The sequence below is a fragment of the Coenobita brevimanus genome, chromosome 117 (genome assembly GCF_032717465.1).
Source record: "Coenobita brevimanus isolate Jiangsu-jjx chromosome 117, ASM3271746v2, whole genome shotgun sequence".
Classification (NCBI taxonomy): Eukaryota; Metazoa; Arthropoda; class Malacostraca; order Decapoda; family Coenobitidae; genus Coenobita; species Coenobita brevimanus.
The window spans coordinates 6212279-6281492 of NC_137070.1; the positions used below are offsets into that span (position 1 = coordinate 6212279).

Sequence of the window (69214 nt, forward strand, 5' to 3'; positions counted from 1 at the left end):
AAACATTCAATGCCTTCATCACGTCATGCCAAATAACGTATATATTATATCGCGAAAATAATGATGTAAAATGAATAACAAGAGGCAGTGATATATTAGATGGTAACACTTAGTTATCTGTCCCGATTTGAATGAATGTGAAATGTATTAACTTCGCGCGGTGGCCAGTACGCCTATAACTCCCAGTCACTTTTTTTTTTTTCTTTCTTTCTTTCTTTCTTAAATAAACTCTAATGTCCTGCTCAACAGAAAATGCTTATTTGGAAGATTGGAAATCAATCATTTGTTTATGAACCTCTGCATTTTATTACTCTTGCGAATCGATTATGCACTGAGGATATCAGACACTGACAGAAGGTAACATTCTCCAAGGAGCTCCGACTCTGATGTACGGTAGGCTTTTTTTTTTTTTTTTTTTTTTTTACCGATAGCCCTCTGTCTTATATGAAATACTCCTGAGATTTTTTTCATGGGAAACTGGCCAAAGGCAGTGTAATAACTGCATGTCCTTGAGTGAATGGTATCTCCTTTCGTGCTTGTTGATCGAAACATTTATAATAGCTTACTGGCTTACGCCTCGTTCCCGCTTTCTGTCGTCGTCCATGGAGACATTGGAAACGGAAATAAATGACTTGAAATTATTCCCTCGTATTGTAACGGAAATTATTATTTTATAAATAATCATTAATCATTTCCAATGTTTATTGAAGTTCGCTTTTGTTCAGTCTTACGCTACCCAAAAATCACTGCCTGCTACCATGCTAGATTTGAACTCCACAAAATAATTATTCCCGACTCTCCCTGAGCGACAGTTGTGAAACATCAATGAGTTCCGTTTAGGAATTCCTATTATCGTAACTAACCAACTGCTTTCTACAATAATTTTGAAATATACAGATAACTGGTCATGGATTTATTGTTTTTTGTAACAATTTCACGTATTAGGTTTCACCTCGTACAGATATAAGGAAGAGTATGGACACTATCGCTGACCGAAAACTTCTGGATACTCCGCCGGCACTTAATCTTAGGCCGACTGTACCAACCAACACACTCAACAGGCGTACAGTAAATACATGCATGACATCGTATCATGCATATTCATGTCACTCTACAATCTGTAGGTACATACAACACATGTGCACAGATACATTTATACTGTGTACGCAGTGACCTACACATGTACGTACACACTAAGTCATGCTCACATACACACAAGCCCTCATACGTCCGTACACACAGACATACATGCTCACAAAGACACACACACACACACACACACGTACAGTATAAACATACATACATACATACACACACGCTCAACTGCAGGTAAAAATCGATGGGTTCAGGTTCACTTTTTTTTTTTCTTTCTTTCTCAGTATGTTAACTGAAGGATTTACCGTGCGTTCGTGGCCACTGTCAAACCTTCATAACGGGTACAGAGAATCTCCTAATATGCAACAGGAATGCCTTTCTCCTTGTGCAAACCTGTGTACATTTATGAGGGCGTGACTGAATCGATCAGGAAGTAAACGAAACGGGCAAATAACGACAACAAAACCTGCGACGTGAACAACAGATCAACAAAAGAAATAAACGAATAGGCAAGTGGCCCCTCCCCCCCCCGAAAAAAAAAAAAGGAAATGAATGATTGAAAAAAGGATGAATGAATGAATGCATGTATATAAGTATATAAGTACAGTTCATTCGTCCGTGTGTGTGTGTGTGTGTGTGTGTGTGTGTGTGTGTGTGTGTGTGTGTGTCCTCATACGTCCGTACACACAGACATACAGGCTCACAAAGACACACAAATACATAGGTACAGTATAAACATACATACACGAGCACAACTGCAGGCGAAAATCGATGGGTTCAGGTTCACTTTTTTTTTTTTTTTCCAGCATAGTAACCGAAGGATTCACCGTGCGTTCATGACGGATAGAGAGCATCTCCTAATATGCAGCGGGAATGCCTTTCTCGTTGTGCCAACCTGTGTACCTTTATGAGGGCGTGAGTGAAGCGATGAGTAAATAAAAGAAACAGGCAAATAACGAAAACAAAAACTGCGATGTGAACTGTAATGCTGGGTAGAATTAGGCTCGACTTCTCGTGCCTATTTCACCCAACGGGAAGCGGGGTCCTCTTTCGAGACCGGAGGTAGTGCAATAAAGAGAGGTAGGACATAAAAACCTTCGGCAACACCATACACGTATATTAACACAGTCAGACACAAGACACTTCAGCAGACATTACATCACAATATAGAGCAATACAAAACCTTATCTAAAATATTGCGTATCTCGCAGGATACTAGCTTCCTAGATATTAATGACAATACAACAAATCTTAGTACTAGGAGTACAGTAAATGCCCGTGCGCGCGGAGCGCGTGAGGGGGGGGGGTTTGTGATCTTCCAGGAGGGGGGGAAGTAGGGAGACACGGAGAGTGACTTAGAACGGCGAGGGGGAAGTTATGGTAATATTTAATGAGGCCCGATATTAACAAGGGAGTTTAGGTGTTTTCTGTTGGCAAGAATTCTTTGACAATTAACTCTGGTTCTTATTTGGACTTTAAGAGCGGGGGTGAGGAAATGGAGAGAGTTTTTAGGGATAGCGTGCGGAACAGGGGAATATAGTTATTACTCGCTGTCCTCGTTGTTTTGGGGACACTAGGTTTCTGTCGGCACAACTTATATATTACACGTCTCCCCGGTAGGTTATGTAGACTCGCACTTCCCAACGCGTAACAAAGTCGGAACCCTCGTAAATTCTATTCCATTATATTACTCAGAGCTTAGCCAATAGCACTCCAATAATGTGTTAGTCTTTCTTCGGGCTCTAGAGAGAAGTCCTTAGAAAACTTCGGGATGACACTCGCACGTATCTTCACTTGAGGTCTCTACCCACATTCTCGCCCGTTAACGGAGTATTATGTCCTGGTTTACCCCAATGGAAATTACATGAAATTACTGCACTAGTCTTATTCTAAGAGGAAAGGAGTCACACTTAACCTACTTCACGATTATTACAGGATCACTCGTATTTCTCGTGGAGAGAAACACGGTTACCTCAGTGATGATCCGGTCGGACTGGGGGCGTCGTCAGGGTAGGGCGAGCCGGGAGGGCACGGGGCGACTCGCTAGGGCGTCCTCTCACGTCCGGGGGTTTCCGGACTGGGCTCCGGTGTAAGGCCCTTGGGACTGGGGCCGAAGAGGGCTAGGAACCTCTGGGTCAGGTCCCGGCGTCGCGGGGGCGTGGTGAGGTCTCGCCCGGGTGTCCTGGGGCGGGCCGGAAGAGGCGACGGACTGCGGTCTCCTATGAGCAGGGGCGCCGACAGGGGAGGACTGCGGCAGCGGGTGTCACGGGGGCCCGACAGGTGGGTCTTCTCAAGGGCCTCGCGCAGGGAACAGAGGCCGGGGGAAACAGGGAGGTCTTTCCTCCTTACTATACCCTGGGAGCGACCATCGATCGTCTCTACCGGAGTGCTGAGGGAGCGACCGTCGATCGTCTCTACCTGAGCTTTCAGGGAGCGACCATTGATCGTCTCTTCCTGATTTTTATGCGAGCGACCATAGATCGCCTCTATCTTTTTTTTTATGGGAGCGACCATTGATCGTCTCTACCGGAGTGCTGAGGGAGCGACCGTCGATCGTCTCTACCTGAGCTTTCAGGGAGAGACCATTGATCGTCTCTTCCTGATTTTTATGCGAGCGACCATAGATCGCCTCTATCTTTTTTTTTATGGGAGCGACCATTGATCGTCTCTACCGGAGTGCTGAGGGAGCGACCGTCGATCGTCTCTACCTGAGCTTTCAGGGAGCGACCATTGATCGTCTCTTCCTGATTTTTATGCGAGCGACCATAGATCGCCTCTATCTTTTTTTTTATGGGAGCGACCATTGATCGTCTCTACCGGAGTGCTGAGGGAGCGACCGTCGATCGTCTCTACCTGAGCTTTCAGGGAGTGACCATTGATCGTCTCTACCTTGTTTTTATGGGAGCGACCATTGATCGTCTCTACCGGGTTTTGATGGGAGCGACCATAGATCATCTCTACCTTGACACTATTAGAGCGACCACAGATCGTCTCTATCTTAGGGGTGCTGACTGGAGTATAATTTCTGACTCCACCCCTAGCTAACTCAGTGATTCCGCCACGCGAAGGTAGTGTCTTTCGCCTACGGTGGCGGCGGCGTGGTGGTTGAATGTCACAGGGGCGCACGGCCCGGGCTGACATGCGTCATTGTTGCTCAGAATGGTGGTGGCTAGTGGCAGCTACCCCGTGGGGTCCGAGTGGGGGTGTCGGCATTCTCGTGGGCGAACTCCGTTGTTTCTGGTTCGCCCTGTTGTCGGGGATACTATGGTATTCTCTGGGATATTCTGGAGTACCGTATGTGTGTCTGTTAAAGCCACGCATTTCACCACCGTGTTCTTGAAAAAAGTCACGTCCCTGTGGCAGGAGGTGGAACGCTAGGGTGTTGGGGGTGGTGTAAACAGGCTGGAGGTGTCGGAGTGTGTTCTGCCAGGCGACAGTGTAGGGATTTTCCTCCTGTGCTTGGTCATAGGTGAGGAAGAGGGTGGAGGGGGCGTTGGTGGACTGGAGGATATTTAACAGGTGGTGTGGCCCTCGGAGTCGGTGGTTCTTGGTAAAGGTAGGGGCCCATACGGCCCGCTTAATTCTCATATTGCTTGGTGTGGCTGTTGGTGTGATTGGAGGTTGAATGCTGGATAGAGTGGGTGAAGGCCGGGTTTTGTGTCGCGGTAATGCGGCGTTGAGTCTCTGGGGAGTACAGGTAGGAGGGATTTGGGCCTGATGTAGCTTGATGGTGTGTGTGTATTGGGTGGGTGGGCATAAGAGTTGGCCAGAGGGGGTGGTGGTGGTGGTGGTTCTGAGGGTTGGTGTGGGTGGGGAAGTAGGCGTGCGGGGTGGGCGGGGTCGGTTAGCGCAGGCCGTCGCGCGCGTTGGGGGCGCGGAAGAAGGTGAGAACGTCGGAGTGGGCGTGCGTAGGTGTGGAGGGGAGAGGGCGGTGGTAGTGGGTTGTCCTGCAGGGGTGGTGGGGTGGGCGGGGCACGTGGGCTTGGGTGGAAAGGGTGAGGCGGCGGAGGGAAGGGGTGAGGGTGAGCGAGGCGTGGCAGGTGAGATGTCAGGTGTGGTGCAGGGGATGGTGGAGGCGGTGGAGGCTGAGGTGGTAGGGGAGGTGGAAGGCAGTAGACGGGGGGAGGTGGTTTTAGGAAGTAGGTTAGGGGAAGATGTTGAGAGGGTCCTAGGAGGCCTGTGAAGAGGGAGGCCGGTTTTGTGTTGCGGGAGTATAGTGGTGTGTGGGGTGGGAAGGTTAGAACTAGGGGCAGCAATAAGGGAAGGTAGAACAGAAGAGATAGTGAGAGGGGGGGAAAAGGAAAGATAACGTTTTCCCCTGTCGTAGACTGGGGGAGAGGTGAGATGGCCCCCGCGATTACGGTGGGATGCGGGGGCAGGGGGCGCTTTTTGTTTTCCCTTTTTGTTTTACCTTCCCCTGGGGCTTAGGGGAATTTGCGTAAGGTGGGGAGGTTTGTAAGCGCCCTCGTGTCATTTGGCTGCACTGGGCAGCTTCTAGCTGCTCATGGATGTCGTGGATCGGACATCCGTGGTAGCACGGAGAAAATTCCCACGGGTTGATGGTGATGAGGTCAACGGGGAATTGATTTATTTCGCCGATGCATTGAGGGGTGGCATGGACGGCTAAAAGGCGCCTCATTAAACTGATATCTCTATCCATGTCTCCTGTTGGATCATGGATAGTGAAGTGTTGTCTTACAACACTTGGGAGTACTCTGAGCAGAGTATTAAATGTATGTTGATCCCGGGTTTCTTCATCTGCCTCCAGGTAGGCATCAGTAACCAGGCGTCTTGCCTGTAACAGGGTATTATCTAAATCCCCGTCATAAGTAAAACTATCCAATTTGGATAGAGCCACCACTTTCCCTAGTGATGGGGTGATGGCTTGGACAGAGAACTTGGTAAAGTTCTGCCAGGTGAGTTCTGGGACAATTTTCGGCGCAATATTCGCTGCGGCTTTACCCAGTAGTGGTAGTGTGGCTGCAATTTTTTATTGGTCATTGTCGACGCCAATATCTAGTAAGGGTTTAACTATTGCAAGATATGTGTGTATGTCATACTGGTCAGGGTCAAATTTGGATAACTGAACGTGCGGTTTAGTTGCTATTTTTCCAAATATTTCCTATTTACCTCTCTTCTACGCTTGGATCTAGAACCACCGCTGGCCACCAGTGTAATGCTGGGTTGAATTAGGCTCGACTTCTCGTGCCTATTTCACCCAACGGGAAGCGGGGTCCTCTTTTGAGACCGGAGTTAGTGCAATAAAGAGAGGTAGGACATAAAAACCTTCGGCAACACCATACACGTATATTAACACAGTCAGACACAAGACACTTCAGCAGACATTACATCACAATATACAGCAATACAAAACCTTATCTAAAATATTGTGTATCTCGCAGGATACTAGCTTCCTAGATATTAATGACAATACAACAAATCTTAGTACTAGGAGTACAGTAAATGCCCGTGTGCGCGGAGCGCGTGAGGGGAGAGGGGGGGGTTTGTGATCCACCAGGAGGGGGGGGAAGTAGGGAGACACGGAGAGTGACTTAGAACGGCGAGGGGGAAGTTATGGTAATATTTAATGAGGCCCGATATTAACAAGGGAGTTTAGGTGTTTTCTGTTGGCAAGAATTCTTTGACAATTAACTCTGGTTCTTATTTGGACTTTAAGAGCGGGGGTGAGGAAATGGAGAGAGTTTTTAGGGATAGCGTGCGGAACAGTGGAATATAGTTATTACTCGCTGTCCTCGTTGTTTTGGGGACACTAGGTTTCTGTCGGCACAACTTATATATTACACGTCTCCCCGGTAGGTTATGTAGACTCGCACTTCCCAACGCGTAACAAAGTCGGAACCCTCGTAAATTCTATTCCATTATATTACTCAGAGCTTAGCCAATAGCACTCCAATAATGTGTTAGTCTTTCTTCGGGCTCTAGAGAGAAGTCCTTAGAAAACTTCGGGATGACACTCGCACGTATCTTCACTTGAGGTCTCTCTACCCACATTCTCGCCCGTTAACGGAGTATTATGTCCTGGTTTACCCCAATGGAAATTACATGAAATTACTGCACTAGTCTTATTCTAAGAGGAAAGGAGTCACACTTAACCTACTTCACGATTATTACAGGATCACTCGTATTTCTCGTGGAGAGAAACACAGTTACCTCAGTGATGCTCCGGTCGGACTGGGGGCGTCGTCAGGGTAGGGCGAGCCGGGAGGGCACGGGGCGACTCGCTAGGGCGTCCTCTCACGTCCGGGGGTTTCCGGACTGGGCTCCGGTGTAAGGCCCTTGGGACTGGGGCCGAAGAGGGCTAGGAACCTCTGGGTCAGGTCCCGGCGTCGCGGGGGCGTGGTGAGGTCTCGCCCGGGTGTCCTGGGGCTGGCCGGAAGAGGCGACGGACTGTGGTCTCCTATGAGCAGGGGCGCCGACAGGGGAGGACTGCGGCAGTGGCTGTCACGGGGGCCCGACAGGTGGGTCTTCTCAAGGGCCTCGTGCAGGGAACAGAGGCCGGGGGAAACAGGGAGGTCTTTCCTCCTTACTATACCCTGGGAGCGACCATCGATCGTCTCTACCAGAGTGCTGAGGGAGCGACCGTCGATCATCTCTACCTGAGCTTTCAGGGAGCGACCATTGATCGTCTCTTCCTGATTTTTATGCGAGCGACCATAGATCGTCTCTATCTTTTTTTTTATGGGAGCGACCATTGATCGTCTCTACCGGAGTGCTGAGGGAGCGACCGTCGATCATCTCTACCTGAGCTTTCAGGGAGCGACCATTGATCGTCTCTACCTGATTTTTATGGAAGCGACCATAGATCGTCTCTACTGGGTTTTGATGGGAGCGACCATAGATCGTCTCTACCTTGACACTATTAGAGCGACCATAGATCGTCTCTACCTTAGGGGCGCTGACTGGAGTATAGTTTCTGACTCCACCCCTAACTAACTCAGTGATTCCGCCACGTGAAGGTAGTGTCTTTCGCCTACGGTGGCGGCGGCATGGTGGTTGAATGTCACAGGGGCGCACGGCCCAGGCTGACATGCGTCGTTGTTGCCCGGAATGGTGGTGGCTAGTGACGGCTACCCCGTGGGGTCCGAGTGGGGGTGTCGGCATTCTCGTGGGCGAACTCCGTTGTTTCTGGTTCGCCCTGTTGTCGGGGATACCATGGTATTCTCTGGGATATTCTGGAGTACCGTATGTGTGTCTGTTAAAGCCACGCATTTCATGAACAACGGATCAATAAAAGAAATAAACGAATAGGCAAGTATTCCTCCTCCCCTTCCCCCCCCCGAAACAAAAAAGAGTAAATGAGTGATTAAAAAAAAATAAATGAATGAATGCATGTAAGTAACGGAGATAATTCGTCTGTGTGTATGTGTGTGTGTGTGTGTGTGTGTGTGCATGCTTCACTGCAGAAACGCAAGAGCTGATATATGGAAACCTAAACTGAGGGTCTGTCATCATCTCTCTTTGAAGAAGGGTTTTGGTCTTCAAAAGGGCCAAGATTTCTTTCGATCGAGGTGAGGGACCTCAGAGCGCCTTCGGCGCGCTTGCCACGGATGCGGCAGGCCAGCTGGATGTCCTTAGGCATGATTGTTACACACTTGGCATGGATGGCACACAGGTTGGTGTCCTCAAAGAGACCGACCAAATAGGCCTCAGACGCCTCCTGCAGAGCCATGACGGCAGAGGACTGGAAGCGCAGGTCAGTCTTGAAGTTCTCGGCAATCTCACGGACGAGACGCTGGAATGGCAGCTTCCTTATAAGCAGCTCAGTGCTCTTCTGGTAGCGACGGATCTCACGCAGGGCCACAGTGCCAGGCCTGTAACGATGGAGTTTCTTGACGCCGCCGGTGGCAGGGGCGGACTTGCGAGCAGCCTAGGTGGCCAGCTGCTTGCGAGGGGCCTTGCCTCCAGTGGACTTAGTGCAGTCTGCTTGGTACGAGCCATGGCGCGTGACTGAGGGAGCGAGAGTGTTGGTGCGCCGCGCCTGACAGCGGCCTTTTATGTCCCCTGTCTCAGGACTGGCGGCATGTGAGTGGTCGGAGTGTGATGTACATGGCGGTGATTTACTGTTCATGCTTTTTCGATGCCATTCCTGGTTTGCTTGCAAAATTTGGCATGCCCTGAGGCGTGACCTGGCTACGACGCCTCTCTAGGATTGGCCTCCTGGGAGCTGGGGTGGGGCCTCGGCCTAAAATCAAGGTTAGATGGATAAGGTTCGTACTTGCACGACCGACACTGGGTTATATAAGGGTGGTTGGCGAGCGGGGTCGTCATCATTGTTGGTGCCGGGAGCGGAGTGGACACTCGCTACTACTGGGTCTGAGCAGCAGCTGTAGACACTATGACTGGTCGAAGCAAAGGCGGGAAGGGTCTGGGCAAGGGAGGTGCCAAGTGACACCGCAAGGTGCTTCGTGACAACATCCAGGGCATCACCAAGCCTGCCATCCGTCGTCTGGCTCGTAGCGGCGTGAAGCGTATCTCGGGCCTGATCTACGAGGAGACCCGCGGTGTTCTCAAGGTGTTCCTCGAGAACATGATTCGCGATGCTGTCACCTACACTGAGCACGCCAAGCGCAAGACCGTGACCGCCATGGACGTGGTGTACGCCCTGAAGCGACAAGGGCGCACCCTTTACGGCTTCGGCGGTTAAGAGGGTGCGTGCCTAACTGTATGGCACTATTCCACCTGGCCACGGCAAAGCACACAACAACAACAACCCCCGGACCTCTTTTAGAGGTCCACACATAATTTCTGTGAAAGAGAATGAATGAAGGCATAGTAGTCTAAGTAAATGCAGACGTTGAGCAGATTAGCTAGCACCAAAATTATTATTATTATTTTTTTTAATGTCACGGATAAGAAGACATGTAATGCAACCCAACCAACTCTTACCACACCTAACATAACAAACCCTAACCTAACTGAACCATACCAAACCTCTCTCTCTCTCTCTCTCTCTCTCTCTCTCTGGCAGTTGTAAAAAAAAAAAAAAAGGGGGGGGAATAGGCAACTGTCAATTTTGCTTCTACATCTTCTAATTTTAATGGACGTCTGTGCATACATATACATTATCACTTATTTTGCTGGGCCATTGCTTTCTCTGTCTCTCTGATTCCCCCCCCCCTTTCAGGAAAGCTTTCTCCATACCTATCAGGGCAATTTCCATCCTGTTGCGAGAGCATCTCCTCTGCTGTGCTCCGGGAGTCGCCTCCATAAATCGTGAAGGCAAATCCCACTAATCCAAGTTATTTCTGCCTTCATATGTATGAGCAGCAAACTTGAAGGATGCACCTAGAGAATAGAAGACACAGTCAGTCACGTCAGTGAGGCACCACACACACAGTGCATGATATGAATGCCTAAGTGTTAAACAGACAGAATGTCTGCATATGAACAAGTTATCCCTTAAATTTGTCACTGTCACGGCCGTTTTCTCTAAGTGCCAAAACCCACCAATCACCCATCATACAAGCATTGCATCAACCGCAATACAACCGCTGAGGCCTGAAATCAAATTTAAATGAATCCGGTTGGTACTTGCACGACCGCTAGTGCATTATATAGAAGAGGTGGTCGACAAGGTGGCTCATGGTTCGACAACGGTGGGGTGCAGTATACGCTTTCGTAATCTTTTCACATATCGGAATGCATTTAGTGGAACGCAGAAGAGGTGGCTGACAAGGTGGCGGGTTTGACTTACGCAACATCAGGTGGAGCTACGTAATCGAGACGCCACTCAACTCTACGGGACCTTCAACCCAGAGTTAAATACCTCGAGCCGCTGCTCTCACCTTGCTCCGCAGTCCAGCAGCCAACGCTCCACCACCACACGCACTTGTGGCTAACGACACGATTGTGTACCGGGGCTCTCGCTCTTGTGAGTGCCCGCCCTTTCGTGGTTTCTTTGCTCTTCCACTATATTTCCTATCCTGCCTTAGCGTCCCCCAACGTGAGTACGATGCTGAACCCCGCGGTTTTCGGCGAGGCCGATGCACAAGGGGGCCCCTTAGTAGGGGTAGTTATAGGAAAACGTTGGGGTAGGCAAACACTGATAAGATTAGGGAAGACCCTTTTGGGGCAGCGACAAGCCCATCATGACCTCCGCTAGTGGGGGAACGGAAACTACCGCTGTAGGTAGGCTACTTCCCGCGACTGTGTGCCTGTGTGTGTGATAGAGAGTGTGACTGTGTGTGTGACGGCCTCCGCCATGGAGTGCCATAATCCCCCCCCCTCACCTACCCCCCGAGGACCCAGCGCATCCAGACGCTCCTCTAAGAGCCCAGCTAACCGCACCACCTCCTTCACCAAGACGCTGAGTAATCAGAAGAGGACGAGGCCCAGTTTGCCTGAAAGTACCACCTCTGACGATGAAACGACTGCACCAGCTCAGGGGACTGGGGCTCGCCCTAAAACTCCAACCCCTAATGCCTCCACCTCCTCATCCTTGGATCTACCCAGAAAAATGCTTCGCCGTCACGAGGGCATGGACATGGATGCCATAACACCAGCATCGCAGGAATCGTGCCCTCGTGACGACACCCCTGCTCCTTCACCTGCCACGCCCACCACTACCTCTGACGTGGCAACTCCTCCCTCTAGCGCGCCTGGAGTGGCCATGGACGCCATCGACGACAATGGCTACACCCTGGTGCGTCGGAAGGGAGGACGAGAGAAAAACAAGGGCAGTAAGGATTTTGCCCACCCACCTCCGGCTCAGTGACCACAAACGAGGTGCCCACCACCAGCCAGCCCAGACCATTAATGCGCACCTCAGTCACTGTAGCAGCACCACCCCCACCTCCCTCAACCTTCCCTGCCTTCAGAGTTCCTCAGCAGGAGGGATTCACCCACTCATACAAGGCGGTGGAAACACTGGAGGCACAATACCCGCATCTAGAAGTAACAAACAGAATCGAGAGGGACGAGAGCTGCGTTCTAGTGCCGAAAACAGAGGAGGCATACACTCAATTAAAAATCATTGCGGAGGACGAAGCGGCGGCAGTGCGCATTATAGAGCTCAATCGTGGAGAACAGCTGACAAGGGCCATAGAAATGGGCTATCCCTGCAGAATGCCAGTCGACATTTTGAAGAGCCACGCCCTTGTCGAGGAAGCAGAGAGCTGCCAACACATGAAAACGCGCGAGGAGACCCTGCAGGTCCGTGTGACCCTGCGGGGCCCCTTGTGCCTTTCCTGGACCTGGGCAATTGGGGCAAATACTGGCTGCGTCCCTTCTCCCCAGAGCCCCTGCGATGCTACCGCTGTCAACGGTACGGACATCACAGGGCAACTTGTACGAGGCCTCATGTGTGTGGCGTGTGCAGCGGGGCACACGACACAACCATCTGCCTCGACAAGTTGAAAGCGAAGAAGGTGACTGCCAGGTGCCCCAATTGCACAGGTTCTCACCATGCCTGGCACCCGACTTGCCCTGCACGCACCAGCAAAGTGGAGAAGGGGAGAGAGAGTCAGGTCAAATGGGTGCAACAGCAACAAGACACTCTCACCATCCCTGCACCCCCTGGAACATTCGTCTGGGGGCAACAGAAAAACACTCCTGCTCCCACTCCAGCTCTCCAACCAGACGCCTTTCCGCCTCTCCCCACCGCAACAACAATGAAAGGGAAAGTGACGCCTCAGGCTACAGGACTGTCACAGTCAGGGCAGACGTCCACGCCCCCTCCACCTCACACCCAACCTGCCGCCACACCTCTGTCACCCCAGCCTCCCACATCACCCACGGAAGCTCTCGACTTCGACAGGCTGGCGGCAATTGGCAAAACACTCCTGATGGAGTTGCTACAGCTGCTCCTCGACCACTTCCCGATTCTGCCACGGTCAGTCCTACCCAAAGCGGACTTGGTGATGCAGAATGCACTTGAAAAATTCAAGCTGCAACAACTCCCACCTCCAACAAAGAGAACTTCCTCTCCAGAGCCATCGAGCTCGTGCCCTCCTGCAGTAAGGCAGTGCCCTCCCAATCTGCCGGAAACACCAGTCCAACAAAGCAACCTGCAAACTACACTTCCAACACCAAGCAGTCTGCCCACTCCACCTTCACCATCTCGCACTACACCCACTCCACCACAGCAGAAAGACGAGCGCACAGGCAGGAGCAGGAAAAGGGGCCAAAACAAGGCGAGGAAATCAAACAAAGCAACAGTGAACAACCGGAGCTGCAATCCTTCACGTTCCCCGTCAGGCACGCAGGAGACTCCCCAATCCCCTTGAGTGCCTCGGAGATCGCTGGAAACGCAGCTCCGACTGGCACTGCCCATGGACGAGGGGTCTCCCACCCCCTCAGACTCCTCCAGTGGAACTGCACGGGAGTAATGGGGAAGCTCCCACTCCTGCAGGAGGCCGCGGCGAGGGACACCCCTCACGTGTTCCTTCTGCAGGAAACTCTGCTGGGGAAAAAACACAAATTCCGTCTGCATGGTTATACCACCCATCTCCTTCCTTACACTCGAGGTGTAAACAGAGGTTGTGCCGTCCTGGTTCAGAACCACACCATCTACAATATTTATAGCAGGCCTGGTGCTGCCCTGGAGCTGGGGGAGTTACTCTCCCAGGCTACCAGAGGGCCTGTCATCATCGGGGGCGACCTGAATGCGCATCACCCCCTGCTAAACTCCCCTCAAGCCACCAATGAAGCAGGACGGCACCTATCTCTGGTTATGGAAGAAATGGACGGGGTGACTCTCCTGACGGACACATCAAGGTCCACTCATGTTAGGGGGGGGCGTCTGGACCTCACTTTCGTGTCGGATCCTTTAATGGATGCGGCATGTTGGTCCATACACCCCACCCTCATGAGTGACCATTATGCGATCATGGTTGACATAGAGCTTACCCCCCTCCCCCCCCACGCCACCTTTGAGGTGGGATGTGGAGAAAGCGAACTGGGCTCCCTTTGGAAAAGCCCTAGTTCGCGCCTTCTCCTCGTCTCACCCCCCCTCTGACCTTGATCATTTGAGCAACTTCATTACATCCACCATTCAAGAGGCAGCCACAGAGTCAATCCCAGAAAAGCGACGGTCCACGAAAAGCTACAGGGACGGCTGGATTTACTGCGACCGTGTCAGGGAATTGAATCGGCGGTTGAATGTGGCGCGACGCGAGTACAGGCGTCGTCGAGGCTCACCTCAGTGCATACGCTTAGAGGCTGTGTCACGACACGTCTTAGCAGAAAAGCGCCGCCTTCGCGAGGAGGAGTTGGTGAGATGGTGCAGGACTTTAGGACCTCACTCCACACTCCGAGAGATGTGGAGAAAGTTGCGGTCCTTCACCAACCCCCGCCCCTCCCGCCTGCCCTCTCACCCTGACCCTGCCTCAGAGGCCAGTCGTCTTGCCGAGCATTTCGCGGACCGTGCTGCCTCTCGCAATCTCCCCAGAGACGTCATAGCCCGACAGGTGCAACTGTCAGACCCTCGCGCTGCGGCAATCCAAGCAGCTTGTAAGTGCCATGATGAGGCTGATTGCCCCATCACGGACGTGGAGCTGATGGATGCTTTGCGGCGCAGGGCTGACACTGCACCAGGGCTAGACGGCCTTACGTATTCTATGCTATCACACTCAGGAGATTGCAGGAGAAAATGACTGCTGAAGCTGCTCAATTTATCATGGTCAGAGGGTAAGTTACCTAAATCATGGAAAACCGCTATAATTCACCCCATCCCGAAGCCGAGCGACCCAGGCGCCACGCGCCCCATCTCACTACTCAGCTGTATTGGTAAAACAGCTGAGAGGGTGGTGCGGGCGCGACTCACCTGGCGCCTGGGTCCTCTCCATCCGAGAATATTTGCCTACAACCACGGCCGCAGTACTGCCCACTGTTTAGCATCATTTCTCGGGGAACTTCGGGGTGGAGTGGGTATGGCGATTTTCATTGATTTAGAGAAAACCTTCGAGCTGGCTAGCCCTACAGCTATCTTCAGCACTCTCGCTGATAAGGGAGTGGGGGGTAAGCTCTTGTGATGGATACAGGATTTCTTCCTTGAAAGAACTGCTAGCGTCCGTTTTCAGGGGAGTGTCTCCCCGCCGTATAAGCACGAGAATGGCACGCCACAGGGCAGTGTCATCAGCCCCGTCCTTTTTAACATCCTGATGGAGGGGCTGCTCCGTGTCAATTACGGTCGGGGAGTCACGCTCCTGTCATATGCGGACGACCTAGTGCTAGTTTTTTTGAGAAGAGATTGCTATGCACAAGCTAATGAGGCCCTCTTTAGACTGCACGGTAAGTCGATGGAGCTGGGGTTGAAGGTTAATATGGCGAAGACTCGCTATATGCCCTTCGGCCTCAACCCTTCACCTCACCCTTTGCTGCTCGGAGGACACTCATTAGCTTGCGTAACCACCAATAAATATTTGGGTGTGTGGATGGACGTGGGACTAAAGTTCAACAGGCATGTCAAATACCTGCGGGAGAAAGTGGCTTCGCGAATGGCAGCACTCAGATATCTTTCTAGGAAGGGGCTGGGGGCCTCCTACAAGGTCATCTGCACCTTCTATGTTCATGCCATTCGGTCGCTTATCGACTACAGTGCTATTTGTCTGCCAAACTTGGCCCCACCTGTGTGCGCTTCGCTGGAAGTGATTCAGAACAATGCACTCCGCATTATTCTGCACGCTCCTATGTGGACACGTTTTGTTAACCTCCGTTTGGAAGGCGAGCTTCCATCACTACACGGACGTATCGCTCTCCGTGCAACTGCTGTAGTGTTACAGCTGGTGCAGCACAGGCCAGAGCTCGCGGTCTCAGTCTTGTTAAAGCGTCTGCTGTCAAGACCACCTGACCACGCACCTAGCATTGACTGGGCCCGCGGACTTGTTGCTGCGCTGCACAGGCTTAACGCTGCAGCCAGCATTTGCAAGGAGCCTGATGCGCCTTGCGCAGGGTACAACGACCCACCTCCATGGGCAACACCACCCTTCAGTTTCGTCTTTCCGGGGGAGGGGAGGGTGCGCAACTGCGTCCTTGCTCTCCTTCGGCAGCGAGCCTTAGCTCGTGTAGAAGCTCTGCAACGCTGGTCATCTGCAGACTACTACACTGACGGCTCTGTCACTGCAGGCGAAGCTGTGGGTGCAGCCTTCGTCTGTGGTGAGGAGGTGGTGTCGTGGCGACTCATGCCAGGCGCATCAGTGTTTCAAACGGAGCTTACAGCTATTCTGGGAGCATTAAGGCATGCATACCATCATGCACACATCGCTGTGCATTCTGACTCACTTTCAGCGATCCGCGCAATCCATTCTCACACCCTAGGAAACAACCCCTTCCTTCTATCCTCCATTTTCTTGTACGCCAGGAAAATTAAAGATAATGGAGGTACCATTTTCTTACACTGGGTGCCGGGCCCCGTAGGCCTACAGGGCAATGAGCGGGCAGATCAGGCTGCTAAAGATACATGCGGCCTACCCAACATCACCTTTAATCTTCCCGACTCCCCTCGAAAAATCCTGGCACCAATCATCAAAGCGACATGGCAGTGGACTAGAGAGGAACACCAACTCCTCACTGCAGAAGCCTCCCACTCTGCCACATGGTACGGCAGGGCCACGGGTTGTGTGCCTCTTCCACCTCTCCCGCACACACCCAATTACGTCCTAGTCCGCCTACGTCGCTTGCGGCTTGGATTCCACTGTTACGACCAAATTGCTAATACTAATCCCAGCCCTTGTCATCACTGCCAGGACCAAGAACCCTCGCCACTACACCATTACATCCTAAGGTGTCCAGTCACACACCCTCTCAGAGCAAGCCTAAACAGAGGCTTCACCTGGACCCACATTGATGAAATTGATGCCCCTTCTATTATAGCCAACACACCACTTACAACCATACTTACCACAGTAGAAAAATATCCCCCCCCACGATAAAGGACAGTGCACTACGCACTACACCTAACCATTTTTACGACCAGGTATTGCACCTCCACAGCACTTCTTCAATTTACTTCAACTTAATCATCCCCCTATTACAGAGTAATCCCCATTCATTTATTTGACAGTGCAGCCGCACGTCACTGAACGGGCTCACACGTTTGCCCGTGCCTCAGTATTGCACTGAGGCGAATATTCCACCACCACCACCACAAGGTGGCTGACACTCGCCTCCCAACAGTTTCACTAAGCAGGCCTTCACCGGAGCTCGCAGTTCGATGGCTGCTGCTGCTGCTGCTGCTGCTGCTGATGATGATGATGATTGATGATGATTACTATTATTATTAATCTTGATGATGATGATGATGATGATGATGATGATGAATGAATGAATGGATGGATGACTAGATAGATGGTGGTGGTGGTTTTTGATTTTGTAGGAACTAGTTGTTGTAATACTACTCCTAATGAGGAGAGAAATGAATGAATAGTATTTTCTTAATTATTCCTCTTATTTGGGGGTGTTAAATCCACCATGGTCGTCACCACACGGATAATATATATATATATATATATATATATATATATATATATAGAGAGAGAGAGAGAGAGAGAGAGAGAGAGAGAGAGAGAGAGAGAGATACTGTTGAATACATCACCATATCCTCTGTCACTGAACGACTTTGTCCATTCCTTCGATGGTGGGAGAATAGCCATCATCATCACCTATGTTTTCATTCATCCACCAGGCCAGGCAGTTATTTAGGAGGCATAATTATACAGTACAGTATTATGTAGGTGCAGTTGGGAACGGGACAAGACGCTATGTAGTAGTGGGAATAATATTATTATTAATCGACCTTCACTGATGTCAGCAGCTTCTTACATGCAACCGAACGTAAATATAGCCACAGACACATGCCAGCATTCAACACATACCACATTATACGCACATACATACATATAGACAGACACATACATACAGTATACCAACACATTCATCCATACACAAACATGATTGATGATGATGATGATGATGATGTTGGGCAATGCCAAAGTCTATTCTCTCTCAAGAAACGAATGTGGCTCCTAAAGGAGCCGATGGAGGTGAAGAAGAATAAGGATTTCTTGGAAGTGTTTACTTCTTCTCCGTCTTCTTGGGGAGCAACACAGCCTGGATGTTAGGCAGGACACCTCCCTGGGCGATGGTGACGCCAGAGAGGAGCTTGTTGAGCTCCTCGTCATTGCAGATAGCCAACTGCAGGTGACGGGGAATGATACGAGCCTTCTTGTTGTCACGGGCTGCGTTGCCAGCCAGCTCAAGCACTTCAGCTGCTAGGTACTCCATGACTGCAGCCAAGTAGACGGGGGCACTCCTAGCTCAGACTTTGTCGGGTGTGGAGGTCTGGCCGATCTGTCTCGAGATTTGAACTCTGCTTCATTTACTCGTGGCGATTTTCGTCCGTTTTCTCGCTTTTTGCCTGTTTAGGGACTTAGTCTCTGGCATTGAGGAAGGATTTTTTGCTGTTTTCCAGGTTTTTCTGGGACTTAGTCTCCGATTGCCTGGGTGTGAGTGGGAGTGTGTGTGTGTTTGTGACTGTTTGTGACTGTTTTTTTTTTTTTTTTTTTTTTTTGGCCTGCCGTTAGTGTCCCTCACTGTAGTACGACGCCGAACCCTGAAGGGGTGCCGTTAGGGCACTTCCATGAAGGGGTTCCTTTAGGGCCTGGTTATAGGAGGCAGTGAGGGCGGCTCTGTTAGTTTAGGGAAGACCCGAAAGGGGCAGTGGCGGGGCCTCCCATCGCCCTTTAGAGGGCGGGGATCATAGGTTGCCCGTCACTGTAGGGACCTTGGCCACTTTTGTTGTTTTCTTTTGTGCTGTTTCGAGTGGTTGTGTGTGTGTGGTGTGTGTGTGTGTGTGTGTGTGTTGACTGAGTTTTTTTTTTTTTTTGCTGCTTCTGTGAGCAGTATGAAGGGATCTAGCATCCCTAGGCCCCAGGGGCATTCCCGCCTCCCGCTCCCTCAGTCGAGGCTCTCCAACCCGTGTCCTGCTACAGGCACGAAGCGGGAGCGTCATTTTTCCGACTCAAGCTCCCACTCGTCAGCTCACGAGGTTTCTTGTGCTGACCCCTCTCTACCAAAGTCTACGGGAGTGGTACCTCGCTCGCATGGTGCCTCTACCCGTTCTGCTTGGGCAGCCTGCCGACATGAGGCTATGGAGGAGGTTGCACCTGCTCCACCCTCTCTCACTTCCACCAAGGGCACTTCAGCTACCCTACGTGCAGTTGCTAGCCTTAATCCACGGCAAGGCACCCTCGTGAACCGAGCCATCGGTCCGCAGCCTCGCGCTGCCACCTGCGCACCCTCTCATGAGCCTAGGCCGGCTAGGTCTCCTCGTATTCTCAAGCGGCTGGAGGTCCCGTCGGAGGCTCCTGCTGCGACTCAGATCTCCCCCTCTGCTGATCCTGCTCTGCATGATGATGAGGGTTTCACCCCCGTGGTACGCAAGGGATCGAGGCGTGGTCGCCAGGGAAACGGCCCTTCTCTGGCAGTACGCACTGGGCCTCCCCTCACGGGTCCCTCTGCTGCTCGTCCCTCCGTGTCAGTAGCTGTGCGTCCGCCGCCCCGCTCTGCATTCCCAGCTTTCCGTGTGCCGGTACAGGACGGGCATGCGACGAGTTACGACGCCGTGGCTGCACTAGAGCGTCACCTGCCAGGGCTACGCTGCTCCAACCTGATAGGTCGGGATGGAAGCTCGGTGTTGGTGCCGAAGGACGAGGGAGCCTATGACCTCTTGAGAACAGCTCTGCAGGACGAGGCCTGCCCTGTCAAGCTAGATGAGCTGATGCCCGGCCAACAGTCTACGAAGGCAGTTGTCATGGGTTATCCCTTGCGAATGCCTATGGAGATACTGCTTCAACACCCTCAGGTCGAAGAGGCAACCCGCTGCCAGAAAGCGCGGACCAGGGAGGAGACTCGACAGGTCATCATCACCCTGTTGGGTCCTCTGATCCCTGTGATCGACCTGGGGAACTGGGGAGAATATCACCTTCGCCCCTTCACCCCGGAGCCACTCCGTTGCTACAGGTGCCAGCGATACGGGCACCACAGAGCCACTTGCAACCGGGCCACAGTCTATGGGATGTGCAGCGACCCGCACAAAACAGAGAGGTGCTTGGCCAAGTACAAGGCCAAGGAAGCTGTCTCTACCCGTTGCCCCAACTGCTCGGGAAAACATCATGCGTGGCACCCCAGCTGCCCAACCAGAGATGCTCTTGTCAATCGAGGGCGAGAACGCCAAGTTACCTGAGTGAAGGAAAAACAGGCAAGCAGCAACAAACTGGCACCTCCGGGAACTTTCATTTGGGGGCAGCAACGCCGTCCAGCAGCGACTGCACCCCCAGTGCTAGACGAGGCAGCGTTTCCGCCCCTCCAACCTGCTCTCACTCGTCACATGACGACTGCGGAGGGCCATCACCCTCCTCCCCCCCCAGTTCGGCAGAGAGTCGAGGAGTTTACTCCACCCACATCTCACAACACGGGCTCTCCTCTCATAGTTTTCACCAGGGAAGAATTGCGTACGCTGGGGACGGAAATTGCTACGAGTTTGACTCAGATGCTAGGGACGCTTCTCGGCAGGCCTCTGGAAACGGCACCATTGGTACAGGCTGTGAACGTCATCGTCGACCAAGTGGTGGAGGCCAAACAACACCCGCGCTCTTCTTCCCTGGTACCTCCTGCATCACCTCCCGCACAGACAACCGTGGAGGAGCTGCTTCCCACCCAGCTTCCTCTGCCTTGCCCTCGTATGCCAGCCTCCGAATCCTACAGTCCTCATGTAATTCTACTGCAAGAGACCCTGCTCCCGGATAATACTACTTTTCGTCTCTCAGGGTACACCACCCATCTCCTTCCGTATGTTCGTGGCGTCACGTGGGGATGTGCCGTTCTGGTTCAGGACCACATTGCGTGCACGGATTGTGAGCCCCCTCCTTTCTGTGGACCTGATGTGGAGGTCCAGGGCGTGGTTCTCCATCTGGCTACGTCGCCCCTGACGGTATATAATGTATACCGGAGCCAAAGGGGCACCCTGGAGTTGGAAGACCTGTTCTCCCAGGCTGCCAGGGGAGCCGTGTACATAGGGGGCGACTTTAACGCCCACCACGGCTTTCTATCTTCGCCTCTTCAGTCCAATGAAGCAGGACGGCACATCTCTTTGGTTCTGGAGGAGATGGGTGGTGTCTCCCTACTAAATGATGTGGCAGAGGCCACCCATATTGCAGGAGGTCGCCTTGATCTTTCCCTAGTGTCGGGACCACTAGCGGGCTTGGCATCGTGGTCACTCCACCCACACCTTGCAAGTGATCACTTTGCCATTATTGTTTACCTGCCTCTCGCTCCCCTCCCGCCACCCCCACCTCCTCCACCAAGGTGGGACCTACGCAAAGCAGACTAGATGGCCTTTGCCCGTGCTCTCACGGAGGCCTTTGAAACATCTCCTGCCTCAGACCTCGAGAGCAGAGCAGATCAGGTAGCAAATATTTTAGCACAAGCTGCTTCTCTTGCTATCCCGCTGCGGCAGTGCTAGACGAGGTGCTACCGAGACGGCTGGTTCTACTGCGACAGGGTCAAGGAACAACCGGAGACTCAATGCGGCACGCAAGCAGTACCGACGGCGCCGTACATCTCCGCACCGCCGGTACCTGGTTGCTGTCACGCGGCATGTGGCTTCCGAGAAGCACCGCCTTCGGGAGGAGGCGTGGATCAGATGGTGTCGTACCCTAGATTCTCACTCCACTCTCCGTGAGATGTGGAGGAGAATCAGGTCCGTCTCTGATCCACGCCCTCCTCGCCCTCCCTCCCATCCTGACCCTGCCGCTGAGGCCTGCCGTCTTGCTCAGCACTTCGCTGACCGCTCTGCCTCTTCTAATCTCCCGCAGTCTGTCAGAGCCCTACAGGCGCAGCTGTTCGCCTCTCGCGCTGCAGCAATTCAGGCAGCGTGTGATAGGCCTGACCCTGCTGACTGTCCGATTACCAGTGGGGAGCTTCACAAAGCGCTGCAGCGCAGGGAGGACACTGCACCGGGGCTCAATGGGCTCACATACTCTCTCCTGTCACATGCTGGAGATTGTGGCACAGAGCATCTACTTGATCTGCTCAACCTCTCGTGGTCTGAGGGGCGTCTGCCGAGGTCGTGGAAGGCAGCTGTTATCCACCCAATTCCGAAGCCTCGTGATCCCGCCGCCATGCGCCCCATCTCCCTTCTCAGCTGTGTTGCTAAGACGGCTGAGAGGGTTGTGCGAGCTCTGCTTGCTTGGTGGCTGGGACCGCTGCACCCAGGGATTTATGCCTACCATCCAGGGAGGAGTACCACCCACTGCCTAGCGTCATTCCTTGGGGAGCTGAGGGGAGGAAGGGGAATGGCTGTCTTCCTCGACCTCGAAAAGGCGTTTGAACTGGCAAGCCCCACTGTTATCCTGGCGGCTCTTGCGGTCAGGGGTGTTGGAGGCAGGCTCCTATCCTGGATCCAGGATTTTTTTAATGATCGATCCACGGGGGTCCGACTCCAGGGACACCTTTCCCCCTTTCACCTACGTCCTAACGGCACCCCCCAGGGGAGTGTTTTGAGCCCTCTCCTTTTTAACATCCTCATGGAGGGGCTCTTAACTGTAGACTATGGGCCTGGCATTACCCTCCTCTGCTATGCGGACGATCTGGCCCTCATCTTTACCAGGAGGGACTGCTTCACGCAGGCGGACTTGACCCTTTCTCGTCTTCATGCCAAATGCACTGAGCTAGGGCTGAAGATAAATTTTAATAAGACGAAGTGTATGCCCTTTGGACTCCGTCCCCCAGACTTTCCTATGCTGCTTGGGGGGCAGCAGCTCTCTCTTGTTACTGTGCATCAGTATCTGGGAGTCTGGCTTGACAGGGGTTTTATCTTTGCCTGCCATGTTCGGTACCTGCGGGAGCGCGCTTCCACCAGACTGGCTGCTCTCTGCTATCTCTCCAAGCGGAGTTTGTGGGCGTCGTATTCAGTCCTCCGAACATTTTATATACATGCCATCCAATCCCTGGTGGACTACAATGCCATCTGTTTGACCGGACTCGCTCCACCAGTCTCCAGATCTCTGGAGGTTATACAGAACACTGCATTCCGTATCATGCTGGGTGCTCCACCCTGGACTCGGATTGTCAATCTCCGTATGGAGAGTGGTTTGCCTTCTCTGGCGCATCGTGTTGCGCTACGAGCGGCAGTCATCACTCTACAGCTGATACGGTGCTGGCCCCACCTGCCCCTCTCTGCCCTCCTACGACGTCTTTTGTGCCGCCCATCCGAGCCTGCCACTCAGCGTGACTGGGCCCGGACTACAACTGCTGTTATCCATGGACTGGGAGCTGCTGCGAGCCTCTGCCAAGATCCTGATTCTCCCTTTCCTGGGTACACTGATCCGCCACCATGGGACCCGCCTCTTTTTAAATTTGTATGCCCCTCCGAAGCCAAACCTCGAACTTCCATTCCTGCGCTCCTCTGTCAAGAGGGTCTTAGTCGGGTTGCAGCTCTAGATTCACCAGACACAGCCACTTGTTTTACGGATGGTTCAGTATCCTCTGATGGCTCTGCTGGGGCGGCCTTTGTCTCTGGGCATACAATTGAATCTTGGCGACTCTCTCAGGGTGTATCTGCATTTCAGGCAGAGCTTGCTGCCATCTTCGGTGCATTGCACCACGCTCATCACCATCATCATCACCGTGTCGTAATTCACACAGACTCCCTTTCCTCCCTTCAGAGGCTAAAATCTTTCTCCTTGAAGGACAACGTCTTTCTTCAGACTGCAATTTTTACTTTTGCATCCCTTCTCGTCCATAGGGGTGCCACTATTATTCTCCATTGGCTCCCAGGTCATGTTGGAATCAGCGGCAATGAGCGTGCTGATGACGCAGCACGCTCAGCTTGCTCGCTTCCTGACGTCACATTTCAACTGCGCCCCAGCCCATCGTACGTCATTAGCACTCTCACTGCTACCATTAGCAAGCTCTCTCGAGAGGAACATCAGCTTTTGGTGACAGAAGGCTCCTGCTCTGCTACATGGTACGCCACCGCCACTTTATATTCTCTATTGTTACCCTTTAAAGGCATACCCAACTATATTGTAGTGAGGCTCAGGCGCTTACGTCTGGGGTTTCCATGCTACAAACAAATTGTCGGTACAGAGCCAGACCCGTGTGCCCATTGTTTGGTCTCATCTGTGGAGCCCCTCATTCACTATCTTCTGTACTGCCCAGCCACTACGATGCTCAGGTCTCACCCTGACACGACTTTTGCTCGGACAGGGGATGATTTCATGGATGCCGCTTGCATCGTTGCACGTGCTCCTCTACATTTATTAATCACCACAGTAAGGGAATACCAACCCCCTCGATAATTCAAGCTTGCGCAAGTTAAGCGCATCTCTGACGGGCTCTTTGTTTGCCCGTGTCCCAGCATTGCTCGGACGAATATTAAAAAAAAAGAAAAAAAAAAAAAGGGGGCACCAGCACCCACACGCTCGGCGTAATTGCCTTTACGAAGGAGACGGTGGATCCTGCTGACGGGGAACTGGAGCCCAGCCCTGCTAGATCGGGACTTGGACTTTCCCTTCACCTTGCCTCCCTTGCCACGTCCGGACATGGTAGTAGTAGTAGTAGTAGTAGTATCGTCTTCGTCATCGCTGGAGTAGGAAGACCTTCAGGAGAAGACTAATGCGTCACCCGCCCGCGACCTTCCCTTAAATACCCGTCTTCCCGATCCGGCCCCATCCCGCCCGCGAATGGGAACGAGGCAGAAGCTGGGCTGCGTTTGGGCAGCAATCACATATAAGGATTTCAGCAAGCACGTATACAAAACAAAGCACTTACCTAACTAACTCAATAAACAAAATTAAAGCAGTTATCTAACAAATACTATAAACAAAACAAAGCATGGTGGCCAGCCCACCAACTGTCTACTCCCTCTTCCTTCCTCTTTCTTACTATCCCTTCCCCTATTCTCTCTTCTTTCCCCACCTTCCTATTAAAAATTAAAAAAAAATACCCCCATGTCGACTCAGTCTCTCGTTCGCTCCCGCACCGTGCACGTACCGTCTGACTCGGCGACGCCATGCCACCCAAGACCTCCGGAAAGGCCGCTAAGAAGGCTGGCAAGGCCCAGAAGGCCATTGCCAAGGGAGACAAGAAGAAGAAGCGTAGGAGGAAGGAGAGCTACAGCATCTACATCTACAAAGTGCTCAAGCAGGTCCACCCTGACACCGGCGTTTCCTCCAAGGCGATGTCTATCATGAACTCTTTCGTGAATGACATCTTCGAGCGCATTGCTACAGAGGCTTCACGCCTGGCACACTACAACAAGCGTTCAACCATCACCAGCCGGGAGATCCAGACAGCCGTCAGGCTGCTCCTCCCTGGCGAGCTGGCCAAGCACGCCGTGTCTGAAGGCACCAAGGCTGTCACCAAGTACACCTCCTCAAAGTAGAGAGGTTACGCTCTTGGCCATTTCAACATTTCCGGCTCCAATCGGAGCCACAAGATTTTCGATAAAAAGGGGAAAGACAGACTTGCAAATTATCCTCTCAGGAACTCTGGTTTATCGACCTTTTTTTTCTCTGTCTTTCTTTCTTTCTTTTTTCCCGTCATGTCTTTCTTTCTTTCTTTTCCGCAACGGTGGTTTGGGATGGGCACGTAGGCACAATCGAAATGTTTTGAACTAGGGTTGGGGGTTAAAACAATAGAGTCAAAATAAAAGAGTAAATATGGGCGTGCGCGCCTTCTTATTCATCTGGAGAACCAACAACAACGTACCGTCGCCCCAAGAAGTGACGGCACAGTTTCAGATGGCTTCGGTCACTCTCCACTCCCATACGTTCTATGAAAACCGTGAATATAAGGTAAACATTCAATGCCTTCATCACGTCATGCCAAATAACGTATTTATTATATCGTGAAAATAAGGATGTAAGATGAATAACAGGAGGCAGTGATATATTAGATGGTAACACTTAGTTATCTGTCCCGATTTGAATGAATGTGAAATGTATTAACTTCGCGCGGTGGCCAGTACGCCTATAACTCCCAGTCACTGTTTATTTTTTTCTTTCTTTCTTTCTTTCTTAAATAAACTCTAATGTCCTGCTCAACAGAAAATGCTTATTTGGAAGTTTGGAAATCAATGATTTCTTTATGAACCTCTGCATTTTATTACTCTTGCGAATCGATTATGCACTGAGGATATCAGACACTGACAGAAGGTAGCATTCTCCAAGGAGCTCCGACTCTGATGTACGGTAGGCTTTTTTTTTTTTTTTTTCCACCGATAGCCCTCTGTCTTATATGAAATAATCCTGAGATTTTTCTTCATGGGAAACTGGCCAAAGGCAGTGTAATAACTGCATGTCTTTGAGTGAATGTTATTCCCTTTCGTGCGTGTTGATCGAAACATTTAAAATAGCTTACTGGCTTACGCCTCCTTCCCGCTTTCTGTCGTCGTCCACGGTGACATTGGCAACGGAAATAAATGACTTGAAATTATTCCCTAGTATTGCCACGGAAATTATTTTGTAACTAATAATTCATCATTTCCAATGTTTATTGAAGCTCCCTTTTGTTCAGTCTTACGCTACCCAAAAATCACTGCCTGTTACCATGCTAGATTTGAACTCCACAAAATAATTATTCCCGACTCTCCCTGAGCGACAGTTGTGAAACATCAATGAGTTCCGTTTAGGAATTCCTATTATCGTAACTAACCAACTGCTTCCTACAATAATTTGGAAATATACAGATAACTGGTCATGGATTTTTTTTTTTTTTTTTTGGGGGGGTAACAATTTCACGTATTAGGTTTCACCTCGTATAGATATAAGGAAGAGTATGGACACTATCGCTGACCGAAAACTTCTGGATACTCCGCCGGCACTTCTTAGGCCGACTGTACCAACCAACACACTCAACAGGCGTACAGTAAATACATGCATGACATCGTATCATGCATATTCATGTCACTCTACAATCTGTAGGTACATACAACAACACATGTGCACAGATACATTTATACTGTGTACGCAGTGACCTACACATATACGTACACACTAAGTCATGCTCACATACACACAAGCCCTCATACGTCCGTACACACAGACATACATGCTCACAAAGACACACACACACACACACACGTAAGGATAAACATACATACATACATACACACACGCTCAACTGCAGGTAAAAATGGATGGGTTCAGGTTCACTTTTTTTTTTTCTTTCTTTCTCAGTATGTTAACTGAAGGATTTACCGTGCGTTCGTGGCCACTGTCAAACCTTCATAACGGGTACAGAGCATCTCCTAATATGCAACGGGAATGCCTTTCTCCTTGTGCAAACCTGTGTACGTTTATGAGGGCGTGACTGAATCGATCAGGAAGTAAACGAAACAGGCAAATAACGACAACAAAACCTGGGACGTGAACAACAGATCAACAAAAGAAATAAACGAATAGGCAAGTTGCCCCTCCCCCCCCAAAAAAAAGGAAATGAATGATTGAAAAAAGGATGAATGAATGAATGCATGTATGTAAGTATATAAGTACAGTTCATTCGTCCGTGTGTGTGTGTGTGTGTGTGTGTGTGTGTGTAAGCATGCTTCGCTGCGGAAACGCAAGAGCTGATATATGGAAACCTAAACTGAGGGTCTGTCATCATCTCTCTTTGAAGAAGGGTTTTGGCCCTGAAAAGGGCCGAGATTTCTTTCGATCGAGGTGAGGGGTCTCTCGCCTTAGGCGCGCTCGCCACGGATGCGGCGGGCCAGCTGGATGTCCTTAGGCATGATTGTTACACGCTTGGCGTGGATGGCACACAGGTTGGTGTCCTCAAAGAGACCGACCAAATAGGCCTCAGACGCCTCCTGCGGAGCCATGACGGCAGAGGACTGGAAGCGCAGGTCAGTCTTGAAGTCCTGGGCAATCTCACGGACGAGACGCTGGAATGGCAGCTTCCTTATAAGCAGCTCAGTGCTCTTCTGGTAGCGACGGATCTCACGCACGGTCACAGTGCCAGGCCTGTAACGATGGGGTTTCTTGACGCCGCCGGTGGCAGGGGCGGACTTGCGAGCGGCCTTGGTGGCCAGCTGCTTGCGAGGGGCCTTGCCTCCAGTGGACTTACGTGCAGTCTGCTTGGTACGAGCCATGGCGCGTGACTAAGAGAGCGAGAGTGTTGGTGCGTCGCGCCTGGCAGCGGCCTTTTATGTCCACTGTCTCAGGACTGGCGGCGTGTGAGTGGTCGGGGTGTGATGTACATGGCGGTGATTTACTGTTCATGCTTTTTCGATGCAATTCCTGGTTTGCTTGCAAAATTTGGCATGCCCTGAGGCGTGACCTGGCTACGACACCTCTCTAGGATTGGCCTCCTGGGAGCTGGGGTGAGGCCTGGGCCTGAAATCAAGGTTAGATGGATAAGGTTCGTACTTGCACGAGCGAGACTGGGTTATATAAGGGTGGTTGGCGTGCGGGGTCGTCACCCGATTCTGCTGCCTGCCTCCACACTGACAACATCTCCTGCTCCTGTCTTGTTTCAACAAGGGTAACAGCTCTCCGGTTCGCCGTTGATCGAGCTGCTCTGCCCTTCTTGTCTCTCGACAGTGCTTTGAAGTGTTGTTGCTGTCGTTGCTCACCGCCTTCATCCTGACCGCGCCTTGGTCTCCAGCCACTGTTGTGTACCGGGGTGCTCACGCTTGTGCGCACTCGCCCTTCAGTGGTTTCTTTTTGCCTCTTACTGTATTTCCTTTCCGGCTCTTAGTGTTCCCCTGGTACGTGGTACGAAGCCGAACCCCGCGGTTTCCAGGCGCAGGCCTGGTACACAAGGGGGCCCCGTAGTCGGGGTGGTTATAGGAAGCTGCAGGGGTGAGCCAAAACTCTGGTTAGGGCTAGGAGTAGGCAAGACCTTCGGGGCTGTGGCAAGGGCTGTCTCACCCTCCGCTAGCGGGGGGGCAGTTTCCACCACAGTAGGTAGGCTCCTTCCTGTGTTTCTGTGTGCTTGTTTGTGTTTGTGTGCGTGCCTGTGTGAGTGATTCTGCCTGTCTGTCATGGCAGGCAAGGCTAGGTCTAGACCCCCAGGGTCTTCGAGGAATCCTCTGCCATCGAGGATCCCGATACCTGATCCTTCTGCTAGAGTCCTCACTGCTGGAGAAAGGGTTGGGACGGTTCCTGGGGCGTTGGGTGAGGGTATGGCTGCGGTCACCCATCCAGGAGCTGCCACAATCCGATGTGACTCACTATCGGTCACCCACCCACCTACTGACAAGGGCAAGAAGTGCTTAACTTCTGGAAAGAAGAGGGTGCGGCATGAATCAGGAGACAGCTCAACTGTATCTGCTGGCGATCGGGCTTGTCCAGGGAGTCCTGTCTCTGGCTCCTCTGCTTCCTCCTCTGCTGCACCCAGGAAGGTCGCCCGTCGCCATGAGGGGATGGACGTGATTCTGCCTGCTCCTCTGTCTCCAGCCCCCACCACTGCTCCTTCTGCCACCACTGCTACCGCTGCCAATCCCACCGTTGATGCTGATGCCTCTGAGAGTGCTGAGGGGTTTACCCTTGTAACTCGCAGGGCTAGGCGTTCACCCGTTACCAAGCCTGCAGCCCAGGGTTTTTCAGCGCCTGCTACAAAAAGGCCTCCACCTGCACCTCGCCCTTCTGTGTCGGTGGCAGCTCCCCCTCCTCCCCGCTCCTCCTTCCCCACTTTCAGGGTTCCTCTGCAGCCGGGCTACACCACCAGCTACGACACAGTTGCGGCCCTGGAGAGGCAGCTGCCGGGTCTTGCTGTGACCAATCGCTTTGGGAGGGACGAAAGCTGTGTATTGATTCCAGCAACAGAGGAGGCATACCTGCAACTCAAGGCGGTGGCAGAGGAAGAGGCAGCTGTCGTGAAGGTGGTAGAGCTAACACGGGGCGGACAGGTCACCAAGGCCGTGGTGATGGGATACCCTCGCCGTATGCCTGTGGACATCCTGCTCCAACACGACTTGGTAGAGGAGGCGACCAGGTGTCAGCACCAGAGGACTCGGGAGGAGACGCTGCAGGTGTTCGTAACCCTCCGGGGCCCTCTTGTTCCCTCCCTAGATCTGGGGAACTGGGGTGTGTACTGGCTGCGCCCTTACACTCCAGAGCCATTGCGATGCTTCCGCTGCCAGAGGTTCGGCCACCACCGTGCGAACTGCAACAGACCTGTGGTGTGTGGGATGTGCAGCGGCTCCCACGAAACCGAGCAGTGCCTTGCGAGGTTCAAGGCGAAGGAGCCGGTCGCCGCCCGCTGTCCCAACTGTGCAGGCGCTCACCATGCCTGGCATCCCAGCTGCCCTGCGAGGGTGAAGAGGGTGACTCAGGGCAGGGAGGGGCAAGTCTCTTGGGTGCGGCAGCAACAGGCATCGATAGCGACACCCGCTCCCCCGGGCACTTTTGTTTGGGGTCAGCAGCGCCGCTCTCAGGAGCCAGGCCCACCGGTTCTGAGCGAGTCGGCCTTTCCCCCCTTGACACCTGCTTTGAGGACAGCCAGTGCGGTGGCAGAGGTTCACCATCCAGTGACCCCGGTGGCTCGGGTGCCCTCACCTCCTCCTTCCCGGGCGGCTCCTGTGACAGCGCCAGTGTCTCAGGCGTCTACTCCAGAGGAACCGCTATTTACCAAGGACGAGCTGCGTCACCTTGGGGCTCAGATGGCGGAGGCCATCACGAGTGCAGTGGCTCGGGCTTTGGGGGTTCAGCTGGGGTCAGGCCCCTTGGTGGCTGTGATCGACAGGTGGCTGGAGTGGAGCGTCGGCAAGCGGCGAGGGACCCCTGCTCCTGTCTCGGGCAGGCCTCCTCGTGCCCCTCGGAAGTCGGGCTCGCCCACATGGACGACTGCACAGAAGGCGTCCAGGGCTGGGGTCAGGGCTCGGCCCCGTCATGCCCAGACTCCTGCCACTCCCCGACTCCCGTCTGCCCCTCAGGTGCTTCCATCAACTCCTCCTTTGACTCGGGGGTCGAGCAATCCCCGCCTCAGTCTGTCTCTGGATGCGGGGAGGTCGTCTCCCTTCGCCTCCTTCAGTGGAACTGTGTTGGGGCAATGAGCAAGCTACCCCTCCTTCAAGAGGTGGCCGTCAGAGATCGCCCGCATCTTATTCTGCTGCAGGAAACCCTTCTGTCTGAGGGCTCCTCCTTTCGTTTGGCGGGTTATACCGCCCATCTCCTCCCTCGTGAGCGTGGTGTGTCCAGGGGCTGTGCCATACTGGTCCGTGACCACATTGCCTCCACTAGCTGTGTACCCCCTCCCTTCTGTGGAGATGGTGTGGAGGTCCAGGGCGTGGTGCTTCACTTGGCGGGGTCGCCCCTTACTGTGTACAATGTGTACCGTAGTTCTCGGGCAGCCCTGGAGCTGGGGGACTTGTTCTCCCAGGCTGCCGGGGGGCCGGTATACATTGGGGGCGATTTCAACGCACACCATGCTCTGTTGTCCTCGCCTCTCCCCTCCAACGAGGCAGGTCGGCACATTTCCGTCACTCTGGAGGAGGTGGGTGGTGTATCCCTGCTGAATGATGTCAACGAACCCACACATGTCCGTGGAGGTCGGCTGGACCTGGCCTTCCTCTCAACTCCTCTAGCAGGCTCCACTGTGTGGTCGCTCCATCCCTACCTTATGAGCGATCACTTTGCCATTGTGGTGGACCTGCCATTGCCTCCCCTCCCTCTCTTCAAGCCGCCTCCGCTACGGTGGGATGTGGGCAGGGCAGATTGGGAAGCCTTTGATAAGGCCCTCTCTCTCGCTTTCTCCTCCTCTCCCCCGGCGTTGGACCTAGAGAGTTGTGCAGATCAGGATGCCGCTGTCTTTCGGCAGGCTGCTTCTATTGCCATCCCTTTGCGGAAGCGCTTTGCAAGGTGCTACCGGGACGGTTGGTTCTACTGCGATAGGGTCAAAGAGCTGAACCGCAGGCTTAATGCGGCACACAGACAGTACCGGCGGCGCCGCACTTCGCCGTGCCGCCGGTGCTTGTTTGCCGTGTCTCGTCATGTCCTTGCGGAGAAGCGCCGCCTTAGGGAGGAGGCGTGGATTGTATGGTGTCTCACCCTTGATTCTCACTCCACACTTCGTGAGATGTGGAGGAGAATCAGGTCCGTCTCTGGTCCACGTCCCTCCCGTCCGCCTTCGCATCCCGACCCTGTTGCAGAGGCCGACCGCCTGGCTCAGCACTTTGCTGACCGCTCCGCTTCCTCCAATCTCCCGCAATCAGTCTTGGCTGTTCAAGAGCAATTGTCCGACTCTCGTGCTGTGGCTGTCCAGGCGGCGTGTGATCAGTCTGACCCAGCCGATTGCCCCATCACCAGTAGGGAGCTGCTGGCAGCTTTGCGGCGCAGGGCGGACACTGCTCCAGGCCTTGATGGGCTGACATACTCCATCCTGTCACACGCGGGAGATTGTGGTATGGAGCGGCTTCTTGGTCTGCTCAACCTCTCGTGGTCTGAAGGGCGTCTCCCGAGTTTGTGGAAGGCTGCTGTCATTCACCCTATCCCGAAGCCAAATGCTCCCGGTGCCATGCGCCCCATTTCCCTCCTTAGCTGTATTGCCAAGACGGCTGAGCGAGTTGTGCGGGCGCGTCTTGCATGGAGACTGGGTCCGCTTCACCCAAGGATCTTTGCTTATCATCCTGGCAGGAGTGCTTCTCACTGCCTTGCATCGTTCCTTGGGGAGCTTCGGGGTGGTGTGGGGATGGCGGTGTTCCTCGACCTCGAGAAGGCCTTCGAGCTGGCAAGCCCTGCGGTCATCTTGCAGGCTCTGGCGGCTCGGGGGGTGGGCGGTAAGCTTTTGTCATGGGTTAGTGACTTCTTTTGTGGTCGCTCAGCAGGAGTCCGATTTCAGGGGCGTCTCTCCCCCTTTTATGACTACCAGAATGGTACTCCTCAGGGGAGTGTGTTGAGCCCTCTCCTTTTTAACGTTCTGGTGGAGGGGCTCCTTGATGTAGACTTCGGTCGTGGGGTCACCCTCTTATCTTATGCCGATGATCTGGCCCTGATCTTTACCAGGAGGGACTGCTTTGCCCAGGCGAACGAGGCTCTGGCCAGGTTGTATGGCAAATGCTCAGAACTTGGCCTCAAAATCAACTTTGCCAAGTCAAAGTGTTTGCCTTTTGGCCTCCTTCCCCCACATTTTCCACTCGTGCTGGGGGGTCACCAGCTGTCCTTCGTGGCCGTCCACAAGTATCTTGGGGTGTGGTTCGATAGTAACCTCACCTATGCGAGCCATGTCTGCTATTTGCGTGAGCGAGCGTCCACGCGTCTCTCTGCCCTTCGCTCCCTCTCCAAGAAGAGTTTGGGGGCCTCCTATATGGTACTCAGAACTTTTTACACACACACTATTAGATCGCTGGTAGATTACAGTGCCATATGCTTGACTGGTCTTGCCCCGCGGGTTTCTCAGTCTCTTGAGGTCGTGCAGAATGACGCTTTGCGGGTCATTCTGCATGCGCCTCCTTGGACCCGGCTGGTCAATCTGAGGTTGGAGAGCAGTTTCCCATCTTTGAGGGGTAGAATTATGCTCCGTGCTGCAGCAACTACTCTGCAGCTGGTACACCGCAGACCCACTCTCCCTGTCTCTGCTCTCCTCCTGAGGCTCTTGTCACGCCCTCCTGACCCGGCCCCTCGGCGAGACTGGGCTCGAGCAACGGTTGCTATGTTGCATGACATGGGGGCTGCTGACTCCATCTGCCAGGTCCCTGATGCACCCTTTGCTGGGTTTGAGTATCCGCCCCCATGGGAGCCTCCCCCATTCCAGTTGATTTGTCCAGCACGTGCCAAGCCCCGTGGCACCATTCCTGCCCTCCTCCGTCAGGATGGTCTCCGCTGGGTTGCGGCTCTGGGATCTCCGGGATCGGCTGTGTACTACACCGATGGTTCTGTGGCGGCTGATGGTGCTGCAGGGGCGGCCTTCATTTTTGGGGACACGGTGGAGACTTGGCGGCTTTCACAGGGGGCCTCTGTGTTCCAGGCAGAGCTGGCGGCTATACTGGGGGCTTTGCGGCATGCACACCACCATCAATATCGCCGTGTGGTCGTCCATTCGGACTCGCTCTCTGCCATCATGGGTCTCCGCTCCTTCTCCCTCAAGGATAATGTCTTTTTGCTGTCGGCGATTTACACCTTCGCCTCTCTCCTGGTCTGCAGGGGTGCATCTGTTGTCCTGCACTGGCTCCCGGGGCACGTTGGCATCCACGGGAACGAGTTGGCGGATGAGGCTGCACGCTCTGCGTGTTCCCTTCCTGCTGTCACGTTCCCATTCGGCAGAGGCCGGGCTCAGATTGTCAAGTCTTTCGCTGCTACAATCTGGCAGTTGTCATTGGAAGAGCATAGGCTAGTGGTATCAGAGGGCTCCCGTTCTGCCACGTGGTATGCCGCTGCTACATCATACTCCCAGCTGCAGCCCCCCCCAGGTCTGCCGAATTTTTTGCTTGTGAGGCTCAGGCGCTTGCGGCTTGGCTTTTTATGTTATAAGCAGATCACTGGGGTGGAACCTGACTCGTGTGAACATTGCTTAGAGAGGGAGACGGAGCCGCTCCTTCATTATATACTAGGGTGTCCTGTCACTGACATCTTCCGCTCGCATTTGGGAGGTGCTTTTGTGCCATCTGGGGATGATGTCCGTGATGCCTCTGCCATTGTTGCCCGTTTGCCGATGCAACTTCTGTTGCGGGTGGTCAGTCGCCACCCCCCTCCTCGCTAATATGAGCAGCGCATGCTAGTGCACCTGTAACGGGCTCACTTATTTGCCCGTGTCCCAGTCTGATCTGGGACGAATATCACAACAACAACAACAACAGCGGGGTCGTCACTCCTAGCTCAGACTCTGTCGGGTGAGGAGGTCTGGTCGATTTCTCTCGAGCTCTGAACTCTGGTTCGTTTACTCGTGAAGAATTTCGCCTGTTTTCCTCGTTTTTTGCCTGTTTAGACTTAGTCTCTGTCACTGAGGGAGATTTTTTTCTGTTTTCCAGGTTTTTTTCTGAGACTTAGTCTCCGATTGCCTGGGTGTGAGTGGGAGTGTGTGTGTGTTTGTGACTGAGTGTGTGGGTGTGTGTTTTTTTTTTTTTTTTTTTTTTTTTTTTTTGCCTGCCGTTAGTGTCCCTCACCGTAGTACGACGCCGAACCCTGAAGGGGTGCCGTTAGGGCACTTCCATGAAGGGGGGCCTTTAGGGCCTGGTTATAGGAGGCGTTGAGGGCGGCTCTGTTAGTTTAGGGAAGGATCGAAAGGGGCAGTGGCGGGGCCTCCCATCGCCCTTTAGAGGGCGGGGAGCATAGGTTGCCCGTCACTGTAGGGACCTAGGCCACTTTTGTTGTTTTTTTTGTTTGTTTGTGCTGTTTGAGTGGTTGTGTGTGTGAGGTGTGTGTGTGTGTTTTGACTGAGTTCTTGGCCTGCTTCGGTGAGCAGGATGAAGGGATCCAGCATCCCTAGGCCCCAGGGGCATTCTCGCCTCCTGCTCCCTCAGACGAGGCTCTCCATTCCGTGTCCTGCTACAGGCACGAAGCGGGAGCGTCATTGCTCTGACTCGAGCTCCCACTCGTCAGCTCAAGAGGTCTCTTGTGCTAACCCCTCTACTCCTATGTCTACGGGAGTGGTACCTCGCTTGCGTGGTGACTCTACCCGTTCTGCTAAGGCAGCCCGCCGACATGAGGCTATGGAGGAGGTTGCACCTGCTCCACCATCTGTCTCTTCTACCAAGGACGCTTCAGCTTCCCTACGTGCAGATGCCAGCCCTAATCCACGGCAAGGCACTTCTGTGAACCGAGCCCTCGATCCGCAGCCTCGCGCTCCCACCTGCACACCCTCTCACGAGCCTAGGTCGGCTAGTTCTCGTATTTTCAAGCAGCTGGAGGTCCCGTCGGAGGCTCATGCTACGACTCAGATCTCCCCCTCTGCTGATCATGCTCTGCGCGATGATGAGGGTTTCACCCCCGTGGTACGCAAGGGATCGAGGCGTGCTCGCCAGGGAAACGGCCCTTCTCCGGCAGTACGCACTGGGCCTCCCCTCAGGGGTCCCTCTGCTGCTCGTCCCTCCGTGTCAGTAGCTGTGCGTCCACCGCCCCGCTCTGCATTCCCAGCTTTCCGTGTGCCGGTACAGGACGGGCATGCAACGAGTTACGACGCCGTGGCTGCACTAGAGCGTCACCTGCCAGGGCTACGCTGCTCCAACCTGATAGGTCGGGACGGAAGCTCGGTGTTGGTGCCGAAGGACGAGGGAGCCTACGACCTCTTGAGAACAGCTCTGCAGGACGAGGCCTGCCCTGTGAAGCTAGTCGAGCTAACGCCCGGCCAACAGTCGATGAAGGCAGTTGTCATGGGTTATCCCTTGAGAATGCCTATGGAGATCCTGCTTCACCACCCTCAGGTCGAAGAGGCAACCCGCTGCCAGAGAGCGCTGACCCGGGAGGAGACTCGACAGGTCATTGTTACCCTGCGGGGTCCTCTGATCCCTGCGATCGACCTGGGGAACTGGGGAACATATCACCTTCGCCCTTTCACCCCGGAGCCACTCCGTTGCTACCGCTGTCAGCGCTACGGGCACCACCGTGCCAACTGCAACCGCCCCGTCATCTGCGGCATGTGCAGTGCCGCCCACGACACGGACGAGTGCCTGCAGCGGTACAAGGCAAACCAGCCGATTGCGGCCAAGTGTCCCAACTGCGCAGGACGACATCACGCCTGGCACCCCAGCTGCCCCGCGAGGGTACAAAGAGTGAACCAGGGTCGGGAGAGGCAGGTTGCTTTTGTGCAGGAGCACCAGGCCACCAGCGCCACTCCAGCTCCCCCCGGCACCTTCATCTGGGGACAACAGCGCCGCCCTCCCAGTCAGCGTCCACCACCTCTCAGCGACCAGGAGTTCCCTCCATTGCCCTCGGCTCTTACCGTGGTCCAGACCACAGCAGAGGTTCACCGCCAACAGCCGCCTGTCTCGCCACCACTTCCCACGGTAGCGCCAAGTCAGCCACTGACGCTTCCGCCACCAGTACCTGGCTCCACACCCAGCCCACCCACTGCTGCTGCTCCACCAGTCCTTGCGTTCACGGCGGAGGATCTGCGGGAACTGGGTTCCCAAATTGCAGTGGCCGTTGCCCATGCAGTGTCCCTCAAACTGGGGATCACCCTCAAGGCGGCCTCAATCGCCTCCGCAGCCGATCGCATCATCGATCGCGCAATTGCCAGGAAGCAGCATGGTCCCGACACCCATCCTGCCACTCGACGTCCGGCTCGCTCAACAGGGGGACCACGGACTCCCCCCCGCAAGCCGGCTCGCTCTTTCAAGCGAGCCAAGCCCAGGAAGGCCGCTGCTCTGTCTTCCACCCCTCAGCAGAGTCGGCCTCGCCCCCTTCCAGAGCCACAACCAATGCACGTCGTGGCACCCTCGACAGCCATGGCCTCACCTCCGTTGCTGGAGGACGTCCGTCTCTGTCTGTCTCCGGACGGCGGGACGGCTCCCCCCTTCGACTCCTTCAGTGGAACTGCCTAGGAGCACGGAGCAAGCTCCCGCTCTTGCAGGAGGTGGCTGCGAGGGACCGCCCCCATATCATACTACTGCAGGAGACCCTGCTCCAAGACAGTTCCACATTTCGTCTCACAGGTTACACCACCCATCTCCTCCCGTACGTTCGTGGCGTCACACGGGGATGTGCCGTTCTGGTTCAGGACCACATTGAGTGCACAGACTGTGAAACTCCTCCTTTCTGTGGACCTGATGTGGAGGTTCTGGGCGTGGTTCTCCACCTGGCTACGTCGTCCCTGATGGTATACAACGTGTACCGCAGTCACAGGGGCTCCCTGGAGATGGGAGATTTGTTCTCCCAGGCTGCCAGGGGCACTGTGTACGTCGGGGGCGACTTTAACGCCCACCACGCCTTGCTTTCATCGCCTCTCCCGTCCAATGATGCAGGGCGGCACATCTCTTTGGTGCTGGAGGAGATGGATGGTGTATCTCTCTTAAATGATACAAAGGTCGCTACTCATGTGGCTGGGGGCCGTCTCGACCTATCCTTTGTGTCGTCCCCTCTGGCTGGATCTGCGACATGGTCACTTCACCCCCACCTCACTAGTGATCATTTCGCAGTTGAAGTTACACTCCCAATGCCTCCACTCCTACCTCCCCCTCTCCCTCCACCGAGGTGGGATCTCTGCAGGGCTGACTGGCCGGCTTTTGGCCGTGTGTTAGCTGCGGCCTTTGAGGCATCTCCTCCTGCCTCGGACCTCGAGAGTCGAGCAGATCAGGTAGCCCATGCTTTTTCCCAGGCTGCCTCTCTCACTATTCCTCTGCAGCGACGATCCACGCGGTGCTATCGGGACGGCTGGATTTACTGCGACAGGGTCAGGGAGCTGAATCACAGGCTCAATGCAGCACGCAGGCAGTACCGGCGGCACCGTACATCCCCTCACCGTCGGTGCTTGGCTGCTGTCACACGCCATGTGACGCTGGAGAAGCGTCGCCTTAAGGAGGAGGCGTGGATTAGATGGTGTCGAACCTTGGATTCTCACTCCACTCTCCGTGAGATGTGGAGGAGGATCCGGTCCATATCTGAACCACGTCCACCTCGACCACCGTCACACCCTGACCCTGCTGCTGAAGCCAGCCGTCTTGCTCAGCATTTCGCGGATCGTTCTGCTTCCCACAATCTTCCGCAACCCGTCCGAGCCCTACAGGAGCAGTTGTCGGCTTCTCGTGTCGCTGCTGTACAGGCTGCTTGTGCCAGACCTGACCCCGCTGATCCTCCCATCACCAGCAGGGAGCTTCATAAGGCGCTGCGACACAGAACCGACACTGCACCTGGCCTCGATGGGCTCGTCTACTCGATCTTGTCTCATGCTGGAGATTGTGGTAGTGAGAGACTGCTTGGTCTGTTCAATCTCTCGTGGTCTGAGGGCCGTTTGCCGAGGTCGTGGAAGACAGCTATCATCCACCCGATTCCAAAGCCTCGCGATCCCGACGCCATGCGCCCTATCTCGCTCCTTAGCTGTGTGGCTAAGACAGCAGAAAGGGTTGTGCGTGCCCGCCTTGCCTGGCGTCTGGGACCGTTGCACCCGAGGACTTTTGCATACCATCCTGGCAGGAGTGCTTCTCACTGCCTTGCTTCTTTCCTCGGGGAGCTTCGAGGTGGACGGGGGATGGCAGTCTTCCTCGACCTCGAAAAAGCCTTTGAGCTGGCAAGCCCTCTAGCCATCGAGGCAGCCCTTGCGGCCCGGGGAGTTGGGGGTAGACTTCTCTCATGGGTGGGGGATTTCTTTCTGCACAGGTCAGCAGGGGTCAGATTTCAAGGGGAGCTCTCTCCGTTTTACCACTATCTTAACGGCACGCCCCAGGGGAGTGTTCTCAGCCCCTTACTTTTCAATGTACTTGTTGAAGGGCTATTAACGGTGGATTATGGTCCCGGTGTGACTCTGTTGGTGTATGCTGACGATTTGGCACTGGTCTTTTCGAGGGGGGACTGTTTCACCCAGGCACCTGCTGCTCTTTCTCGGCTACACGCCAAGTGTAATGAACTCGGGCTGAAGGTCAACCTCGGGAAGACCAAGTGCCTACCTTTCGGTCTCCGCCCTCCAGACCGTCCTCTCTTGCTTGGTGGCTGCAACATTGAGCTGGTCACGCTCCACCGCTACCTGGGCGTCTATTTTGATGCTGGCCTCACTTTCGCCAAGCACGTCAGGTACCTGCGGGAGCGAGCCGCCACCCGAACTTCTGCTCTGCGCTATCTGTCTCGTCGCAGTCTAGGGGCATCCTATACCGTCTTACGCACCTTTTTTGTCCACGCTATCCGCTCTCTTGTGGACTATAGTGCCATATGTCTCACCTGCCTTGCCCCACATGTCTCTCAGTCCTTGGAGGTGCTTCAGAATGAGGCACTCCGCACCATGCTACATGCACCACGCTGGACAAGGTTGATTAACCTACGTCTGGAGAGTGGTTTTCCATCCCTGGCTCATAGGATTGCATTGTGTGCAACAGCTGAAACACTCCGGCTTGTGCATCGCCATCCGCACCTGCCGGTCTCGGCTTTACTGCGGCGTTTAGCAGGCCGACCCCCTGACCCGCTTACTCGACGTGACTGGGCTCGTGCCACTACAGCCCTACTACAGGATTTGGGCGTGGCTTCGGAGGTGTGCAGTGATCCTGAGGTAGACTGTCCAGGTTACTTGCCTCCTCCTCCCTGGTCGCCCCCCCCTTTCACTGTTGTCTTTCCCTCAGTGCCCAAGCCTCGCCACTCCATTCCGGCAGTTCTTCTGCAGGACAGTCTTTGTAGCATCTCCACTGTCAACTCAACAGCTTCGGCAGTCTACTATACGGACGGCTCAGTCTCATCCGATGGCTCAGCTGGGGCGGCTTTTGCTTTGGCTCTTCCTTTTGGACCATACACTGAATCCTGGCGCATCTCCACGGGGGTCTCAGCCTTCCAGGCGGAGCTGGTGGCTCTTCTCGGTGCCTTGCGTCATGCTTACCGGCATCAGCATCAGCAAGTCGTTCTGCACACTGACTCACTCTCTGCCCTTCAGTGTCTGGAGTCTCTCTCACTTACATCTCACCGTTTCCTACTCACGGCTATATATACTATTTCGTCATTCATAGAGCAGCGTGGTGGCTCAGTGATTTTACACTGGGTCCCTGGACATGTTGGCATTTGGGGGAATGAACTTGCAGATGCAACTGCACGTGTGGCTAGCACCCTCCCTGCTGTCACATTTCCACTTCGCCCTTGCGCCTCCCGTGTCCTCTCAGAGGTGTATGCCGCTATCTACAGGCGCACCAGGGATGAGCATGAACTCTGTATTGCCGAGGGATCACGCTCGGCTGCCTGGTATGCGGCAGCCACATCTTATTCACCTCTTCCGATACCAACTGGATTACCCAACTTTATCCTAGTTAGGATTAGGCGTCTCCGCTTAGGTTTCCTGTGCTACCGCCAGGTTGCCGGCTTGGAGCCTGACCCGTGCCCCCATTGCTATGCAAGGTCCGCCGACCCTTTATCCCATTATTTACTAGACTGTCCGGCCACAGCACTGCTTCTTGCATGTCCTGGTGGAGGCTTCCCTCGTACTGGGGATGACGTCTTTGATGCAGCTAGGGTTGTTGGCAATGCATCTTTTCAGAGACTTTTGCGCACTGTGCGGGACTACCCTCCTCCTCGGTAATTCTCTCAGACATTGATCCTGCTTTTTTTTTTTTTTTTTTTTTTTTTTTTTAAGGCTTTTCTCTGACGGGCTCTTAGTTTGCCCGTGCCCCACCAAGTGTGGGTAAATATCAAACAACAACAACACAACAAGCGGGGTCGTCATCACTGTTGGTGCTGGGAGCGGAGCGGACACTCACTACTACTACTGGGTCTGAGCAGCAGCAGCTGTAGACACTATGACTGGTCGAGGCAAAGGCGGCAAGGGTCTGGGCAAGCGAGGCGCCAAGCGACACCGCAAGGTGCTTCGTGACAACATCCAGGGCATCACCAAGCCTGCCATCTGTCGTCTGGCTCGTCGTGGCGGCGTGAAGCGTATCTCGGGCCTGATCTACGAGGAGACCCGCGGTGTTCTCAAGGTGTTCCTCGAGAACGTGATTCGCGATGCTGTCACCTACACTGAGCACGCCAAGCGCAAGACCGTGACCGCGATGGACGTGGTGTACGCCCTCAAGCGACAAGGGCGCACCCTTTACGGCTTCGGTGGTTAAGAGGGTGCGTGCATAAGTGCATGGCACTATTCCACCTGGCCACGGCAAAGCACACAACAACAACAACCCCCGGACCTCTTTTAGAGGTCCACACCTAATTTCTGTGAAAGGGAATGAATGAAGGCATAGTAGTATAATAAATGCAGACGTTGAGCAGATTAGCTAGCACCAAAATTATTATTATTATTTTTTTTAATGTCACGGATAAGAAGACATGTAATGCAACCCAACCAACTCTTACCACACCTAACATAACAAACCCTAACCTACCTGAACCATACCAAACCTCCCTCCCTCTCTCTCTCTCTCTTTCTCTCTGGCAGTTGTAAAAAAAAAAAAAAGGGGGGGTTAGGCAACTGTCAATTTGGCTTCTACATCTTCTAATTTTTATGGACGTCTGCATACACATACATTATCACTTATTGTGCTGGGCCATTGCTTTCTCTGTCCCTCTGATCTAACCCCCCCCCCTATTTCAGGAAAGCTTTCTCCATACCTATCGGGGCAATTTCCATCCTGTTGCGAGAGCATCTCCTCTGCTGTGCTCCGGGAGTCGCCTCCATAAATCGTGAAGGCAAATCCCACTAATCCAAGTTATTTCTTCCTTCATATGTATGAGCAGCAAACTTGAAGGATGCACCTAGAGAATAGAAGACACAGTCAGTCACGTCAGTGAGGCACCACACACACAGTGCATGATATGAATGCCTAAGTGTTAGACAGAATGTCTGCATATGAACAAGTTATCCCTTGAACTTGTCGCTGTCACGGCCGTTTTCTCTAAGTGCCAAAACCCACCAATCACCCATCGTACAAGCATTGCATCAACCGCCATACAACCGCTGAAGCCTGAAATCAAATGTAAATGGATCCGGTTGGTACTTGCACGACCGCTAGTTCATTATATAGAAGAGGTGGTCGACAAGGTGGCTGACACTCGCCTCCCAACAGTTTCACTAAGCAGGCCTTCACCGGAGCTCGCAGTTCGATGGCTGCTGCTGCTGATGATGATGATGATGATTAATCTTGATGATGATGATGATGATTATTATTAATCTTGATGATGATGATGATGATGATTGATGAATGAATGAATGAATGGATGGATGAATAGATAGATAGATGGTGGTGGTGGTGGTGGTGGTGGTTTTTGATTTTGTAGGAACTAGTTGTTGCAATACTACTCCTAATGACGAGAGAAATGAATGAATAGTATTTTCTTAATTATTCCTCTTATTTGGGGTTGTTAAATCCACCATGGTCGTCACCACACGGATAATATATATATATATATATATATATATATATATATATATATATATTGTTACGCTGTCCGCCTGTCCGTTCCCAGGGTGCAGCCGTTACAGCTGGGCTAGGGGATTATGCAGTATCCGTGTCATTCGCGGAGTTTAAATTAGCGAGTGTTACAAGTTCTTTTGTTTCTTTCATTCCTGCCACTGAGGGCAATTTTACTTAATACCATGCTGAGAATGCATTTGATTATTTTGATTGTCTTATGTGAGCTACCAGTATATTTAATGATGTTTTGCTTGCATTAGAAGTACCAATTCATTGTAGAGCGAGAGGGGCACGAATTTAAGTTCCTTATTAATTAATCTGATTCATGCGTTCACGCTTGGCTGCACACGAGCCTAGCATTAGAGCAGTGTCTTCCCAGCCAGCTTCAGTATCGTGTGTGTGTGTACACTCTCTCCCCAGCCATATTTTTGTATAGAGAGAACACGTCGGTGTCTCTAAGCCGAGCTGGCGTTTTGATTTAAGTTCATTTTATTCTTTTGTTTGCTGACTGAGGGAAGTAGCTATTTTATTTGATTTTGTGACCGTGTTGTCTTTGGAGGGCCAGGCTGGCTCACCATGGTCCTCTCGCTGCCTTTATTAACGTTCCCCAACACACGTACATACACACACACACCTAACCCCTACACAGTTCAATCCCATCTCCTTGCACAAGGCTAGTGAGAACTATCGTGAGCTATCAACTGCGTTCCCCCTTGGACACGGGTTAAGTAGAAATTCGTCACCACCGGAAATAAGTGGGAGGTGTTCCTGTAGACTGTCTCGGGCGGTATTATTTCCGGTAGTGACGATAGTAGGCTAGACCCATAGGTAGGCTGTTCCGTTTGTTACTATCAAAGTACAGAGTGTTGCGTACTTAAGTGATAATTCTTCCATTGCGCAGTTTTTCTCTAGTTTACGGAGTGTGAGTGCCGGGGTCTGCGTTATTTTCTCAACGCAGTGGAGGCCGATCATCTAAAACTACCTTGTTGTCTTTTTGTAACAGCGCCGGGCTGGCGCTACCGTAACAGTGGCGACCTCGCATCAGGATTTCCTAACAGTGCTTTCTTCTTGCTAGGATATCGTTACCTTGGCGTTCTCTGTGCTTTGAGGTGAAGCTGATGAGTGTGAAGTTTCTCAGTCAGCATTAGTTATTTCATTATTCAGTACTGCCACTGAATTGTCGCCATGGAGTCACGCGTGTCTACACCAGAAGGCGTACGTGCTGAGTCACCTGTGGATAAGGAAAATATGGAACAACGAGAGGCACATAGCAAAGATACTCCCCGTGTGAGCCCTGTGTTTAACTATGGTGCTGAGCTGCCTCGTTTCGCTACCCCACTATTACCATCTATGATGCCGCCGAGCCAGTTTACAGGAGTTCCCCCAGGTATGTCTAGTGCTTTCCCTGGAGTTGTTCATTCCACTCCCATATACCCTGGAGTCTTGTCACCGGAGGCTCAGTTGCAGTTGGAGTTGAAAAAGATGGAGATGGAGATGCAGCGTGCCAGAGAAGAGATGGAGATGCAGCGTGCAAGAGAGAAAGAAGAGATGGAGATGCAGCGTGCAAGAGAGAAAGAAGAGATGGAGATGCAGCATGCAAGAGAGAAAGAAGAGATGGAGATGCAGCGTGCAAGAGAGAAAGAAGAGATGGAGATGCAGCGTGAAAAAATGCGATTTGAGCTGGAGAAGACTCGCTTGGAGGTGACTGCTAAAAGGTCTACTTCAGATACCCATACCTCAGGCCGTGCAGAGGATAGGGAGAGTTGGCTCTCAAGGAGTCTGAAATTAGTGCCAGCATTTGATGAGTTTTGGAGGCGTTTTGTCTGCGGCCACCCTTTGCGGGATTAGGGCGTCGGGCTATAGATAGATAGATAGATAGATTTGATGAGTTGAAGGTGACAGAATGGTTTGTCAGGTTTGAAAAGAAGGCTAGGGAGTTTGAGTGGCCCAGGCAGCGCTGGGTGGGCTTGGTATCTAATGTGCTGAAGGGAAAAGCTTTGGAAGTGTATAAAAGGATGAGCCCTGAGGATGTAGATGATTATGATGAATTTAAAGCAGCCATTCTTAAGGCATATGAACTTTGACCAGAGGCTTATCGGTTGTTGTTCCGTGGTGCTCGGAAAAGACCTGCTGGCACCAATATGGTCTACGCCAGGTATCTGGAGGAGACGTTAGACGAGTGGTTGCTGAGTGAGAGCGCCACTTCGTATAACGAGGTGGGTGAACTACTTTTGATGGAACATTTTACCAACATGGCTGACAAAGAAATTGGTGTTAAAATTAGGGAGAAGAGATTTAAGACCTTGAAGGAAGCAGCGACGTGGGCTGATGACCGGGTGTTGGCCTTGCGGAGTACGGGGGTCAAGTATGCTAATTTTCAGTATTCCAGGGAGAGGACTGTGAGTGGTCCGGCCTGGGATAAATCTTCCGTGAATCAGTCCAAGGGAAGTCCAGAGGAGAAAAGGAATTCAGGGAGAAAGAGCCCTGTATCCAGTTCGAAGCTACTTTGTTACTTTTGCAGAGAGAGTGGGCACATCAAGCCTAACTGCCCTAAGTGGAAGGCCTCCCAAAATGCCAAACCAGTCGCACTAGTTGTAGGTTCGAGTCAGGTGAACGAGAGGAATTGGGAGAGTGGTAACGGTGAGGGAGAAGTCTGTGGAAAGCTGGAGTGCAGCCGGCTGTGCTCGCTGCCAGCTCAGGCTGAAAAAGTTACCCAACATGCTACGCCACCTCCGGATGAACTGCCTCAGAAATCGTCCCTAGACTGGTGTAAACCTTTTATGTGTCACGGCACAGTGAAAATTCATGGGATCAATTATCCAGTTACTGTGGTTCGTGATACCGTGCACAACAGTCTGTGTGTAGAAACGTGACTGGAGGGCCTGTAAACTCAGGGAAGTATGTACTGTGTAGAGGCATGAATTCAGATGAATACTATGATTATGTTCATGTGGAACTCGATTGCCCCATTGTTCAGGCTGCAGCTCAAGTCGCTGTTGCTGATGTAATGCCAGTAGAGGGGGTTGATTTTCTGCTGGGGAACGACCTGGCTGGGGAGAAAGTATTTCCATCTCTTCCCCCACCAGTTGTTGTGGCAGAGAAGTGTTTTGACGCCCCGGAAATTGGTATTGAAGTTGATGCAGAAGTGGAAGCCATGTTCCCGGTCTGTGCAATTACAAGATCAATGGCACAGGTTGCAGCCTGGGAGGAAGAACTGGCGAAGTCACAGGTTCTTGGGGTCGACTGTGATGAGGCAGGGCCACCATTGGAGGAACCTAGTGAGCAGGGTGTTGCTGTGGTGGGTGAGGAGAGTGGGAATGTGTGCATAGGCGCCGCCCAACTTCCCAATCAGGACACTAGAGGTGGTGCTGAGTGTGTCTGTGTGGAGACTGAACCCAGCCCACCGACTGAATTAGAAGAATTTCAGAACGCTGGGGTCGACTGCGGGGATGCAGGACCACCGTCAAACGCGCCTGAGGAACAGAGTGTCACTGTTGAGGGTAGAGGTGATGTTGATGTCAGTGTGGAGTCTGACATTCCTTCCCCTGTTGAGTGTACTAGAGGTGGCGCTGAGATTGATCGCCCTTCGCAATCCAGTGTCCCGACCAGTCCCTTATCTCAGTCCTCAGTAGAGCTGATGGGTGTTGGGCCAGCAGAATTGAGGGTGAAGCAACAGGAGGATGTAACATTAAAGCCCTTGTTTGCTCGAGTAGGGGAAGAAAGAAGTATGGAGTGTGGTAAGGAGGAGTTCCTGATTAAAGACAATGTTTTACATCGCCGATGGACGCCCACTGGCACCACGGTGGATGGAGGAGTGGGTGAGTTAGTGCAGGTGGTGGTGCCTGTGCAGTATAGGGTGCCGTTAATACAGTTAGCACATGAGGGACCTTTAGCAGGTCACCTGGGAAATAGAAAGACAGTGCAGCGCTTAAGATACAACTTTTGGCGGCCAAGTATGCCGGGACAAGTTGCTGCGTACATCAAGAGCTGTCACACGTGTCAGATAGTGGGCAAGCCTAATCAAGTTCTTGCTGTGGCCCCTTTGACTCCCATTCCTGCAGTTGAACCTCCGTTTACCCGGGTAATCATTGATATCGTGGGCCCTTTACCTCCTACTTCTCCTGGAAACAAGTATTTGTTAACCATAATGGATGTTACAACGCGATACCCAGAGGTTATACCAATCAGAAGCATGCAGGCGAAGTCAGTAGTCAAGCAACTTATCCTGTTCTTTACTCATTTTGCCCTGCCCAAGGAGTTGCAGAAAGACCGTGGAGTAAATTTTACATCTAATTTGTTTAAGCAGACAATGACAGAGTTGGGCATCAAGCACATTTTGTCCAGTGCCTACCATCCGCAGTCACAAAGTGTCCTGGAAAGGCATCATCAGACCTTAAAGACAATGCTGCGCACCTTCTCCTATGATAGTGGAAAGGATTGGGACCTAGCGGTACCGTTTTTTATGTTTGCAGTGAGAGAGGCACCAACTGAGTCATTGGGGTTTTCACCCAATGAGTTAGTGTTTGGGAACAGAGTTCGTGGTCCCTTGGATGTGGTGCGAGAGGCCTGGAGTAACAACAAATCTGGCAGCCAGGAATCCATGCTTGACTATGTCTGCCGCACTCAGGAGAGACTGCATTGCGCTTTAGAGCTTGCCCGTGACCATATAATCGGGGCTCAAGCGAAAATGAAGGCTCATTACAATAAGAAGGTCAGAAGTCGTGAGTTTAAGCAAGGAGATGAAGTTTTGGCACTGCTGCCCATGCAAGGAAAACCTCTGGCGGCTCGATTCAGTGGTCCTTATATTGTGAAGAAGAGAGTTGGGGAACTTGACTATCTAATTGTTACCCCAGATAGGCGGAAGAGTACTCAGTTGTGCCACATTAATATGTTGAAGCCATACTACTGCCCAGTTGATTCTCATTGTGGGATGACTGCTAATGTCTCTCACCTGGGATGTGAACGCCGGGGGAGGGAGGACGTGGCATCAAAGGAACGTGCTGTGGAGGGAGCCGTTGGTGCCGGTGATGTGAGTAGTGGACCAGGGTTACAGCCACAGTCCCTAGAAGGTGACTTTGGAGTGGACGTTGAGGGAACCAGGGATAAGAGCGCTCCTGTAGTTTTGGCGGTTGGTAGTGAGTTGGAGGAGCATGAGGAAGTGCTTAGTCGTGGTGAGATGTTACCAGCTGACCTATGGGAGGGCAATGGTTATGCAGCTCTAGTGGAGAAATTGCGACACCTTGATCCAGTAAAGCGAGAAGAGCTGTGCAACAGATTATGGAAACATCCGAAAGTTTTTGGAGATTCACCAGGATTGACAACTTGGGCTACTCAGGACATTGACGTTGAGGATAGTAACCCTGTAAAATTAGCTCCCTACCGCATCAACCCTGTCAGACGGAAAGCTCTCGATCATGAGATCAATTATATGTTCGACCATGGATTGATCAAGAGGAGTTTCAGTTAATGGAGTTCACCAGTTACCTTGCAGCCGAAGCCAGGTGGGAAGGTTAGGCTGTGTGTGGACTTCCGGAAGGTTAACTCACTGTCTAAGACCGATGCTTATCCCTTGCCTCGGGTCGATGACTCCATGGACAAGGTGGGAAATGCCACTTATATCACCAAACTTGACTTAGTAAAAGGATACTGGCAGGTCCCGCTGACGGAACGGGCTAAACAAGTGGCTAGCTTTGTTGGCAGTGGTGCAGTATATCAGTGCCAGGTGATGCCTTATGGACTGAAGAATGCTCCAGCCACTTTCCAGAGGCTTATGGATAAAGTGGTGGATGGCATACCTAATTGTGTCGTTTACATCGATGATGTCATTGTGTATGACACCAAGTGGGAGGAGCACCTTGATCATGTGGAAATGCTCATTAAGCGGTTCGAGGAAGCTGGCTTAGTAGTCAACTTGGACAAGTGCGAGTTCATACGTGCTAAGGTCCAGTACCTTGGATTTGTTGTAGGACATGGGCAAGTGGCTCCACCTCGGGCTAAGGTGGATGCCATTTCCAACTTTGCAGCACCCCAGTGTCGCCGTGCCCTCCAGCGATTTTTGGGCATGATCGGCTATTACAGAAGATTGGAAATTACTCCACAGTGCTTGCCCCTCTTACTGACTTATTGCGCAAGGATAAGTGGCAGTGGACAGCCGAGTGTGAGCAAGCTTTTACTACTGTTAAGTCTCTGCTGTGCCACCACCCTATATTGCGTGCACCAGATTTTGACAAATCTTTTGTGCTGGCAGTTGATGCTAGCTGAGTAGGGGTAGGAGCAGTGTTGATGCAGCTGGATGAGGGCCAGGTTGAACATCCCATATCATACTTCTCAAAGAAGTTTAATAGAGCCCAGAAGAACTATTCCGTCATAGAGCAGGAGTTATTAGCGATTATCCTGGCCCTGCAACACTTTGCTGTCTACCTGCCCCCTTTTGGCCCTGCGATCAAGATTTATTCAGACCATCATCCCCTGCAGTTTTTGGACAAGTTTAAATTTAAGAACCAGCGTTTGACCCGCTGGAGTTTGCTTTTGCAAGAGTACAATTTAGAAGTTAGGCATATTAAAGGGATTGATAATGTAATTGGTGATTGTTTATCCAGAGAGGGGTCAGGGTCTTGATTCGAAAATTTTGATCCAGGGCTCAAAATTTTCCCTTGGGGAAGGGCGTGTTACGCTGTCCGCCTGTCCGTTCCCACGGGTGCAGCCGTTACAGCTGGGCTAGGGGATTATGCAGTAACTGTGTCATTCGCGGAGTTTAAATTAGCGAGTGTTACAAATTCTTTTGTTTCTTTCGTTCCTGCCACTGAGGGCAATTTTATTTAATACCATGCTGAGAATGCATTTGATTATTTTGTCTTATGTGAGCTACCAGTATATTTAATGATGTTTTGCTTGCATTAGAAGTACCAATTCATTGTAGAGAGAGAGGGGCACGAATTTAAGTTCCTTATTAATTAATCTGATTCATACGTTCACGCTTGGCTGCACACGAGCCTAGCATTAGAGCAGTGTCTTCCCAGCCAGCTTCAGTATCGTGTGTGTGTGTACACTCTCTCCCCAGTCACATTTTTGTATAGAGAGAACACGTCGGTGTCTCTAAGCCGAGCTGGCGTTTTCATTTAAGTTCATTTTATTCTTTTGTTTGCTGACTGAGGGAAGTAGCTATTTTATTTCATTTTTGTGACCGTGTTGTCTCTGAAGGGCCAGGCTGGCTCACCGTGGTCCTCTCGCTGCCTTTATTAACGTTCCCCAACACACGTACATACACACACACACCTAACCCCTACACAGTTCAATCCCATCTTGCACAAGGCTAGTGAGAACTATCGTGAGCTATCAACTGCGTTCCCCCTTGGACACGGGTTAAGTAGAAATTCGTCACCGCCGGAAATAAGTGGGAGGTGTTCCTGTAGACTGTCTCGGGCGGTATTATTTCCGGTAGTGACGATAGTAGGCTAGACCCATAGGTAGGCTGTTCCGTTTGTTACTATCAAAGTACAGAGTGTTGCGTACTTAAGTGATAATTCTTCCGTTGCGCAGTTTTTCTCTAGTTTACGGAGTGTGAGTGCCGGGGTCTGTGTTATTTTCTCAACGCAGTGGAGGCCGATCATCTAAAACTACCTTGTTGTCTTTTTGTAATAGCCCCGGGCTGGCGCTACCGTAACAGTGGCGACCTCGCATCAGGATATCCTAACAGTGCTTTCTTCTTGCTAGGATATCGTTACCTTGGCGTTCTCTGTGCTTTGAGGTGAAGTTGATGAGTGTGAAGTTTCTCAGTCAGCATTAGTTATTTCATTATTCAATACTGCCACTGAATTGTCGCCATGGACTCACGCGTGTCTACACCAGAAGGCGTACGTGCTGAGTCACCTGTGGATAAGGAAAATATGGAACAACGAGAGGCACATAGCAAAGGTACTCCCCGTGTGAGCCCTGTGTTTAACTATGGTGCTGAGCTGCCTCGTTTCACTACCCCACTATTACCATCTATGATGCCGCCGAGCCAGTTTACAGCAGTTCCCCCAGGTATGTCTAGTGCTTTCCCTGGAGTTGTTCATTCCACTCCCATATACCCTGGAGTCTTGTCACCGGAGGCTCAGTTGCAGTTGGAGTTGAAAAAGATGGAGATGGAGATGCAGCGTGCCAGAGAAGAGATGGAGATGCAGCGTGCAAGAGAGAAAGAAGAGATGGAGATGCAGCGTGCAAGAGAGAAAGAAGAGATGGAGATGCAGCATGCAAGAGAGAAAGAAGAGATGGAGATGCAGCGTGAAAGAAAGAAGAGATGGAGATGCAGCGTGAAAGAAAGAAGAGATGGAGATGCAGCGTGCAAGAGAGAAAGAAGAGATGGAGATGCAGCATGCAAGAAAGAAGAGATGGAGATGCAGCGTGAAAATATGCGATTTGAGCTGGAGAAGACTCGCTTGGAGGTGACTGCTAAAAGGTCTACTTCAGATACCCATACCTCAGGCCGTGCAGAGGATAAGGAGAGTTGGCTCTCAAGGAGAATGAAATTAGTGCCAGCATTTGATGAGTTGAAGGTGACAGAATGGTTTGTCAGGTTTGAAAAGAAGGCTAGGGAGTTTGAGTGGCCCAGGCAGCGCTGGGTGGGCTTGGTATCTAATGTGCTGAAAGGAAAAGCTTTGGAAGTGTATAATAGGATGAGCCCTGAGGATGTAGATGATTATGATGAATTTAAAGCAGCCATTCTTAAGGCATATGAACTTAAACCAGAGGCTTATCGGTTGTTGTTTCGTGGTGCTCGGAAAAGACCTGCTGACACCTATATGGCCTACGCCAGGTATCTGGAGGAGACGTTAGACGAGTGGTTGCTGAGTGAGAGCGCCACTTCGTATAACGAGGTGCGTGAACTGCTTTTGATGGAACATTTTACCAACATGGCTGACAAAGATATTGGTGTTAAAATTAGGGAGAAGAGCTTTAAGACCTTGAAGGAAGCAGCGACGTGGGCTGATGACCGGGTGTTGGCCTTGCGGAGTATGGGGGTCAAGTATGCTAATTTTCAGTATTCCAGGGAGAGGACTGTGAGTGGTCCGGCCTGGGATAAATCTCCCGTGAATCAGTCCAAGGGAAGTCCAGAGGAGAAAAGGAATTCAGGGAGAAAGAGCCCTGTATCCAGTTCGAAGCTACTTTGTTACTTTTGCAAACAGAGTGGGCACATCAAGCCCAACTGCCCTAAGTGGAAGGCCTCCCAAGATGCCAAACCAGTGGCACTAGTTGTAGGTTCGAGTCAGGTGAACGAGAGGAGTTGGGAGAGTGGTAACGGTGAGGGAGAAGTCTGTGGAAAGCTGGAGTGCAGCCGGCTGTGCTCGCTGCCAGCTCAGGCTGAAAAAGTTACCCAACATGCTACGCCACCTCCAGATGAACTGCCTCAGAAATCGTCCCTAAACTGGTGTAAACCTTTTATGTGTCACGGCACAGTGAAAATTCATGGGATCAATTATCCAGTTACTGTGGTTCGTGATACCGGTGCACAACAGTCTGTGTGAGAAACGTGACTGGAGGGCCTGTAAACTCAGGGAAGTATGTGCTGTGCAGAGGCATGAATTCAGATGAATACTATGATTATGTTCATGTGGAACTCGATTGCCCCATTGTTCAGGCTGCAGCTCAAGTCGCTGTTGCTGATGTAATGCCAGTAGAGGGGGTTGATTTTCTGCTGGGGAACGACCTGGCTGGGGAGAAGGTATTTCCATCTCTTCCCCCACAAGTGTTTGTGGCAGAGAAGTGTTTTGACGCCCCAGAAATTGGTATTGAAGTTGATGCAGAAGTGGAAGCCATATTCCCGGTCTGTGCAATTACAAGATCAATGGCACAGGTTACAGCCTGGGAGGAAGAACTGGCGAAGTCACAGGTTCTTGGGGTCGACTGTGATGAGGCAGGGCCACCATTGGAGGAACCTAGTGAGCAGGGTGTTGCTGTGGTGGGTGAGGAGAGTGGGAATGCGTGCATAGGCGCCGCCCAACTTCCCAATCAGGACACTAGAGGTGGTGCTGAGTGTGTCTGTGTGGAGACTGAACCCAGCCCACCGACTGAATTAGAAGAATTTCAGAACGCTGGGGTCGACTGCGGGGATGCAGGACCACCGTCAAACGCGCCTGAGGAACAGAGTGTCACTGTTGAGGGTAGAGGTGATGTTGATGTCAGTGTGGAGTCTGACAATCCTTCCCCTGTTGAGTGTACTAGAGGTGGCGCTGAGATTGATCGCCCTTCGCAATCCAGTGTCCCGACCAGTCCCTTATCTCAGTCCTCAGTAGAGCTGATGGGTGTTGGGCCAGCAGAATTGAGGGTGAAGCAACAGGAGGATGTAACATTAAAGCCCTTGTTTGCTCGAGTAGGGGAAGAAAGAAGTATGGAGTGTGGTAAGGAGGAGTTCCTGATTAAAGAATATGTTTTACATCGCCGATGGACGCCCACTGGCACCACGGTGGATGGAGGAGTGGGTGAGTTAGTGCAGGTGGTGGTGCCTGTGCAGTATAGGGTGCCGTTAATACAGTTAGCACATGAGGGACCTTTAGCAGGTCACCTGGGAAATAGAAAGACAGTGCAGCGCTTAAGATACAACTTTTGGTGGCCAAGTATGCCGGGACAAGTTGCTGCGTACATCAAGAGCTGTCACACGTGTCAGATAGTGGGCAAGCCTAATCAAGTTCTTCCTGTGGCCCCTTTGACTCCCATTCCTGCAGTTGAACCTCCGTTTACCCGGGTAATCATTGATATCGTGGGCCCTTTACCTCCTACTTCTGCTGGAAACAAGTATTTGTTAACCATAATGGATGTTACAACGCGATACCCAGAGGTTATACCAATCAGAAGCATGCAGGCGAAGTCAGTAGTCAAGCAACTAATCCTGTTCTTTACTCATTTTGGCCTGCCCAAGGAGTTGCAGTCAGACCGTGGAGTAAATTTTACATCTAATTTGTTTAAGCAGACAATGACAGAGTTGGGCATCAAGCACATTTTGTCCAGTGCCTACCATCCGCAGTCACAAGGTGCCCTGGAAAGGCATCATCAGACCTTAAAGACAATGCTGCGCACCTTCTCCTATGATAGTGGAAAGGATTGGGACCTAGCGGTACAGTTTTTTATGTTTGCAGTGAGAGAGGCACCAACTGAGTCATTGGGGTTTTCACCCAATGAGTTAGTGTTTGGGAACAGAGTTCGTGGTCCCTTGGATGTGGTGCGAGAGGCCTGGAGTAACAACAAATCTGGCAGCCAGGAATCCATGCTTGACTATGTTTGCCGCACTCAGGAGAGACTGCATTGCGCTTTAGAGCTTGCCCGTGACCATATAATCGGGGCTCAAGCGAAAAAAAAGGCTCATTACGATAAGAAGGTCAGAAGTCGTGAGTTTAAGCAAGGAGATGAAGTTTTGGCACTGCTGCCCATGCAAGGAAAACCTCTGGCGGCTCGATTCAGTGGTCCTCATATTGTGAAGAAGAGAGTTGGGGAACTTGACTATCTAATTGTTACCCCAGATAGGCGGAAGAGTACTCAGTTGTGCCACATTAATATGTTGAAGCCATACTACCGCCCAGTTGATTCTCATTGTGGGATGACTGCTAATGTCTCTCACCTGGGATGTGAACGCCGGGGGAGGGAGGACGTGGCATCAAAGGAACGTGCTGTGGAGGGAGCCGTTGGTGCCGGTGATGTGAGTAGTGGACCAGGGTTACAGCCACAGTCCCTAGAAGGTGACTTTGGAGTGGACGTTGAGGGAACCAGGGATAAGAGCGCTCCTGTAGTTTTGGCGGTTGGTAGTGAGTTGGAGGAGCATGAGGAAGTGCTTAGTCGTGGTGAGATGTTACCAGCTGACCTATGGGAGGGCAATGGTTATGCAGCTCTAGTGGAGAAATTGCGACACCTTGATCCAGTAAAGCGAGAAGAGCTGTGCAACAGATTATGGAAACATCCGAAAGTTTTTGGAGATTCACCAGGATTGACAACTTGGGCTACTCAGGACATTGACGTTGAGGATAGTAACCCTGTAAAATTAGCTCCCTACCGCATCAACCCTGTCAGACGGAAAGCTCTCGATCATGAGATCAATTATATGTTCGACCATGGATTGATCAAGAGGAGTTTCAGTTAATGGAGTTCACCAGTTACCTTGCAGCCGAAGCCAGGTGGGAAGGTTAGGCTGTGTGTGGACTTCCGGAAGGTTAACTCACTGTCTAAGACCGATGCTTATCCCTTGCCTCGGGTCGATGACTCCATGGACAAGGTGGGAAATGCCACTTATATCACCAAACTTGACTTAGTAAAAGGATACTGGCAGGTCCCGCTGACGGAACGGGCTAAACAAGTGGCTAGCTTTGTTGGCAGTGGTGCAGTATATCAGTGCCAGGTGATGCCTTATGGACTGAAGAATGCTCCAGCCACTTTCCAGAGGCTTATGGATAAAGTGGTGGATGGCATACCTAATTGTGTCGTTTACATCGATGATGTCATTGTGTATGACACCAAGTGGGAGGAGCACCTTGATCATGTGGAAATGCTCATTAAGCGGTTCGAGGAAGCTGGCTTAGTAGTCAACTTGGACAAGTGCGAGTTCATACGTGCTAAGGTCCAGTACCTTGGATTTGTTGTAGGACATGGGCAAGTGGCTCCACCTCGGGCTAAGGTGGATGCCATTTCCAACTTTGCAGCACCCCAGTGTCGCCGTGCCCTCCAGCGATTTTTGGGCATGATCGGCTATTACAGAAGATTGGAAATTACTCCACAGTGCTTGCCCCTCTTACTGACTTATTGCGCAAGGATAAGTGGCAGTGGACAGCCGAGTGTGAGCAAGCTTTTACTACTGTTAAGTCTCTGCTGTGCCACCACCCTATATTGCGTGCACCAGATTTTGACAAATCTTTTGTGCTGGCAGTTGATGCTAGCTGAGTAGGGGTAGGAGCAGTGTTGATGCAGCTGGATGAGGGCCAGGTTGAACATCCCATATCATACTTCTCAAAGAAGTTTAATAGAGCCCAGAAGAACTATTCCGTCATAGAGCAGGAGTTATTAGCGATTATCCTGGCCCTGCAACACTTTGCTGTCTACCTGCCCCCTTTTGGCCCTGCGATCAAGATTTATTCAGACCATCATCCCCTGCAGTTTTTGGACAAGTTTAAATTTAAGAACCAGCGTTTGACCCGCTGGAGTTTGCTTTTGCAAGAGTACAATTTAGAAGTTAGGCATATTAAAGGGATTGATAATGTAATTGGTGATTGTTTATCCAGAGAGGGGTCAGGGTCTTGATTCGAAAATTTTGATCCAGGGCTCAAAATTTTCCCTTGGGGAAGGGCGTGTTACGCTGTCCGCCTGTCCGTTCCTACGGGTGCAGCCGTTACAGCTGGGCTAGGGGATTATGCAGTATCTGTGTCATTCGCGGAGTTTAAATTAGCGAGTGTTACAAATTCTTTTGTTTCTTTCGTTCCTGCCACTGAGGGCAATTTTATTTAATACCATGCTGAGAATGCATTTGATTATTTTGTCTTATGTGAGCTACCAGTATATTTAATGATGTTTTGCTTGCATTAGAAGTACCAATTCATTGTAGAGAGAGAGGGGCACGAATTTAAGTTCCTTATTAATTAATCTGATTCATACGTTCACGCTTGGCTGCACACGAGCCTAGCATTAGAGCAGTGTCTTCCCAGCCAGCTTCAGTATCGTGTGTGTGTGTACACTCTCTCCCCAGTCACATTTTTGTATAGAGAGAACACGTCGGTGTCTCTAAGCCGAGCTGGCGTTTTCATTTAAGTTCATTTTATTCTTTTGTTTGCTGACTGAGGGAAGTAGCTATTTTATTTCATTTTTGTGACCGTGTTGTCTCTGAAGGGCCAGGCTGGCTCACCGTGGTCCTCTCGCTGCCTTTATTAACGTTCCCCAACACACGTACATACACACACACACCTAACCCCTACACAGTTCAATCCCATCTTGCACAAGGCTAGTGAGAACTATCGTGAGCTATCAACTGCGTTCCCCCTTGGACACGGGTTAAGTAGAAATTCGTCACCGCCGGAAATAAGTGGGAGGTGTTCCTGTAGACTGTCTCGGGCGGTATTATTTCCGGTAGTGACGATAGTAGGCTAGACCCATAGGTAGGCTGTTCCGTTTGTTACTATCAAAGTACAGAGTGTTGCGTACTTAAGTGATAATTCTTCCGTTGCGCAGTTTTTCTCTAGTTTACGGAGTGTGAGTGCCGGGGTCTGTGTTATTTTCTCAACGCAGTGGAGGCCGATCATCTAAAACTACCTTGTTGTCTTTTTGTAATAGCCCCGGGCTGGCGCTACCGTAACAGTGGCGACCTCGCATCAGGATATCCTAACAGTGCTTTCTTCTTGCTAGGATATCGTTACCTTGGCGTTCTCTGTGCTTTGAGGTGAAGTTGATGAGTGTGAAGTTTCTCAGTCAGCATTAGTTATTTCATTATTCAATACTGCCACTGAATTGTCGCCATGGACTCACGCGTGTCTACACCAGAAGGCGTACGTGCTGAGTCACCTGTGGATAAGGAAAATATGGAACAACGAGAGGCACATAGCAAAGGTACTCCCCGTGTGAGCCCTGTGTTTAACTATGGTGCTGAGCTGCCTCGTTTCACTACCCCACTATTACCATCTATGATGCCGCCGAGCCAGTTTACAGCAGTTCCCCCAGGTATGTCTAGTGCTTTCCCTGGAGTTGTTCATTCCACTCCCATATACCCTGGAGTCTTGTCACCGGAGGCTCAGTTGCAGTTGGAGTTGAAAAAGATGGAGATGGAGATGCAGCGTGCCAGAGAAGAGATGGAGATGCAGCGTGCAAGAGAGAAAGAAGAGATGGAGATGCAGCGTGCAAGAGAGAAAGAAGAGATGGAGATGCAGCATGCAAGAGAGAAAGAAGAGATGGAGATGCAGCGTGAAAGAAAGAAGAGATGGAGATGCAGCGTGAAAGAAAGAAGAGATGGAGATGCAGCGTGCAAGAGAGAAAGAAGAGATGGAGATGCAGCATGCAAGAAAGAAGAGATGGAGATGCAGCGTGAAAATATGCGATTTGAGCTGGAGAAGACTCGCTTGGAGGTGACTGCTAAAAGGTCTACTTCAGATACCCATACCTCAGGCCGTGCAGAGGATAAGGAGAGTTGGCTCTCAAGGAGAATGAAATTAGTGCCAGCATTTGATGAGTTGAAGGTGACAGAATGGTTTGTCAGGTTTGAAAAGAAGGCTAGGGAGTTTGAGTGGCCCAGGCAGCGCTGGGTGGGCTTGGTATCTAATGTGCTGAAGGGAAAAGCTTTGGAAGTGTATAATAGGATGAGCCCTGAGGATGTAGATGATTATGATGAATTTAAAGCAGCCATTCTTAAGGCATATGAACTTAAACCAGAGGCTTATCGGTTGTTGTTTCGTGGTGCTCGGAAAAGACCTGCTGACACCTATATGGCCTACGCCAGGTATCTGGAGGAGACGTTAGACGAGTGGTTGCTGAGTGAGAGCGCCACTTCGTATAACGAGGTGCGTGAACTGCTTTTGATGGAACATTTTACCAACATGGCTGACAAAGATATTGGTGTTAAAATTAGGGAGAAGAGATTTAAGACCTTGAAGGAAGCAGCGACGTGGGCTGATGACCGGGTGTTGGCCTTGCGGAGTATGGGGGTCAAGTATGCTAATTTTCAGTATTCCAGGGAGAGGACTGTGAGTGGTCCGGCCTGGGATAAATCTCCCGTGAATCAGTCCAAGGGAAGTCCAGAGGAGAAAAGGAATTCAGGGAGAAAGAGCCCTGTATCCAGTTCGAAGCTACTTTGTTACTTTTGCAAACAGAGTGGGCACATCAAGCCCAACTGCCCTAAGTGGAAGGCCTCCCAAGATGCCAAACCAGTGGCACTAGTTGTAGGTTCGAGTCAGGTGAACGAGAGGAGTTGGGAGAGTGGTAACGGTGAGGGAGAAGTCTGTGGAAAGCTGGAGTGCAGCCGGCTGTGCTCGCTGCCAGCTCAGGCTGAAAAAGTTACCCAACATGCTACGCCACCTCCAGATGAACTGCCTCAGAAATCGTCCCTAAACTGGTGTAAACCTTTTATGTGTCACGGCACAGTGAAAATTCATGGGATCAATTATCCAGTTACTGTGGTTCGTGATACCGGTGCACAACAGTCTGTGTGAGAAACGTGACTGGAGGGCCTGTAAACTCAGGGAAGTATGTGCTGTGCAGAGGCATGAATTCAGATGAATACTATGATTATGTTCATGTGGAACTCGATTGCCCCATTGTTCAGGCTGCAGCTCAAGTCGCTGTTGCTGATGTAATGCCAGTAGAGGGGGTTGATTTTCTGCTGGGGAACGACCTGGCTGGGGAGAAGGTATTTCCATCTCTTCCCCCACAAGTGTTTGTGGCAGAGAAGTGTTTTGACGCCCCAGAAATTGGTATTGAAGTTGATGCAGAAGTGGAAGCCATATTCCCGGTCTGTGCAATTACAAGATCAATGGCACAGGTTACAGCCTGGGAGGAAGAACTGGCGAAGTCACAGGTTCTTGGGGTCGACTGTGATGAGGCAGGGCCACCATTGGAGGAACCTAGTGAGCAGGGTGTTGCTGTGGTGGGTGAGGAGAGTGGGAATGCGTGCATAGGCGCCGCCCAACTTCCCAATCAGGACACTAGAGGTGGTGCTGAGTGTGTCTGTGTGGAGACTGAACCCAGCCCACCGACTGAATTAGAAGAATTTCAGAACGCTGGGGTCGACTGCGCGGGATGCAGGACCACCGTCAAACGCGCCTGAGGAACAGAGTGTCACTGTTGAGGGTAGAGGTGATGTTGATGTCAGTGTGGAGTCTGACAATCCTTCCCCTGTTGAGTGTACTAGAGGTGGCGCTGAGATTGATCGCCCTTCGCAATCCAGTGTCCCGACCAGTCCCTTATCTCAGTCCTCAGTAGAGCTGATGGGTGTTGGGCCAGCAGAATTGAGGGTGAAGCAACAGGAGGATGTAACATTAAAGCCCTTGTTTGCTCGAGTAGGGGAAGAAAGAAGTATGGAGTGTGGTAAGGAGGAGTTCCTGATTAAAGAATATGTTTTACATCGCCGATGGACGCCCACTGGCACCACGGTGGATGGAGGAGTGGGTGAGTTAGTGCAGGTGGTGGTGCCTGTGCAGTATAGGGTGCCGTTAATACAGTTAGCACATGAGGGACCTTAGCAGGTCACCTGGGAAATAGAAAGACAGTGCAGCGCTTAAGATACAACTTTTGGTGGCCAAGTATGCCGGGACAAGTTGCTGCGTACATCAAGAGCTGTCACACGTGTCAGATAGTGGGCAAGCCTAATCAAGTTCTTCCTGTGGCCCCTTTGACTCCCATTCCTGCAGTTGAACCTCCGTTTACCCGGGTAATCATTGATATCGTGGGCCCTTTACCTCCTACTTCTCCTGGAAACAAGTATTTGTTAACCATAATGGATGTTACAACGCGATACCCAGAGGTTATACCAATCAGAAGCATGCAGGCGAAGTCAGTAGTCAAGCAACTAATCCTGTTCTTTACTCATTTTGGCCTGCCCAAGGAGTTGCAGTCAGACCGTGGAGTAAATTTTACATCTAATTTGTTTAAGCAGACAATGACAGAGTTGGGCATCAAGCACATTTTGTCCAGTGCCTACCATCCGCAGTCACAAGGTGCCCTGGAAAGGCATCATCAGACCTTAAAGACAATGCTGCGCACCTTCTCCTATGATAGTGGAAAGGATTGGGACCTAGCGGTACAGTTTTTTATGTTTGCAGTGAGAGAGGCACCAACTGAGTCATTGGGGTTTTCACCCAATGAGTTAGTGTTTGGGAACAGAGTTCGTGGTCCCTTGGATGTGGTGCGAGAGGCCTGGAGTAACAACAAATCTGGCAGCCAGGAATCCATGCTTGACTATGTTTGCCGCACTCAGGAGAGACTGCATTGCGCTTTAGAGCTTGCCCGTGACCATATAATCGGGGCTCAAGCGAAAAAAAAGGCTCATTACGATAAGAAGGTCAGAAGTCGTGAGTTTAAGCAAGGAGATGAAGTTTTGGCACTGCTGCCCATGCAAGGAAAACCTCTGGCGGCTCGATTCAGTGGTCCTCATATTGTGAAGAAGAGAGTTGGGGAACTTGACTATCTAATTGTTACCCCAGATAGGCGGAAGAGTACTCAGTTGTGCCACATTAATATGTTGAAGCCATACTACCGCCCAGTTGATTCTCATTGTGGGATGACTGCTAATGTCTCTCACCTGGGATGTGAACGCCGGGGGAGGGAGGACGTGGCATCAAAGGAACGTGCTGTGGAGGGAGCCGTTGGTGCCGGTGATGTGAGTAGTGGACCAGGGTTACAGCCACAGTCCCTAGAAGGTGACTTTGGAGTGGACGTTGAGGGAACCAGGGATAAGAGCGCTCCTGTAGTTTTGGCGGTTGGTAGTGAGTTGGAGGAGCATGAGGAAGTGCTTAGTCGTGGTGAGATGTTACCAGCTGACCTATGGGAGGGCAATGGTTTTGCAGCTCTAGTGGAGAAATTGCGACACCTTGATCCAGTAAAGCGAGAAGAGCTGTGCAACAGATTATGGAAACATCCGAAAGTTTTTGGAGATTCACCAGGATTGACAACTTGGGCTACTCAGGACATTGACGTTGAGGATAGTAATCCTGTAAAATTAGCTCCCTACCGCATCAACCCTGTCAGACGGAAAGCTCTCGATCATGAGATCAATTATATGTTGGACCATGGATTGATCAAGAGGAGTTTCAGTTAATGGAGTTCACCAGTTACCTTGCAGCCGAAGCCAGGTGGGAAGGTTAGGCTGTTTGTGGACTTCCGGAAGGTTAACTCACTGTCTAAGACCGATGCTTATCTCTTGCCTCGGGTCGATGACTCCGTGGACAAGGTGGGAAATGCCACTTATATCACCAAACTTGACTTAGTAAAAGGATACTGGCAGGTCCCACTGACGGAACGGGCTAAACAAGTGGCTAGCTTTGTTGTCAGTGGTGCAGTATATCAGTGCCAGGTGATGCCTAATGGACTGAAGAATGCTCCAGCCACTTTCCAGAGGCTTATGGATAAAGTGGTGGATGGCATACCTAATTGTGTCGTTTACATCGATGATGTCATTGTGTATGACACCAAGTGGGAGGAGCACCTTGATCATGTGGAAATGCTCATTAAGCGGTTGGAGGAAGCTGGCTTAGTAGTCAACTTGGACAAGTGCGAGTTCATACGTGCTAAGGTCCAGTACCTTGGATTTGTTGTAGGACATGGGCAAGTGGCTCCACCTCGGGCTAAGGTGGATGCCTTTTCCAACTTTGCAGCACCCCAGTGTCGCCGTGCCCTCCAGCGATTTTTGGGCATGATCGGCTATTACAGAAGATTGGAAATTACTCCACAGTGCTTGCCCCTCTTACTGACTTATTGCGCAAGGATAAGTGGCAGTGGACAGCCGAGTGTGAGCAAGCTTTTACTACTGTTAAGTCTCTGCTGTGCCACCACCCTATATTGCGTGCACCAGATTTTGACAAATCTTTTGTGCTGGCAGTTGATGCTAGCCGAGTAGGGGTAGGAGCAGTGTTGATGCAGCCGGATGAGGGCCAGGTTGAACATCCCATATCATACTTCTCAAAGAAGTTTAATAGAGCCCAGAAGAACTACTCTGTCATAGAGCAGGAGTTATTAGCGATTATCCTGGCCCTGCAACACTTTGCTGTCTACCTGCCCCCTTTTGGCCCTGTGATCAAGATTTATTCAGACCATCATCCCCTGCAGTTTTTGAACAAGTTTAAATTTAAGAACCAGCGTTTGACCCGCTGGAGTTTGCTTTTGCAAGAGTACAATTTAGAAGTTAGGCATATTAAAGGGATTGATAATGTAATTGGTGATTGTTTATCCAGAGAGGGGTCAGGGTCTTGATTCGAAAATTTTGATCCAGGGCTCAAAATTTTCCCTTGGGGAAGGGCGTGTTACGCTGTCCGCCTGTCCGTTCCCACGGGTGCAGCCGTTACAGCTGGGCTAGGGGATTATGCAGTAACTGTGTCATTCGCGGAGTTTAAATTAGCGAGTGTTACAAGTTCTTTTGTTCCTTTCGTTCCTGCCACTCAGGCCAATTTTATTTAATGCCATGCTGAGAATGCATTTGATTATTTTGTCTTATGTGAGCTACCAGTATATTTAATGATGTTTTGCTTGCATTAGAAGTACCAATTCATTGTAGAGAGAGAGGGGCACGAATTTAAGTTCCTTATTAATTAATCTGATTCATGCGTTCACGCTTGGCTGCACACAGCCTAGCATTAGAGCAGTGTCTTCCCAGCCAGCTTCAGTATCGTGTGTGTGTGTACACTCTCTCTCTCTCCCCAGTCATATTTTTGTATAGAGAGAACACGTCGGTGTCTCTAAGCCAAGCTGGCGTTTTCATTTAAGTTCATTTTATTCTTTTGTTTGCTGACTGAGGGAAGTAGCTATTTTATTTGATTTTTGTGACCGTGTTGTCTTTGGAGGGCCAGGCTGGCTCACCGTGGTCCTCTCGCTGCCTTTATTAACGTTCCCCAACACACGTACATACACACACACACCTAACCCCTACACAGTTCAATCCCATCTCCTTGCAGAAGGCTAGTGAGAACTATCGTGAGCTATCAACTGCGTTCCCCCTTGGACACGGGTTAAGTAGAAATTCGTCACCACCAGAAATAAGTGGGAGGTGTTCCTGTAGACTGTCTCGGGCGGTATTATTTCCGGTAGTGACGATAGTAGGCTAGACCCAGAGGTAGGCTGTTCCGTTTGTTACTATCAAAGTACAGAGTGTTGCGTACTTAAGTGATAATTCTTCCATTGCGCAGTTTTTCTCTAGTTTATGGAGTGTGAGTGCCGGGGTCTGCGTTATTTTCTCAACGCAGTGGATGCCGATCATCTAAAACTACCTTGTTGTCTTTTTGTAATAGCCCCGGGCTGGCGCTACCGTAACAATATATGCATATATATATATACTGTTGAATACATCACCATATCTTCTGTCACTGAACGACTTTGTCCATTCCTTCGATGGTGGGAGAATAGCCATCATCATCACCTATGTTTTCATTCATCCACCCGGCCAGGCAGTTAGTTATTTAGGAGGCATAATTATACAGTACAATATTATGTAGGTGCAGTTGGGAACGGGACAAGACGCTATGTAGTAGTGGGAATAATATTATTATTTTTATTATTAATCGACCTTCACTGATGTCAGTAGCCTCTTACATGCAACCGAACGTAAATATAGCCACAAACACATGCCAGCATTCAACACATCCCACATTCTACGCACATACATACAGACAAACACATACAGTATACCAACACATCCATACACAAACATGATTGATGATGATGATGATGATGTTGGGCAATGCCAAAGTCTATTCTCTCTCAAGAAACGAATGTGGCTCCTAAAGGAGCCGATGGAGGTGAAGAAGAAGAAGAAGAAGAATTTCTTGGAAGTGTTTACTTCTTCTCCGTCTTCTTGGGGAGCAGCACAGCCTGGATGTTAGGCAGGACACCTCCCTGGGTGATGGTGACGCCAGAGAAGAGCTTGTTGAGCTCCTCGTCATTACGGATAGCCAACTGCAGGTGACGGGGAATGATACGAGTCTTCTTGTTGTCACGGGCTGCGTTGCCAGCCAGCTCAAGCACTTCAGCTGCTAGGTACTCCATGACTGCAGCCAAGTAAACGGGGGCACCAGCACCCACACGCTCGGCGTAATTGCCTTTACGAAGGAGACGGTGGATCCTGCCGACGGGGAACTGGAGCCCAGCCCTGCTAGATTGGGACTTGGACTTTCCCTTCACCTTGCCTCCCTTGCCACGTCCGGACATGGTAGTAGTAGTATCGTCTTCGTCGTTGCTGAAGTAGGAAGTCCTTCAGGTGAAGACTAATGCGTCACCCCACCATTGTGTTGTTGTTGGGATATTTGCCCCACCAAATATGGTGGGGACACAGGCAAACAAGAGAGCCCGTCAGAGGTGTGCATGAGGCGCAAACCTTGAATTATCGAGGGGGAGGGTAGTCCCTGACCGTTTGGAGTAGAATATGGAGGGGAGCATGGGCGACAATGCCAGCAGCACCCATAGTCATCTCCAGACCGTGCTAGTGCTGTGGCAGGTTGAGGCCTAAGCATGGTAGTGGCAGGGCAGTGAAGCAGATAGTGAATGAGCGCCTCCATAGAACTAGCTAGACAGTGGGTACACGGTTCTGGCTCTGTGCCCATAATCTGCCTGTAGCCAGGGAACCCCAGACGCAAGCGCCTGAGCGGCACTAGAAGATAATTAGGTGTACTCGGAGGAGGTGACAGCAGGGAATAGGACGTGGCAGTGGCATACCAGGTAGCCGAGCGAGAGCCCTCCGTTACCCAAAGCCGATGATCCTCTATGGATTGCCTGCCGATTGTAGCATTTAGAGTGCAGATGAGGTGCAATGGGCCGGGGCGCAGTGAAAATGTTATATCAGGGAGAGAGCAAGCTGCCCGTGCTGCACCATCCGCAAGCTCATTGCCGCGGATACCAACATGTCCAGGGAGCCAGTGGAGGATAATATTAGCACCCCTGCGGACAAGAAGGGATACAAATGTATAAATGGCCATGAGAAGATAGTCTCGAAGGGAAAAGGAGCGGAGTCTGTGCAGGGAGGAAAGAGAGTCAGTATGAATAATGACTCGGTGGTGATGATGGTGATGGGCATGTCGCAAGGCACCCAAGATGGCAGCAAGCTCTGCTTGGAAAGCTGAGACACCCTGGGAGAGTCACCAAGACTCTACCAGTTGGCCAGAAACAAAGGCCACCCCAGCAGAGCCATCAGATGAAATTGAGCCATCAGTGAAGTAGACGGCCGAGTCCGGTAAGGCTAGAGTTGCTACTCGGCTTAGACCCTCCTGACGGAGGAGTGCAGGAAGGGAGGAGCGAGGTTTAGCCTCCGAGGGACCAAAAAAGTGAAAAAGCGGGGGATCCCATGGTGGTGGTGGTTCCACGTATCCCGGAAAAGGGGAGTCAGGATCCTGACAGAGGCTCTCTGCAGCTCCCAACCCATGAACAATGGCAGCTGTAATGCGGGCCCAGTCACGCTGAGGGGCCTGTGCAGGTGGTCGACACATGAGCCTTTTTAAGAGTGCCGAGACAGGCAGGTGGGGCCGGCACTGCACCAGCTGTAGAGTGATGAGCACCACTCGTAGCGCAATACGACGTGCCAGAGATGGCAAGCCACCCTCCATTCGCAGATTAACAACCCGGGTCCAACGTGGAGCACCCAGCATGACTCGGAGGGCATCATTCTGGATGACCTCCAGAGATCGAGACACTGGTGCAGTGAGGCTAGTCAGACAGATGGCGCTGTAGTCCATCAGAGATCGGATGGCGTGAATATAAAAAGTCCGGAGGACAGAAAGTGATGCCCCGAAACTCCGCCTGGAGAGATATCTAAGAGCAGCCATTCGGGTGGAAGCACGTTCCCTCAGATACCGAACGTGACACGCAATGGTGAGACCCCCATCTAGCCAGACCCCCAGATACTGGTGGACGGTGACCCGGGAGATCTGATGACCTCCAAGCAGCAGTGGAAAGTCGGGGGGGCGGAGGCCAAAAGGCAGACACTTCGTCTTGGCGAAATTGATCTTTAGGCCTAGCTCAGTGCACTTGGCATGCAGCCGAGAAAGGGCCACGTCCTCCTGTGTGTAGCAGTCTTTCCTCGTAAAGACGAGTGCCAGATCATCAGCATAGCAGAGAAGAGTTATGCCAGGCCCATATTCCACAGTTAGGAGCTCCTCCATCAGGACGTTAAAGAGGAGAGGGCTCAAAATGCTTCCCTGGGGGGTGCCATTAGGATGAGGATGAAAAGGGGAGAGGTGCCCCTGAAAGCGGACCCCCGCAGTGCGTTCACTGAAAAAGTCCCGGACCCAGGATATGAGCCTGCCCCCTACTCCCCTGGCCGCAAGGGCCGCCAAGATAACAGTGGGGTTTGCCAGTTCGAAGGCCTTCTCGAGGTTGAGGAAGATGGCCATTCCCCGTCCGCCCCTCAGCTCCCAAGGAATGATGCAAGGCAGTGGGTGGCACTCCTACCTGGATGATAGGCATAAATCCTTGGGTGCAGCAGTCCCAGCCGCCAAGCAAGACGAGCCCGCACAACCCTCTCAGCTGTCTTAGCAATGCAACTGAGCAGGGAGATGGGGCGCATGGCAGTGGGATCGCGAGGCTTCGGAATCGGGTGGATGACCGCCATCTTCCACGACCTCGGTAGACGCCCCTCAGACCACGAGAGGTTGAGCAGATCAAGAAGGCGATCTTTCCCACAATCTCCAGCATGTGATAACAGAGAGTAGGTTAGCCCGTCGAGCCCCGGAGCAGTGTCTCCTCTGTGCTGCAGCGCTTTATGCAGTTCCCCGCTGGTGAAGGGAACATCGGCGGGGTCAGGCCTTTCACAGGCAGTTTGAATTGCTGCAAGACGAGAGGTAGACAACTGCTCCTGCTTGTCTCTAACGGACTGTGGAAGATTGTGGAAAGCAGAGCGATCCGCGAAGTGTTGAGCGAGACGGCTGGCTTCAGCGGCTGGGTCAGGGTGAGAGGGAGGACCGGGGGGACGTGGATCAGAGATAGACCGGATTCTTCTCCACATCTCCCTGAGAGTGGAGTGAGGGTCTAAGGTCCTGCACCATCTGATCCACGCTTCCTCCTTCAGCCGGCGTTTTTCTGACACGACGTGTTGCGTGACAGCAGCAAGGTGTCGGCGGTGCGGGGATGTGCGGCGCTGCCGGTATTGCTTTCGTGCAGCGTTGAGTCTGTGGTTAAGTTCCTTGACCCTGTCGCAGTAGATCCAGCCGTCTCGGTAACGCTTCTCGGAACGTCGCTGTTGTGGGATGGATATGGAGGTGGCCTGTGCAAAAGCACTGGCAACTTGATCTGCACTACCCTCGAGGTCCAGGACGGGAGGGGAGGCCTCAAAAATGGTGGATAAGGCCCTGGCAAAGGCAGCCCAGTCAGCTTTGCTGAGGTCCCATCTTGGTGGGGGAGGTGGGGGCAGGGGGAGGGGTGTGAGTGGCAGCCTGATCTGTATGGCAAAGTGATCGCTGGCTAGGCGCGGGTGGAGCGACCATTGCGCCGAGCCAGCAAGTGGGGTGGAGGTGAATGACAGATCCAGGCGTCCTCCCCGAATGTGAGTGGGTTCTTGAATGTTGTTTATTAAGGAGACGCCTTCCATCTCCTCAAGAACGAGAGAGATGTGCCGTCCTGCCTCATTGGATGGAAGGGGCGATGCAAGAATGCCATGATGGGCATTTAAGTCCCCCCCGATAAAGACAGAACGGGAGGCAGTGTGGGAGAACACCTCCCCCACATCAAGAGTGCCCCCCTGGCTTTTGTAGACATTGTACAGTTAGTGAGGAGGATGCCAGGTGTAACACAACACCTTGCACCTCTACACCTGGTCCACAAAAGGGCAGGGGGTCACAAACAGTGTGGGGGACGTGATCTTGGACGAGAATGGCACATCCTCGTGTGACTCCACGTTCGTAGGGGAGGAGATGGGAGGTGTATCCAGGTAGCCAAAAGGAGGAACTGTCTGGGAGTAAGGTCTCCTGCAGGAGGAAGACGTGGGGCTGATCCCTGGTGACTGCCTCCTGCAGGAGGGGGAGCTTGTGTCTGATCCCCAAACAGTTCCACTGTATTAATCGGATGTCTGCAGGGTTTGCTTGCAGGTCATGGGGGGCAGGGGGCTGTCGCCCGAGAGGGAGACCGGGGCCTCGACCACCGTGTCGACTGCCACTGGTGCCGGCGCTTCCTCTGATGGGAGGGGTGGGAGACAAGGCTCCTGAGCCCTCTGGGATGAGGTAGCGGTGTGTCGAGGCCGTGCCCTCCATCTCGGGTGAGCCGCCCTGCGCGGTGGGGGGTTGGTAGTCTCTGGAGGGGGTGCAGGCTGAGCTGTGCCGCTTTGCTTCTTTTTGATGGCCAGATTGATGATCCCATCGATTGCGGCTGAGACGGGCTGTGGAGCACGTTATTCCCAGGCATTGGCTGATCCCCACAACTAAGGCCTCGGCTATCTGTTTCCCAATGGAGTGGAGCTCCACGAGGGTGAATACAGGCTCCTGCTGAATGGGGGCCTGGGAGGGACTGTGAGTGGCCCCGGCTGATGGGTGCTGCGGTGGCGAGGCTGGACAATGTACCTCTGCAGTCGTG

At 51.9% G+C, this 69214-nt stretch overlaps 7 protein-coding genes and 2 pseudogenes across 7 annotated transcripts; 5 read left to right on the plus strand and 4 right to left on the minus strand.

The window, feature by feature from the left end:
• Positions 1–8545: 8545 nt before the first annotated feature.
• Positions 8546–9054, minus strand: LOC145419183 (histone H3-like; annotated as a pseudogene).
• A 397-nt stretch (positions 9055–9451) lies between these two features.
• Positions 9452–9760, plus strand: LOC145419130 (histone H4-like; annotated as a pseudogene).
• Positions 9761–14704: 4944 nt separating this feature from the next.
• Positions 14705–16985, plus strand: LOC145419184 (uncharacterized). The gene is made up of 2 exons (XM_080287421.1): positions 14705–14742; positions 15113–16985. Exons 1-2 carry the CDS (start codon positions 14705–14707, stop codon positions 16983–16985), a joined length of 1911 nt encoding a protein of 636 aa, XP_080143547.1.
• Positions 16986–18126: 1141 nt separating this feature from the next.
• On the minus strand, positions 18127–24658 carry LOC145419018 (histone H2A-like). Its single transcript, XM_080287266.1, has 2 exons — positions 24529–24658; positions 18127–18368 (listed from the first exon to the last, which is right to left on the minus strand). Exons 1-2 carry the CDS (start codon positions 24656–24658, stop codon positions 18127–18129), a joined length of 372 nt encoding a protein of 123 aa, XP_080143392.1.
• A 468-nt stretch (positions 24659–25126) lies between these two features.
• Positions 25127–25498, plus strand: LOC145418921 (histone H2B-like). Its single transcript, XM_080287179.1, has one exon. The coding sequence runs from the start codon at positions 25127–25129 to the stop codon at positions 25496–25498; it is 372 nt and encodes a 123-aa protein (XP_080143305.1).
• A 2295-nt stretch (positions 25499–27793) lies between these two features.
• Positions 27794–28204, minus strand: LOC145419150 (histone H3.2). The gene has a single exon (XM_080287390.1). The coding sequence runs from the start codon at positions 28202–28204 to the stop codon at positions 27794–27796; it is 411 nt and encodes a 136-aa protein (XP_080143516.1).
• Positions 28205–31107: 2903 nt separating this feature from the next.
• Positions 31108–37531, plus strand: LOC145419185 (uncharacterized). The gene is made up of 5 exons (XM_080287422.1): positions 31108–32628; positions 32941–34725; positions 35747–35983; positions 36413–36466; positions 36968–37531. The coding sequence occupies exons 1-5, from the start codon at positions 31108–31110 to the stop codon at positions 37529–37531; spliced, it is 4161 nt and encodes a 1386-aa protein (XP_080143548.1).
• A 3879-nt stretch (positions 37532–41410) lies between these two features.
• Positions 41411–41722, plus strand: LOC145419101 (histone H4-like). The gene has a single exon (XM_080287341.1). It carries the CDS (start codon positions 41411–41413, stop codon positions 41720–41722), a length of 312 nt encoding a protein of 103 aa, XP_080143467.1.
• Positions 41723–64498: 22776 nt separating this feature from the next.
• LOC145419028 (histone H2A-like) lies at positions 64499–64870 on the minus strand. The gene has a single exon (XM_080287274.1). The coding sequence runs from the start codon at positions 64868–64870 to the stop codon at positions 64499–64501; it is 372 nt and encodes a 123-aa protein (XP_080143400.1).
• Between the last annotated feature and the right edge of the window lie 4344 nt (positions 64871–69214).

What these genes read in the sequence shown, in the direction of transcription:
- LOC145419184 (XM_080287421.1), top strand. Translation starts at nt 14,705, where the DNA reads ATGACTGCTGAAGCTGCTCAATTTATCATGGTCAGAGG. An exon ending in CAATTTATCATGGTCAGAGG is followed by an intron (nt 14,743 to 15,112) that starts GTAAGTTACCTA and finishes CTTCCTTGAAAG; the next exon opens with AACTGCTAGCGTCCGTTTTC.
- LOC145419018 (XM_080287266.1), bottom strand. Translation starts at nt 24,658, where the DNA reads ATGTCCGGACGTGGCAAGGGAGGCAAGGTGAAGGGAAAGTCCAAGTCC. An exon ending in CAATTACGCCGAGCGTGTGG is followed by an intron (nt 18,369 to 24,528) that starts GTGCTGGTGCCC and finishes ACAAAGTCTGAG; the next exon opens with CTAGGAGTGCCCCCGTCTAC.
- LOC145418921 (XM_080287179.1), top strand. Translation starts at nt 25,127, where the DNA reads ATGCCACCCAAGACCTCCGGAAAGGCCGCTAAGAAGGCTGGCAAGGCC.
- LOC145419150 (XM_080287390.1), bottom strand. Translation starts at nt 28,204, where the DNA reads ATGGCTCGTACCAAGCAGACTGCACGTAAGTCCACTGGAGGCAAGGCC.
- LOC145419185 (XM_080287422.1), top strand. Translation starts at nt 31,108, where the DNA reads ATGAGCAAGCTACCCCTCCTTCAAGAGGTGGCCGTCAGAGATCGCCCG. An exon ending in CGGCTGAGCGAGTTGTGCGG is followed by an intron (nt 32,629 to 32,940) that starts GCGCGTCTTGCA and finishes GGTACTCCTCAG; the next exon opens with GGGAGTGTGTTGAGCCCTCT. An exon ending in CCCGGGAGGAGACTCGACAG is followed by an intron (nt 36,467 to 36,967) that starts GTCATTGTTACC and finishes CACCGCCAACAG; the next exon opens with CCGCCTGTCTCGCCACCACT.
- LOC145419101 (XM_080287341.1), top strand. Translation starts at nt 41,411, where the DNA reads ATGACTGGTCGAGGCAAAGGCGGCAAGGGTCTGGGCAAGCGAGGCGCC.
- LOC145419028 (XM_080287274.1), bottom strand. Translation starts at nt 64,870, where the DNA reads ATGTCCGGACGTGGCAAGGGAGGCAAGGTGAAGGGAAAGTCCAAGTCC.